Source organism: Thalia democratica, chromosome 2, assembly GCF_965202585.1.
Source record: "Thalia democratica chromosome 2, ktThaDemo2.hap1.1, whole genome shotgun sequence".
In the NCBI taxonomy this organism is placed as follows: Eukaryota; Metazoa; Chordata; class Thaliacea; order Salpida; family Salpidae; genus Thalia; species Thalia democratica.
The window spans coordinates 26,849,761-26,921,849 of NC_139166.1; the positions used below are offsets into that span (position 1 = coordinate 26,849,761).

The 72,089-nt window shown below is 25.7% G+C and overlaps 4 protein-coding genes across 4 annotated transcripts in view; 3 read left to right on the forward strand and 1 right to left on the reverse strand.

Moving 5' to 3' along the window:
- Nucleotides 1-4,072: 4,072 nt before the first annotated feature.
- On the reverse strand, nucleotides 4,073-15,494 carry LOC145828497 (allene oxide synthase-lipoxygenase protein-like). The gene is made up of 14 exons (XM_082936252.1): nucleotides 15,462-15,494; nucleotides 14,907-15,093; nucleotides 14,329-14,457; nucleotides 13,821-14,066; nucleotides 12,787-12,877; nucleotides 10,726-10,882; nucleotides 10,249-10,512; nucleotides 8,786-8,975; nucleotides 8,135-8,215; nucleotides 7,900-8,015; nucleotides 7,144-7,263; nucleotides 6,644-6,778; nucleotides 4,610-4,708; nucleotides 4,073-4,252 (listed from the first exon to the last, which is right to left on the reverse strand). Exons 1-14 carry the CDS (start codon nucleotides 15,492-15,494, stop codon nucleotides 4,073-4,075), a joined length of 2,028 nt encoding a protein of 675 aa, XP_082792378.1.
- Nucleotides 15,495-37,321: 21,827 nt separating this feature from the next.
- On the forward strand, nucleotides 37,322-38,548 carry LOC145830261 (ER membrane protein complex subunit 3-like). The gene is made up of 2 exons (XM_082938207.1): nucleotides 37,322-37,666; nucleotides 37,769-38,548. Exons 1-2 carry the CDS (start codon nucleotides 37,358-37,360, stop codon nucleotides 38,231-38,233), a joined length of 774 nt encoding a protein of 257 aa, XP_082794333.1. The 5' UTR covers nucleotides 37,322-37,357; the 3' UTR covers nucleotides 38,234-38,548.
- Nucleotides 38,549-46,809: 8,261 nt separating this feature from the next.
- Nucleotides 46,810-48,180, forward strand: LOC145830262 (mitochondrial import inner membrane translocase subunit Tim22-like). The gene is made up of 2 exons (XM_082938208.1): nucleotides 46,810-47,128; nucleotides 47,616-48,180. Exons 1-2 carry the CDS (start codon nucleotides 46,872-46,874, stop codon nucleotides 47,926-47,928), a joined length of 570 nt encoding a protein of 189 aa, XP_082794334.1. The 5' UTR covers nucleotides 46,810-46,871; the 3' UTR covers nucleotides 47,929-48,180.
- Nucleotides 48,181-62,760: 14,580 nt separating this feature from the next.
- LOC145849770 (prestin-like) overlaps nucleotides 62,761-72,089 on the forward strand; it is a 13,927-nt gene continuing 4,598 nt past the window's right edge. The window contains exons 1-11 of the mRNA XM_082954821.1: nucleotides 62,761-62,899; nucleotides 63,238-63,401; nucleotides 63,617-63,727; nucleotides 65,280-65,360; nucleotides 65,519-65,652; nucleotides 66,050-66,214; nucleotides 66,713-66,816; nucleotides 67,693-67,827; nucleotides 68,238-68,385; nucleotides 69,004-69,117; nucleotides 69,453-69,626. Coding sequence (XP_082810947.1) covers nucleotides 62,811-62,899; nucleotides 63,238-63,401; nucleotides 63,617-63,727; nucleotides 65,280-65,360; nucleotides 65,519-65,652; nucleotides 66,050-66,214; nucleotides 66,713-66,816; nucleotides 67,693-67,827; nucleotides 68,238-68,385; nucleotides 69,004-69,117; nucleotides 69,453-69,626 — 1,419 coding nt within the window. The 5' untranslated portion in view covers nucleotides 62,761-62,810. The remainder of the gene's footprint in view (nucleotides 62,900-63,237; nucleotides 63,402-63,616; nucleotides 63,728-65,279; nucleotides 65,361-65,518; nucleotides 65,653-66,049; nucleotides 66,215-66,712; nucleotides 66,817-67,692; nucleotides 67,828-68,237; nucleotides 68,386-69,003; nucleotides 69,118-69,452; nucleotides 69,627-72,089) is intronic.

A 72,089-nucleotide genomic window follows, 5' to 3' on the forward strand; every position in this document is an offset into this window, starting at 1 on the left:
AAAAAGTCAGTGCAAGTGAGCATAAATAGCATTAATTTAATCAAGCTAGAATGAGTCAGCCTAAGTTTATAAGACAATGTTTACAAGAGTTATAAAAGTTTATAGGAAATAAAAACTAAAACAAGCAAAAATTTGACTAGTTATCAAGCTTAACTGCCTAAAAACATTAAAATAATAACATCACTTAAATGCAAATAATTCTTAAGAAATAAAAAGATTTAAAGAAATAAAAACTTGTTGGAGTGTTTCAAAATTTTCAAACTAGCCTGAGTTATGCTGAAAAGCATAAGCTGGTGGCAACCCTATTAAATGTAACCAATTTTATTATCTAAATTACATAATATTTATTGTTAAAGAGGAGAAAGTAAGTACTTATGTTTAAAAATGTTCTTAAGTAAGTTTACAAGCTAAAACTAAAACAGAATTTCATACCTTTATGTTACAATTTTATAAAAAGTAGTAAGTTTAATAATCTACCTTTATAGTAACTTTTATTTAAAATACTTACTTGTATATTATTTTTGGTAAAGTTATATTCCAATACTTGACAACAGAACCTACACAATGTTTTAAAATGAACTCTTCTGAACTGCTAAATTTTGACACAACTTTAATTTCATTTGAACTGGCAAAATTTTTATAAATAAATAGTATAAAGTATCCAACAACTAAATTCATTGTAGTTTTTTCTAAATATTTTTGTAATTATTCCTAATTTGTTTAGAAAATTTATCCTGTTTTATGGTATTAAATAGTAAATTGAATTTTATTTAAAAAAATTGAATTTTTACATAGATTTCAAACTACTAGTAAGTAAAAATAAATATTGAAAATTTACTTTCTTTTAATTTAAACCATAAACTTCTTTTAAGGTTATTAAATTGGTGGAGCAACCATAAAGCTTCATAGATACTTGTTTACTTTGTTTAGTAAAATATTCAAGAGTACTTCCAAATACTATTATTTATTAATAAGAAAACTTTTATACTACAGTTAGCATGGACTAACACTAAGAAAACATAGATATTACAAGTACTTTTTTTGCATCTCATTAAAATTACTGAAATCTAAAAACTTTCGGACATGCATAGACTCCACAGCTGTAGGAGTCGTTGTATTAGCATGCCTTTAATTTAAATTTGCCATTCAATTTAGCAATACTTAATACATACTTTGTTGTTTTAAGAAATAACTTTACATGATCACATACACAATGACCTTTAAAGTTTTTTAATGTTTAAGATATTTAAGGTCATTGTGCATAGAATGGTTTTTTTCATTTTTTATAAGACTTAGCTTTGAAGGACCTGAAATCACCTTAGGAGAGGGGTAGCATAGTAAAATAATTTAAATTTTTACACTCTTATCTAGACATCTCTGATTGGCTACTTTCCAATTTTAGTAAAACAACATTAGGGGAATTGCCTAAACTAACATTTTATGATTTATGGAATTTCTAGCAGAAATCAGAGTTGCCAAAGGTTTTTATTTTTAGAACTAAAGTTTATTCTTAGTTTCTAAGTATACAAAAGTTTATATAAGACTACAATGTAATGTAAGCATTAGAAAAACTGATCAGAAAAGTATAGAGAAACATTAAATTAATGCTTTACGATCTCAAAGTAATGTACTTTTTTTAATTCTCAAAAACCTATTTTATTTCAATATTTTACTTGTAACGTGTATGTTAATAGAAAATAATAAATAAAAAGTCTCCTAAGCTTGTGTTAGTGTTACTAACAAAAATTGAAAAAAAGTTAAGAACTAGTGTTTATCAAGTTGATAATTACTAGTTATAAAACTTTATCTTTTGAAAATCCGAATTATTTTTTAACTGACGAAATTCTATATTGAAATAAAGACAATTATACTTTTGTTTTAATTTATCGGTGTTTAGATATTATTTACAAATACTATAAAATAATAACTGTTTGCTAAGAAAAATATGATTTAATATCTTTGTCTAACCGTCACTTAATAATAGTCTTAAAATAAATTTACATGAATATCTTTCGGGTGCACGACTATTCAAATTCGGACAATTCAAATTCCGACAATTCAAATTCTTAAAAAAAAAATGAAACAGCTACAAATAAAAAAGTAATGTATGATTGTCAAATAAAAAAATTATATATGTAGGTTATATTAATACTTACAAGCCATTTTTTTCTTTTTGAAAAACATTAAATATTTTCTGAGATATAGGTTAGGTAACGTAAAAAACATAGTTATTTTTAGTAATTTTAGAATATCTTGAAAAGTATTTTACATTTAAAAAATATGAATAAAGTGGCTTGTAGACATTAATAAGATCTACATATGTATTTTTTGTTTTTGTCAAATTTATATTACTTATTGAATTATAGTCTTTAAAATATTTTTTTAAGAATTTGAATTGTCGGAATTTGAGTTGTCCGAATTTGAATTGTCATGTAACCATATCTTTCTAATATTTTACGAAATATTTTCAAAAATTTAAGCCCTGAGTAAATTTTTTATTTTTTTAATATAAAAGTCTTGCTTTAAGAAATAAATGTCAGCTAGTATTTATTTTTCAAAACCAAAGACCCTAAACTTTCAAAACAGCTTATGCATACATTTTGACTGACGTTTTTTGTAAAGTTAAAAGGGATATGCGCATTCCGCAGTAAAAACTTTGGTTTAAAACTATGTGTTTCAGATAAAACATTGTTGTAAAAATACTAAGCTACCTTTATATTAAAGGTTTAAATCTCTTTTTTAGTTATATTTTTTTTTTACTTCATAAAGTAAATATAGGTTAAAAGTAATTAAAACTTATATAGATAATGAAAATATATATGTAACATGTTTATATCATAATAACTTGAAGTAGTTAAAAGTTTAAACTTCAGAGCAGGGTTTCCCAAAGTGGGCGGTACCCAGTGGGTGATTTTAGTAAGTTGGAAGGCAATGATTAGCAAAGGAGCAAAAGGGGGGAGGGAGGTAATTTTTTTAATTTTGGGCGATTTTAGAATTTTGAAACTTACACTAGATATTTTTGATTTGCAAATGAAGAGCAAAAAAGAAAAATAAAGGTTTTAGATTTTTTAAATAGTAGTCTTGTTGAAGCCTTATATATTTGTTTATAGCCTTTTTAATTTCTTCAAAGGAGGCAATTTAAAAAAAAAAAAGGAAACCCTGCTTTAGAGTGTTAACGCGCTTTAAAATTAGTATTTTTACAGAACTTCGCAGAATACTAACGAAGTTTGATAGTTCAGCGACGGTTTTTGGATGGTCACCAAAAATAAAATTTTAATCTTTTTAAAGTACATATTGAGAAAATAAAATGTATAAAATGTAAAAAAAAAACTCTAAATAACTCTGAAAATATTTTGTTGCTAATTACAAAATAATTTAAATTAATTGTATACTAAAATAATAAGTAACTATATTCAAAGGTATTATTTTAGTACTAGTTTTAACAACTAGTAATATTTCCTGATAAGTCAGGTTGTAAAAAACATAATAAAAAATTGAATAATTTTGAATAAAAAACAGACTTGAATCATAATCGTTAAAGTTAAAAAAAAAAATATTTTTGTTAGAGTATGACAATTAGCAAACTTTTAAATCAAGTAGCTTACATTTGAAAAAAGCCTCTACATATAATATTAAAAAAAAGTCATTAGCTGCAAAGACAATTTAAAACTTCACTAAATATTTAGGTTTAAATGATTTTATTTGTTAGTGCTTTTAAGTTACAGATATACATTTGTTTAAACACTTTATGGTTTAGATTTTAACATCCTGCAAGCAAATGACTGAAATTAAAATGCATGATAAAACAGGACAAAAAAAAACAGTAGGCTTACTTAAATGCAAAAAAAATTTTTGCTTAATTTAAAAAAAAAATGCAGTTACTACATTTAATATATATTAACATTTGGACTTAAAAAAATAAACAACATTTCAAAATTCAAAAGAAGCACAATGAATTATAAAAAAAAAAAAAAAGCTTAATAAATGTGTGTTATGTTATGTTATTTAAATGTTAAAATATACTTTTAGATTACAAGCATATCTTTAATTAATAATTCATATACTATATGCTTTAAGACCCAACGCTGTTAGGAATATTTCTAGGCATTTGATAAGTGTATTTACGAACTTCTTTTTTATTTCTTTCTTGAATCTCAACGTCAAGTGTTTTAAGATCAGCTTGAAACTTCTTTTGAATCTCTTTTGCTTCAGACTCAAAAAACCATGTTTCAGAATTTTCACCCAAAAAGTCCTGAAAAAAAATTAAAAACATTAAAAACAATATAAATGTTCAAAAAATTAGATTGCTAGTATGTTTTTTTCTAAGAAATCCGAAGGAAACAAGCTATTATATAAGGTTAATATTTACAATAAAAAAAACTTTTTAAACAAATGAATTTTCTAGGAAAGTTAATTATTAAAATAGTAGTTTTATAAGTCTATGATTTCTAATAGTTAACAAGCAACATATTATCAATGAAAATTAGTCAAGAAAAATCAGTCTGCTTTTGTTTTATAGCTTATAGTCGTTCTACTTACTTTATTTTTTTTAACTATAGTAGTTGTTTATTAAATACAATTTTAAAAAAATCAACTTTTTACAACATACCTGATCTTCGAAATACCGGGATAATGCGTACATGGTTGCTAGGAAGATTACAACCTGGTTACCTCTTGGTAAACTTTTCATTATTCGTTCCATCGTTCCCTTATAAGTTTACAAATTATAGTTAAAGTAAGCTTTGTTGTTTTTTATCAGCTTTTAATGATAGGTTTGTTATAAAAAAACTTAAAACTATTTTAGACGTCTTTTTCAACATATAGGAACTATAGAAAAATATAAATAAAAAAATAATCAATTTATACGAATCCATTTTAATTTCTGCTTTTTATTTAAAAAGTTGCTAAATTTCATGCTATATTTCAACAAAGTATAATGAAAATAAATTATGGAGTTTATAAAAATATTTTAGGTAGAAAAACTGCTTTATATATCCAAATTCTTAATAAAAAAGACATCATTATCTTAGTCTGCTTTTAGTTAGTATATTTTTATGTTATTTTTTTTTTATAATTGAAAAAGTTAGTTAGCTTTATTTAATGAAAAAGGTATTACGAAATTAATTTATTTTATATTTTAATTTTTAAATAGTATTTTAATTTATAAAACAAGATAGATAATTCTAATGTTTTATTTTGTTTAGTAGTAGTTTTTATTTTCTTACTATCTACGTAAGTCTTTAAGCACGATGTTTGACAAGTATGTTCAAATAGTTTTGACTAATGAAAAAAACTTAGTTGACCATGAGCAATTATTTTATTAACGAACAACTTAGCAACTTTTTGTTGTCACAAAAAAAATTACACTTTTGAGAGCCTATTCTTATATAGTTTAAAATATAAATGCTGAATAAAGTAAATAAACAACCATTATGCAAACTTTTGAACTAGAAACTGCAGTTTCGGTTCAAGTTATACAACGTTAATTACTGAAATTTAAATACAGTTAATTACTTGTGGAAAATGAATTTATGTGAAGCAAATTTTTATCTATTTTAAAACAAAGCAATTAAAAATTGAGACATATCAAAGCATTTTACACATCTTTTACTATAATGTATTAATACTTTATTTGTTTTCAATTTTTGAAAGTTTTGGATATGCGTATCACAAACAATTGACCATATCATTTTGATACTCGACAACTAAATTAATGTAGTGAAATGTTAACTTTTTTTTTATATTTTTTTTTCATTGATATTTTAAGGATACTTTAATTTTAAAACTAAATTATTAGTGTTTTACGCAAATTAATTTTTTTGATTGACATTCAATTTTTTGCAAAATAAATTTAATTTTTTCATTTACACAAAATTTTTAGACGTACAATTTAAAGGAGATGTAGTAATATCTTTAAAATATCAAAAGTAAAGTTCAAAACATAAGTTAATATTTAAGTTTAAATTATTAATTATCAACTAAATGGATAATTTCTCACAGATTAAATTAATTATTTTTATTTTTGTTTAAGTTGAAAAACTTTAAATGTTCTTTAAGTATAAAATCTCCAAATACAATTAAACTTCAAAAGTTTTACTGACGTTTTTATTAAACCATACTTTTATTTGCATTATAGTAGCCATTTACTTCATTTTCCAAAATGTTTTACTTTTAGCTACTTTAGATAATGTTCTAATATTGAACAGAAAAAGTTGCGCTACCCAACTTCAATAAGCTTAAACACGCCCCTGGAATAAAACAAAAGAAAGTTTGAGCAATTGTTCGCAACGTGTAAATTTTTTATATGCCAATTATAATTTAAATACAACTTTTAATGAAACTTTTAGATATGTTAAATTTAAACACATTTAATAAAGTCATAATTTTTCAAATTAGAAAAATTTATTCAGACTTGAAACAATGATGGTACAAAATAATTCCCTCTTTATTTTATTACTGAAATTTATTATAACCTTTTTTCGGTTTAAATTTTGGTTTATATGGCAGCTCTTGCGATTATATTTAAACCTAAGTTCTTAAACCTAAATAAAATAGAAAACAACTTATATATACAATCTCGTTTTATCAGAGTTTCTTCTATTAGGTGACGTTTATTCAGGTATAAATAAATAGATAATCTTACTTCTCCCTTTTTATGGGGCGGCATGTTCATTATCGGAGGGTTCATCGGAATGAACTTGTAGTGATCCCATTGTCCGAAATTCACCGCAGCATGTTGGGCAGATGAGGTTCCCACTACGACAGTCAGAAGATTGATCTTGAATGTTGCGTTTTATGATTTGATTACTTACAACCACATTTTTAAATATATCGTAATGATTTGCGAACAGTATGTGGTCTAAAAGTTATTAATCGGTCGTTTATAACAACTGACTTTTGATAATATTAAACCGATTTAAAAAAAAAATCAAACTAATCTGTTTTATGGGATTTTTTTTAAATCTCTATCATCTAAAAATCTAAAATTTCTATTTCAAACTATCAAAAAACATTGGATAATTTCTTGTTTGAATATTGAATCTTAAAAGAAATTTTTAAATTCTATCATATTTTATCAAGTTTTTCAGTCAAATTAAAAAATAATTTCACTTCAAACTAAGTTGTGTAATTTTAGTAACTCACAAGTTCTTCCCTGGTTTTAAACTCGGCGGGCACACCTCTTATGTTATCATCTTGCCAGCCGAAGCCCAGGTGTGCGGACTCGTGAGCAAATGCTTGGATCTCTGAGTCTTCTACTATGTCCTTTTGTAAAAAAAAAACAATTTCTTTAATGTTAGTATTATCACTATTACAAGAAACAGTGTCTAAGAATTAAAAAAACTTCCTAACATAAAAAGATGTTTTAGTTTAAATAATAATGAAAGCTCTACATAGTATAACTTTTAATTAACTATTTTAAAGTTTTTTTACTTAAATATACTATTTTTCTTTTTTTAGTTATAAAGTTTTTTATTTAAGAAAAAATACTAAAAAAAATCTCAGCTTGTTGTTGTCGAATATCATTGTTAAATTAGCATGTAACTAATATAACATTCTTTAATATGTTTAGTGTAAGTTTAGAACACTTACATAATAAACTTTCTGAGTACAAACTTTATATTAAAGAATAACTTAATTCTACTTAATATAGCAGTTATTTTATTATTATTATTGTTTGTTGAACGATAAAAAAAGCGCTCAAAAACTTTGGTCTTACTTTCTTACGAGCTAATACATATAACTTTTTTATCATATAAATACTTAAATCTTTAGTAATAAAACATTCATTTAAACGAAATGAAAGAAAATAAAATTAAGATAAAGTTCACTGAATTTTGTGTTTAAAAACGTACTTAAAAACTAGTCTAATAACATAAGACCTAAAATAAAAGGATTTACTTTGTCTGACTTGTAAAACAGATTAACAATTTCACTAATGTAGTTTCTGATGATTTCCCAAACCTTCATGGTATCCTGAGCATAATGATATTCTGGTATTTTGTTTGGTGCAACACCTTTTAATTATTAGAGCACATTGAAAACTATTTCTATAATTTGTTATGTTCACTTTTTTAAATCTAGAAAAAAATTAATAGTTAATATTTTATTTTAATAAATTAAAACCGAAAAATACCATATTTGTGCAAAACTTTTGGTATATCCAAATCATCTAGCGTAAGTTTTTTATAGAAAGTTTTCATGACAGATGGAGAGTCTAAAAGTTATATATTTAAACAGCTAAAAAAAAATATGTATTTATAAATTGTGTTAATAGATTAATCTCAAAAATTAAGATAAAAATATAAGGTCTATCAACAGTATATGGTTTTTATCTATCTTCAAACATAAAAGAAATTTTAGTTGTTCCTTTGCTTCTACTTTTAAAATGGTTATGGAACCGGCTGAGCTTAATTTATTTTTGAAACAAAGATCAGGGCAGAGCCGGATCGTTAGATCCCTACGTAAAATAACATCTGGTCCATGTTTTCGCACTTAAGGTTTATTATTGAAAATAAGAATATTCTTCAATTCACTTAAACTGTTTTTTGTTTTAAAAATTTTACACAATTCGAGGTATTGCTTCATTTTAAGACTAAAAACAGATAAATAAAGGGTGTGATAAGATTATTTTATTTTATTATGAGTCTAATCAAAACAAACACAGTCTCAGTTGTTAAAAACTAAAAAGTATATTGAGTCAACTACAGAAAGCTGAACAACAAAAATGTTTTTAAATACATTTTAAAATTTATGCTTTATCTAAACACATTAGAACTGAGCTGACCAAAACTAAGAGCATTAACAACGGAATCTCTTTGTATGAGGACTTCTCTTCCCTTCTGGTTGATGCTGTTGACAGTTCGAAGGTGGGGTCTCAGCAGCCTGTATATCGGATGCGAAGTCGATAGGCACCTGAATGCTGCAACCATGAAGGGTTCAGGAAAACCGTGCGTGTACAAGTAATGATATCTCCACTGTAAACATTTTACAGTAGCTGTTATCGTATAACTATAATTATTACTGTATAAATAAGATTTTTTAGCATTTTTAACAGCAACTGTTTGTCTTATGAGTTGTTGTTGGAGGGTTTTTTGTACAACTACATTTTAGATATTTTTACTATATGTTATTTTAAGATTTTTTGCTAACTAAAACTTTCATTTTTGTGCACGTTGTAATATATTAAGCACATGTTTAATACTTTTACTTTTTAATGTTGTAGTAAAGTCAATTATTTGTTGTTACATTAATTACGTTATTATTGAAAAGCTTCAAAAAACGATTTATAAAAAAAAAATTAGTTTTTATATTACAAAAATAAATTGTAATTAATACATTAACATCAACCTTAATACAACGTGTAATAAAATTAAAAAGCTTAAAACAGTATAAACTTAATACAACTTTAATATGTAATAAAACTTAATACATATTTTCATTTTCTTATTAAGAAGTATGCTTCAATAATTTTTCTAGAACTTAGAAATATATTATTTACTTAGTCAGTTAAGTCAGACTTGTTAAACTGTAGCAGTGACAAAGCATACTGAAAATCAAAATAAATAGTTTTAAAACAGGTCAAAGTTTAGCCAGTACAACATTTTTAGTGTTATAAGTGATAGTCGACTGAGTATATTAAGTTAATTCTTTCTAAACTTTTCGTTTCAAACCTGAGTTTTTGTTTATAAAAAAGCAATGAAGCTCTTAAACTTAAAAAAAAATTAACTAGCGTTTGTTAAAATAATTTATGAAAACTTACCATAAATAGAGTATATTCTTAAAACGTATTATAATAATAATGATTTAATCATTTTAATCGGTAGATAAGATAATTAATAACAAACACTTAAAATTCTGTGCAGTGCATTTGAAATATATATACACAACATATGCTTTTTGTTAATAAGTCTTCTTCGGTTTAGTTTTTCTGCGTAAGAAACGAACACTTCTGCACACACAAAGGTATAAAAATTCAGCTTTTTATTGTTTAAAAATACAAACAAAATAGTATCAATTTGAAATTGAGTACTTTATACTTTAAAGGTGGCAATTAAAGTTCTCAACTTAAATAAAAGGAGAAAGGTCAATAAAAAATTTTAAACTTTAATAACAAAACAATTTCAATTTGAAATACTAAAAATCCAATTTTATTAGGTAGATTTAAAATCGTACGAGGAAAATTTTAAGATTCTAAGTAAGACTTTTTCTAACATAACTTTATTTAAAGCATAAAGTATAATTTGTTACCTCATGTATCGAAACCATACAGTTCCGAATCCACATTTTCGCGAGCAGCCAATCGAGGGAACCTTCATCTGCAGTGAACAGATAGTCCCTGTCGTTCGGCTTTAACTGAATGCAAATTGGAACAAACTTGTCTTTCTCATTCACGTAATACAAGCAAATAGCGTGCGGCACTTCGCAAGGTTTACCATCTTCCTTCGGGTTGTGGATCATTCCACTGTTTTCAGTGAACATTTCATGAAAGTCCGACAAGTAGAGCTTTTCCGCCTGCATTATAAAAAACAGGTGTTAAGTAAACTTACAGCTTAGTAAAGTAATCTAAAGTTTTCAACGAATATTTTTAATGTGCGTAATTTTTATAAATTTTAAAGCAAATTTTGAAGCTTTACCCTTAACAAGTATAAGAGCTTTTAACGTATTTTTTTTAGTTTTTAAAGTTCGTATAATAACGTATAGTAAAACGTATATTCTTTGTCTAACTTTCATTTCACTTTCAAGTGATTTTCCATCGCCAAGCAAATGTTTAACGTCATCATCTGTTATACTGAAATACTCAGGAATGCGCTTCATAATTTTGAACGAAAGAGGGTAGACTCCATTTAAAACTTGCCAACCAAACACCTCATCTGTTTTCCAGCTGTAGTGAAGTTAAATTTTATAATCAATATAACTGATTAGCTCAAAACTCTCGCGAGGATATTTGAATTCTTCAAAAGCAATCAATACAAGAGTTTAATCAAAGAGTAAATGAGTTTATTAGGCGACGACGTTTCAACTTTTCCTCACTCATTGTCAAACGTTTATAAAAGTACTATTTAAATTAAATTGTATAAGTATAACAAGAAAATTTATAAAACTGTTTTTTAAAATAGCAAATTTGATAACCAAAAGTCATATAGTTTAACCTTAAGTAAAATAAAACAAACCAAAGACAAATAACCAAAGTAAACACACCACGGTTTATACAAAAACATAAAATTTCTATAATAGGCGTCAAAATATTTTTTTGTTCAATTTTGGATAGTAGGGTCACAAAATATCCTGTTTTATACTTACGCCCTCGTTAATGATGTTTTCTGCATACTCATTGCCTTTTAACAGTTTTCACAAAAAGCTGTACAAACTACACATATACAAAAAGAAAAAAATCTTATTTTTGGATAGAAAAATCAAATTAAGAACCTTAATGGTACCTGTAGCATCTAGGGTGTATAAAAATAAGCTAACACTGGTGGAGGTTTGAATTTAATTCAAAAGTTCAGTTTAAAAAAAAGAAAGCTTTCTTATCTTGGTGTTTAGATAGATAAATGACAGTCTGATCAAAATATAGTTTTTATAAACAAAAATTATTATAACTTTTAGAGTTATAAATAAAAAAAGCAAACGAGATAACTTTATTGATGGTTTAATAGATAAAAACTACTGTAAAACAAAAAATAAATATTAAAAGAAACTTATATTTCAAAAACGAGTATACTTTAAGAGAAGAAGTTAAAAAAATTATTTTTAAAAACTGCTGAAGAAGTTTGAACTATATCAACAACATCAAAAGTTAAGAAATACATTAACATAAAACTGAAACATCAGATTACCTGAAATCTAACGCAGCTTTTATAATTAAATAAATAAAAACATTTCCTACAGCTTCATAGTTTAAATACTATTAGTTGAACGAAACGAGTAAATGACAACTTAATGGTAAAACAGCAGTTTATGATCATATTGCTGACTGTATAGCACATATAAAGGTTCAAAAATAATGTCATAAAAAAATAGAAATCAGTATGACTGAAGTCGTTTTGTTTAAAGGCATATCTAAATTTGAACAAACAGCTTATAAATCCGGAAATGACTCATACAGTAAGAGTTTTTGATTAAGTATTTTGATGACTGAAATAGATTTTTATGTTATAAAGTAGGGTTGCCAAAAATAAAGTTGTTTAAATACTGAATACTTAACAAAAGTTTTCTCATCGCCACATTGACAACTATGCTATAAATTTAAAGTATAAGTTTATAATTATTTTTTTTTGTTTTTACATAAGTTGTATGTTTTATCAACATTTTTGTAATTAACCTCAGCGTAGCTTATAATTTTTATATTACTAACATATATTTGTTTAGATTAGTTTCATATAGTTGTTAAACAATGAATAAGAAAATGTCGAAACGTCATCAACGATTAAACTCAACTAACCTCTGTTTGTGTATTAGATAAGTAGCATAAACTATAATTTTTAAAGTTGCTCGTGTTAAAAGCTTATTAACAAATATAAAGTTTTGAAAATCTGACATCTGATTTATAATAACTTTTTTAATAGTTTACAGCTTTATCTAAAAAAACGGTAACCGCTTAGTTCCAACCCGCGACCAATTCCCACCTAATTAATTCTGAGGACTGCTTACCGACTAAAGGTTAGGGTTAGGGATAACAGTGATAGTGAAAAAAAATAGTTATGTTAAACTTAATAAAAAAATAATAGTTTAAAAAAGATTGGGTGGGAGTTGTGCGCGGGTGGGAATTGTTAGAATAAAACTTGCTTATTGTGTTCGTGATAGTCTTGATTTGGATCGTCCAAAGAATTGTGATACAAGTGGTAGTCTTCTAAGCATTTAATTTGAAAGATTTTTGCTGAAAATATAAGTAACTTTATTAAAAAATTCTGTGATTAATTTATAAAAACAACAATATAAGATATTTTTAAACTAGATTTTAAATCTTTAGGAAGTGTTAGGAAATTTTGTTAAGTATCTTTAAAAATTTAGGTATGTTTTATTGCCTAACAACTACCTTAAAAAATGTTTTTCTAGACTTAATTTTAAAGCTCGAAACTTTTAAATTCAAATAGAAACTTAATGCACATTCTTTATTAAATAGACACTTGCTCAATATCTTATCTCAAAAACGTTAATATTTTTAAATTTTATGGTATCTTAGTAATCGACCGAACGTTTCTATTTACTTACTAACGTTGGTTTTTAAAAGTTTAAATATCTAGTTAGTGATCAAAATAAATCAGCTAAGATCAAAAAAGAATTCATGCTATTTGTCCCTTTTTTTTTTGAACTTTACATCATGCATACTTTATAAAGTGATAGAGTAAAAGGTAAATAAATTTGTTTATCAAAATAATTATGCTTAAACTACTTTTTTCATTTAACTAATAAATGTTATTAAAAATACACTTTTACAAAGTAAAAAAAAGTAAATTTGTACATTAGGTGTTTTTATGTTCAACACAGCAATAATTAAGGTTATGCACAATAAATATGTACAAAATTGCGTATCGATATTATGCATAAACTTAATGACGCAATTCCTAAACAAATATTAACTATCATTGGTTTCAGCATTTAAAAACAAGCATTAGTTGACAATGCAGCAAATTGCACATACAGCGTCATCGCTAAGTGTTGAATAACGTACTAAAACCTTATGATAAAAACACTTATTAAAAATTAAAAGACTTAAACACTAAAATCTTTAAAAAAATAAAAATAAAATGTTTATTGTTACAACATACTCTACAAACGTTGTAAAACAATACTTAAACACACAATATGAAGTAACTAACCTTTCAACGTCTTGAACAACATTTGTAGCACCGATGTTAAGAACACAGAATCATCGTCGCGACTTCTTTTAGTCTGCCTTTTCAAGAATCCGGGTAAATCATGGTAACTTTTTGCTACAATGTGATTGGTTAATCCGTCGTGCGCAGTTTTCTCTTTGTTCCATTCCATGACACTTTTCATATGGTTCAAGTTTTTCCCACGCTGTATGCTTACCAGCTCATTCCGTACTTTTTGCGGCAATTCACCTAAGTTTTTATTTAATCTTAATGTCATAATTGCTAAAGAGTATTTAGCAAACTAATTTAGGCTTATAAAAAATATTTTGCATTTTTTAAGGCTCATGCAATAAAGTAAGCTGTTCAAAGACTTGAACCTTTATAAAAAGTGTAAGATTGAAAACTATTTCTTAAAAAATCTAGAAATTGAAAAAAAAAAAGCAATTTAAAATAGAAGTTAATACAAAGTATAAAAACTTTTGAAAAATAAGGTTATTAAAGTTTCACTTACTATCAGGACCTAGAGCACTGAACTCTTTTTTGATCATTGTGTATATTGGAAAAACTTTTTCAGTATTTTTGTACACGACTTTTAAGTAATCACATGCTAAATCATCTTTTATTATTCCATGCTTCAATTCTAAAAAACAAACAAACAAAGTATACTATCATATTTTTTTAAATTATACAAAGAGATTAAACCTGTAACAGCAAGTTTTTTAAACTAGTTTTATTGTTGTTTGTATACAGATTAGTTTACAAGCTTAAAAAATTTTAACAAATTTTAAAATCTTTATCAAAAACAAAGCACACTTTTAGAAACTTCAACTAAAATGCGTGCTATCAAGAAATTAAAGTTAGTATTCTATATAAGATGGGGTTCAAGCTATAACAACAAAGATCCGACACACGTCAAAATGTTCTGTTCAAAAAAAACATATATTTCGACCAGTTGTTTCTCTGTCAGCATTTGTATGAAGCTCACTAGTGAGATAATAACTTTAATTTCAAGTAAAATGTTTTTTGTGAGTATTAAAACATTATAATAAGTTATTAAGTAAATTTTCGAAAGATTTCAAAGAGGCTAACTTATGTTAACAATGCATGGCATTCCAACATCAAGAAGTTTAAGATTGTACTTATCCTCGGCTCCCCGCTCGAAATCGTCATAGAAACAGCGATCAAGCGTCTTCCATTTGGTCTCCGACCCGTCTGTTCCGACAAACTGAACCTTGACTGTCGAGTTCGTCCCGCCAAATTTGTATCCGTCACTAACCTGAATATCGTTATGAGTTTTTTGATCAAAGTGTTTTAAAAAGTTATGAGACTAAAAAGTGCTTTTAAGTTATTTTAAGTTGTTTGTAATGACTACAAGATTAAAAAAAAAAGTTTAATGGGTGTCAATGGTAAAAAAAACGCTTACCTAAAATTATAAACTTACCTAATGAAGGTAGTAGAGCTATTCAAAAAATTATTTCAAAACTTTATAACAAGATTGTTTTTTTCTAAGATGTACAAACTTAAACTCTACCATTTATTTGAAATATTAAATTTTAGAATACATTTTTACATTAAGTTTTGTAGAGTTTTAGCTTGTTATTTACTAAATTAAACAGTACTTTTTTTATATCTTTTTTTACTTACCTTAACAAAAATTTGATAGTTTGTTTGATTCATTATCAATGTACTATAAGCCAATTTTTTTCTACCTAAAAAAAACTATTTTGTAATACATTGTATGTGTAGATTAAAAAAATTGTTAGCTCAATAATAAGTTTGCTTAATACATGTGTATGCAAAACAAATGATTTCTATAAAAACATTAAAAAACTTAAAAAAAACAAAGTGTACACTCAAATCATTAAGCAGAAGATGATTTATCTTATTACCGTAATTTTGCTAACTTTTGTATGCTAATAAATCAACAAAAACACAAATAAATTCTACATAAAAAAACACTCTTTTACTAATTATATATAGCTATTCAAATACTAATTTGATATGCTTATTATAGTCATACATTCATAGTCATTTTTAACATAAACAACATATTACGAATAGCTCATTTATTGAGCAGGTTTTTTAAACATTAATTTATAATTTAAATGCAAAAAAATATTAGTGTGATTTAGTTCAAAAGTGTTGTTTGCAATGAAATTTTACATTTTTTTGTATATTTTACTATTTTAATTTTTCTCTAAAATTAGCAAAATAAATTAACTTTAAGTTTTAATACTTTGAATATAAGCTGAAAGAGGAAAAAGATTAAAGTGTTGCGAAATTTTAAATAACTAAAGATAGTTTTTAAGTCTGTAAAAGTAACTTTAGAATTACTATATAACTTTTATAAGTAGTTGTTAAAAAAAACAAGTATTTGCAAAAAATATCTTTGTGTTAAAGGCCAAGTATTTATTTTGTGTTTAATCAGTTTCTAAGAAGTACAAAAAACTTATTATACAAATGACGAATGTTATCTCACACAGACAGCTAAAATAACTTGGCTTATCTGCCTAATATTCTTAAAACAAAATACGTCAGTACTGATTTACAGTTGAAAAAATTGAATTTTTTTTTTTAAATTTTAACAACAAACATAAGTAGAAAAAAACAATGTCTGTAGTAGTTAACAAATAACAACAACTTAAATACTTTATAAAGTAAATTTGTATTTAAAAAGCACTATATATATATATTATTATTAGTAATAACTGCAAAATATCAACATCAACAGTGTTTAATTTCTAGATCAGAGTTTCCCGAACATTTATTCAAAAGGCCTTTTTTAAAGAAATTAAAAAAGCAATGGCCCCCTCCGACAAGATTTCTCAAAAAAACTACCATTAAAAACGCCCAAGACTTTTTTTTGCTCTTTATCATTAACTCCAAAATATATCTAGTGTAAGTTTTAAATTATGACCTCATGGCCCCCAAAATTTCTGTAAAGTTCCATAAGGGGACTACTTGGCCAACTTTGGGAAACCCTGTTATAGATTTTGTTCACACTATTTTTATACTATGTTGAGATTCTACACCGTTTCTCAAATTAATATTTTTTAAGTTTACTAATGTTTTTTTTTAGTAACTTTTAAAAATGGATACTAGAAACTTCTTTTAACTATTTATGAAGTTACGGAGTAATTAGTTTACGAAGCGTAGACATCGTTAAAATAATTAATTGTTTTTAAATATTTTACGTACCCTTCAATCTTATAGTCTAAAATTTTTTAAGTTATTAATTTTATTATGCACAAAATTAAAGTGATCAAAAAACAGTTTAAAGGTTCATCGAACAATTTAAAGTATTCGAGTATATAAACTTTTCAAAATTATAAATCATTATTACAGTGTATAAAATGAAAAATATTTAAAGGCTGTATACTTTGTGTTTGAAAACTTTCACAAAAATACTGAATTTAAAATCTAACATAGTATAAAAACATAACAAAATGATCCCATAACCAAGACTAGACCAATGTCATGCATTCTCCTAAATTAAATGAAAAATAATATAACCAATCTCCTAGTTTATAACTTAATTATTTTATTGGTTTTTAATGATGTTTAGTTCAACCTGATACCTTTCAGGTTGGCTTTGGTGTTTTAAGTCATTAGGTTGTTTAGTCAAAGCTCACAACCTAGATAAGTTAAAGTACCATATAACTAATCATTTGCTTAATCACAATTAGAAATTTTCAAGTCATTACTAGAAAAAAGTTACTCCTTCGTTATACTTAGTCTACATTAGGGTTACCGAAACTCAGCTGATAAACGCCCCCTGGTAAAAGTTTAAACAATAATCGTACCCATTTATAAGAAAATGCCCATTTACTAGTTACTTAAGCTTTTATTTTTTGCTACCTTGTTTTTTAATTCCCCTGGTAGCAAAAATTGCCTCAAAATTAGCGGAAAAAAATATTGTACAGTTTTGAAAACCCTTATATTTATCTCAATGTTTTTAGTAATAAACATTAACAGCTTAATTGGTATATAAGAAAAGTTGATTGCAAAATAAACAAAGCAAATTAAATAACTGTACTAATTTTTAAAAACAGTTTTAAAATTGTTTTTTAAAACAACCATGTTTATTGAAAATTTCTTTCTAAGACAGAGCAAAAATTAAACATTTTATTCAGCAACTAATTTGTGCTCGTTTTAAAAAGTACTTGAAAAAAGCGAAATTACTTTTCTGTTTTAATTATTAAACTTGTTATAAGTATCACTAATCAATACACATTCTTGTAGTGTAATACATTTGGGTTTATTTAATAAGTTTTTTTTCAATAAAGTATAATTAAAATAGAAAATAACAACATAAAGGTTATAAAACATAAATATTGCAGAAACTAATCATGCAAGCTATATAAAAAAGATACAGTAAATCTAATCAATAAAATATAAATGTTAATTTACACAAAAATATCTTGACTATTTTAAGCAAGTCTAATCAAACTTATAAATTAGTGCCTTTAGGCATGTTCCTTTATTTGTGTTTTTATTTGTCTTTGAGTCTGCCTTATATATTTGCTACTTCAGTAGCATTTTAATTTGAATATAAAAAAGTTTTTCTCGTAAATTCATTGGGTAATTTTCAAAAGGATTAATTGTGATGTAAACATGTCTCTATAGTAGCTGTAGTCTTCATTTAAAGTTTGTTTGATGTTTCTTTTTGGTTTTTATTAAGCTATTTGTTTTAATTGCAAGAATTTTGCGTTAACTATGTTTACTTTTGTTTAACTTCTTTCAAATTTTTGTTGATTGTTAAATTCTAAAGTTTACTACTTTTTGTAATTTTTTACAACCGTAGTATCCTTTCTTCAAGTTTGTATTTACATTTATTTTTTTAGTTTGGTTGATTATGTCTCGCATGAACTTTGAACACATAAAATTAAAATTTCATTCTGTGTATTACTTTTTAACTTACTAATAAGTTTTTTATTGTTTTAAAATAAATTCTCAATCTACTTTCCACAGCTTTGTTTCATCTTTTACTTAACCGCACTTTGTAAGTTTTAAAAACTATAATATGTGCTTTAATATATAAATCAACTTGAAATTTGATATTATCAAGGACACTCATAGTTGTTTTTTACTATATAAGTTTTTACAGTCTTTTTTTTTAATTCTTACCTACTTGTTAGCTGTAATACATTTTTTTCATGATATTCTTTATTTACTTTATTCTTAGTCAACTGACGTTTTATTCTTCTTCTTTTTTATACATTTTTTACCAACTAGTACTAATTCTTACAAATACTTTAAATTATATGAAATTTAGATAACTTATTAAAGTATAATACAATAAGATTACTTCTTTTTTAACATTAGTACCTCAGATAAGTTTTATCTATATGTTTTTTTTTTTGCTTTAAAGAATTTACTAGAAACATACTAGCTACTAAAATTATGTTTGTAAAAAAAACTTATTTTTCTATCTCCTTCAATTTTTATTAAAAGATGACTTTTTATACAGTTACATCCTAAAAAAATATTTTTACATTCTTTTATCGATTGCAATTATTAACTTATTTAAGTTTTGAGAATCTTTTCAATGTATATTACTTTGTCCTGGACAAGACATTAAAAGTTATCCAAGTGGTGCGCGACTCGATAACCGAATTGTTTTTTCGTACACCGGGTCTTTAGACCAAATATTTTGAGCGCTTTTTTTCGTTTGATAAACATTAATAATAAAAGAAAATAATTTAAAAACTTTATTTTTTTTTTCTCAAAGTTTTTCTTGTTTTTGCATTTACTTTGTATTTGCGACTAAAAATATAAGTAGATAATTTTACTTTATGTTAATTAAAAAGTTTATTAGATCTATAAAATGCCTTTTTTTATTGTATTAGTGTATACTTTTAAATTGTAAGAAAAAATACTTACAAGGTTGAATTTTGAGGTCACGATTCAGTAATGAAGCTTTAGACTCAAAATATAGAAAGTACAGTTGCTTACGGATACCATTTAAGTTTAAATAGCCGGAAAACTAAGCGTTCAAAATTATGACACAATTATCAAGAATGTTTTAGTAGTTTAACTTATGCTATATATCTTTATTTAATTGCTTTGAACAACCAAACATTTTTCAATCATAAACAAAATATTCTGAGAAAAATTTAATGAAAGTATTTGAAAGGTTTTTTGTTTAACCTAAATAAGAAATTAGTAAACTACTTTTTTTAAAGTTTAAGTTGAATTGTGAAATTACTTGTGTAAAATTTATATAAAGTCATATTTTATTAAAAAGCATTAAATTATTTTTTTATGAATATCATATTGTTGTTTAGTCACTAATTTTATGATACTTTTGTAATTCTTAGATAGCAAAAATTTGCTTTTATAGTACTTTGTTAGTGTTTTGAGATAAAATTATGTAACTGGCTTTAGATAAAAGTATAAGTTTAGTATGGGTTTGACATTGATATTACAAAATGACTACGCTTCGAAATATATGAATACATTGTTATAGAAACTAAAAATTGAAAAAAAAGTTCTCAATACAGTAAGTAAAAACAAAGCATCAGTGGAAAATTACCAGTACTTTATGCTGCACCAAGTTTAAAACAAATTTTACAGTATAGTACTTTCCGTTTCTTTTAAAAAGTATAAATTAAGCAGTTACGAAAGAAATATAAAACAGATAGATACTTTAAAGTTAAAAAAACAGTTATAAAACTATATATGACATGTAAAAACTTGTAATATCTTTAAACATTTCAAAACTTAAGCAAGCAACATTAATCATGCAAAATATCACAATCAATCAAAATCATTAAATAAAATATCATGTTTATTACATAAAATCTTCATAGCAAGGATGTCCGAATTGTTTACCGCAGGCTATAATGTTGTCCTTTTACTTTTTGTAGATTAATTATTTTAATATTGAAAACCATCGACTAATATTATTGTTATAACTTTTTATTTTATATTTTTTGAATGATTTTATTAATGTTGTAAGAGTTAATAAACTTTCTTAACGAACTTTTTTTCGTTTTTATATTTATTTCTAATTTTATTTAAAGAGAAGGGTGTTCGGCACGCGTAAACAATTTTGTTCGAATTGTTGCTCGGTTGGTAAAAAACCCGGTTTGAGATCTTTACCTTAGATTATTTTTATATCTATCAACTTCGCTACATTTTTGTTTTTTTATGTTTAAACACATTATTAATGTTTATAACTTATTAATTATATGTCACGAAACACAATTAAAAAATACTTTGCGGATAACAGTAATTGTTGAAGATTTAATTTAGCATACGTCTTTGATAAATAGTCGCCGTGCAAAAGTGTCACCTCGAGCAAAAGTGACCCTTCGTACAAAAGTGTCCCCGAGCAAAAGTGTCCCTTCGTGAAAAAGTGACTCTCGTGCAAAAGTGACCCGTTTCAAGATAAAACAGATACAGTATATCTAATCGTTAAATTGTAAATGTTAGTTCACTCAAAAATATCTAAGACTATTTTAAGCAAGTCTAATCGAACTTATAAATTAGTACGTTTAGGCATATTCCTTTATTCCTGTTTTTATTTGTCTTGGGATCTGTATTATATATTTGCTTTTTCTGTAGCATTCAAACTTGAATATAAAAAAGTTTTTCTCGTAAATTAACTGGGTAACTTTCAAAAGGATTAATTTTGATATAAGCATGTCTCTATAGTAGCTATAATCTTTATTAACTTTTTTGGTTTTTATTAAGCTATTTGTTTTAATTGCAAGAGTTTTGCGTTAACTATGTTTACTTTTGTTTAACTTCTTTCAAATTTTTGTTGATTATTAAATCCTACAGTTTACTACTCTTTGTAATTTTTTACAACCGTAGTACCCTTTCTTCAAGTTTGTATTTACATTTGTTTTTTCAGTTCGGTTGATTTTGTCTCGCATGAACTTTGAACACATAAACTATAATTTCGTTCTCGGTATTACTTTTTATTTTATTAATAAATATTATATCGTTTTAAAATAAAATCTCAAACTACTTTCCACGGCTTTGTTTTTATCTTTTGCCTAACCGCACTTTGTAAGTTTTAAAAATCATAATATGTGCTTTAATATGACTAATAATCAGTGACTTAATTTTATCAAGGATATCCATAGTTGTGATATTCTTTACTATGTAAGTTTTTACAGTCTTTTTTATAATTCATACCTATTTGTGAGCTGTGCTACATTTTTTTCATGATATTCTTTATTTGCTTTATTCTTAGTCAACTACCGTTTTAAAAAGATGTACAATCAACTGTTTTTAGCTTACTTTATTTTCTAAAAAATATATTGTGTGTTATAAAAAATTTGAAAAAGGTTTCTAACTAAATTACAGTAATTTTTAACTTATGAATTTGTAGTTGTTACATAGCTTGTATGACTTGTATACGTAAATACATTAACAAACTTACTGAATATTTAAGAACTGTTGTTCTTTTTTATACATTTTTAACCAACTAGTACTAATTAAAACATATAGTTTAACTTTTATGAAATTTAGATAACTTATTAAACTGTAATACAATAAGATTACTTTTTTTTAACATTAGTACCTCATGTAAGTTATATCTATATGTTTTTTTTTGCTTTAAAGAATTTATCAGAAACATACTAGCTACTAAAATTATGTTTGTAAAAAACAACTTATTTTTCTATCTGCTTCAATTTTTATTAAAATATGACTTTTTATACAATTACATCCTAAAAAAGAATTAATTATTTTTTCATCAATTACAGTTATTAACTTATTTGAGTTGTGATAATCCTTTCAATGTATATTACTTTGTCCTGGACAAGACATTAAAATGTATCCAAGTGGTTTGCAACTCGATAACTGAATTGTTTTTTCGTACACCGGGTCTTTAGACCAAAAATTTTGAGCGCTTTTTTTCGTTTGATAAACATTAATAATAAGAGAAAATAATTTTTTTTTTTCTCAAAGTTTTTATTTATTTGTGTTTGCATTTACTTTGTATTTGCGACTAAAAATGTAAAGAGATAAATTAACTTAATGTTAATTAAAAAGTTTATTAGATCTATAAAATGCCTTTTTTATTGTATTAGTGTATACTTTTAAATTGTAAGAAAAAATACTTACAAGGTTGAAATTTGAGGTCACCATTAAATAAGGAAGCTTTAGACTCAGAATATAGAAAGAACAGTTGCTTACGGATACCATACAAATTTAAATATTGTAAAACTAAGCGTTCAAAATTATGACACAAATATCAAGAATTTTTTAGTAGTTGAGCTTTAACTTATGCTATATATCTGTAATTAATTGTTTACATAACCAAACGTTTTTCAATCATAAAAAAATATACTATATGTTTTGGTTTTAAGAAAACAAATAGAGAGATCTCAACTGCTGGAGGAGAAGTAATATATTTATACTTTCAAAAATTTATTTTACAAATTAAGTTTCGGTCAAAGACCTCGTCAGTGCTTAAATAAATCTTGTTCAAATAGAATCTATATCTTTTACAGTATTTAAAGAAATATACTGTAAAAAAATTTAACGAAAGTATTTAAAAGGTTTTATGTTTTACCTAAATAAGAATTCAGTAAACTTTTTTTTTAAGTTTAAGTTGAATTGTGAAATTACTTGTGTAAAATTTATAAAAAATTATATAATGTCATTTTTTATTAAAAAGCATTAAATCATTCTTTTTTATGAATATCATATTATTGTTTAGTCACTAATTTTATGATACTTTTTTAAGTTTAGATTGCAAAAGTTTGCTTTTATAATACTTTATTAGTGTTTTGAGATAAAACCAAATTATGTAAACTGCTTTAGATAATGATATAAGTTTAGTAATTTTGCTTGGGTAATTGACTAAAAGTTGAATCAGAAATTCGTTAAACATTATTTTTATTTTAAGTTGCTGCTTCCTTTGTGTGAAAGATCAAATTGTTTTAACTTATGAATTATAGAAGTAGTAAACTAGCTTATTTATACAATTAGATAAACATAAACCTTCAGACTATGAATAGTTTAAATTTATATTAGGTGTAGCTTGGTGTTCAACTCGATGGCTTTCTATACACCAGGTCCTTTGACAGAAATATTTAAGTGTAAATTTTTTATCATGTTCAATAAAACTATTAATCATCAAGTAAATATTTTTAGATTCGTTTGACCCTTTGATGATTTTTTAATTATCAAAAGTTATCAGGTCAGTGTCACTTTTTAGTTCTCTTCAAAAGAATCGCAGGCATTACCTAAATTTCTTTATTTCAATTAATTTGCAAATAATACTTTTGTAAAAGAACTTTTTTTACAAGTTTCGATAGAAAAAACGCTACCAGGAACAAAAACTTTTAAGATGTATAGGTTTTTAAAACAAACTATTTTAACGAGTTTTTAGGACATTTAGACGTTTTAAATTTTTACTAAAGTTCGGACTTAACAATAAAAAATATAATTGTATGAAAGTATACTTTATAAGCTGTTCGTTTTTTCTGAAAAAACTGCAAGACATCTTTTAAATAATTATAATGTATATTTCGGTAAAAACTTGTGACTTAGTTTTTAAAAGAAATTTTCGGCGAAAGTATAAAAAAGCTAAAACCTGGACTATCGTGTTCTGTGAGCCAAGCTCAAGTTAACATAAATTTTTAGTCACAAACCGTGTTTAATTAAAGACAAAAAAAAAGAGCTCAAAATAATTGGTCCTAGGACTATTTGGATACAGGTTAAGGTCTTATCCTGGACTTGATGCTCAGAACTGTATCTGAAACTCAGTCTACCAGGGCTTGTGGTCTGATGAACCAAGTGGTATAATCAAAATTTTATATTAAAAAGCTACTAAAAGCTACATAAAAGTCATTACAATTTCTAATTTTAAAGGTTTAATCATAAATATATTTTAAAAGATTACAAAAAAAAGCTTTTCTGATGTAACATGTTATCATTGACACGTTATACATGATAAACTACTTTTCGACACGCAACGAAAACAGTAAATATACAATTACAAAATTCAAAGCTTATGAATACGAAGCTTTCTCCTATAGTTACAAAACAATAAAAACTGTGGAAAATATACAGTAAGTTCATGTTACTTATTATTCTAAGAATTACAATCAAGTAGTTCTAAATATATTTAAAGCTGTTTTTTATTTAATAACAAGTACCAATAAAACTATCTAGATTACTAAAAAACTAAGCTGTTAAATATTTAAACCATATTTTTAAACTGTTCTTTTAAATTTTTAAAGTATACTGTAAAAAAGTTTTTTTTTTTCGAGATCATTGGTTTTAAGATGCAGTTTTATTTGCCCATATTGAAAACAAACTCATCATAACTTAAGTTAACTACTTAGTTACTGTTTAAGAGATTTCCTATTTTTACTTTTTATAAAACTAACAATACACTGTTGTATAAAAAAAATTTTTTAATAAGAAACGTATAACGTTAAATTATATCAAAACAGGTAATAAAAAAAAGCATTTAAATAAAGGATTCTTTATTTTTCTTTAAACTGTAGTGTAAGCTTTTATCTTAGTAACATTTAATATTAAAAAAAGCCGTCTAGAACATTTAGATATAGGATAATTCAAGTCAAACTAAAAGTATAAAAACTCTATAAACTTCAATTTAAGAATTAAAGTTTGTTTAAAAGCAAAAATAAGATAGTCTTCATAACTTTTCAGTTTTGATTATATAAATCTATAAAATACCTAGTTCCTTTTAAAATTTAGTTTTAAAACGAATTAGGTCATAGAGTTAACACCTCAAAAACTCCCATTTTTTGTTTTTTTTATAAAGCATAAAATGGAACACTTGAACAAAAAAGAAACTTAATAATGTGTGAAAGCTAGTTTTAAATTACAGGAACAAACTTAAGTTCTTTTCAATTTTGCAAACCAAGTTGCAGAATGCTACTGCAATATTCAAATTAGATGTAAATATATAAATACAGGTTTTAAAGCTTTTAAAAGTTATTACGACTGTACAAGAAGAAACATTCAGGTGAGGTATTTAATTTTTTTTTTCAAATCTTTATGTTGTACTTAAAACTACAAGATGATGTTTAAAAATATTTCTGTTCTATCAAACTAAAAAACGACTGACAATAACAATTAGATGAATGTTTAAGCAAGCTTAAAAGCCTTTATTGCTACTGTTTTTATATACTTATAGCTATAATCTAACTAATTAAAAGAAATATATAAACAAGTCAGTACTTTTCTTTTGTAATTTTATATAAAACAAAACGAAAATTTCACATTGTTTTTTAATCTATCAATAATATTTATAGATCAATGAAGTTATCGAGCATCTTAGTATTGTACTTTGTCTTCTTGTTGACTGTACAAGCGGGCAAGCTGAAAATAAGGTTACCAAAATTACCCACAAGCCATTTGTCAAAGTCAAAAACAAAAGGATTGTTACAGAATATTAAAAAAGTTTTACCAAAAAAACCTGTAAGCAATATTTCAAGTTCAAAAAGAAAAGGACTAATAAAGAATATTAAAGCAAAATTACCAAAAAAACCTGTAAGCCATATTTCAAACTCGAAAACAAGTGGTCCTTTACAGAATGCTAAAAAAACTCCAAGTTTTAGTCCTAATAAAAACAAATGCACACTTGCTCCAGCTTTGTGCAAAACTCAACAAAACAAAAAAAAGTTTGCTATTTTTCTTTTTAATTTTACCATTTTCTTCAAAAATTTAAACTGGTTTATATTATTTAGAAAAGAAATGTTCATGGTTGTGAAAGGAGCTGGGGGCTTCATAGTAGGTTCAATCACTGAAATGTTGCTTAGCGACGCAATTAGTTCTGCTTATCAAAAAGTCATACGAAAAAACATTGAAAATATCGAAACTGTTAGCTACGTGTATTGAAAATATATAACTTTTTACTGCGTATCATGTCAACAGTTATTAAAGTAAACAAGTGATAATCCTAAGATTTAACGTAATTTTATTTATTTTAAATTGAAGAATAGTACTAAATTTTATTTTAGTACGCGAATGAAACAAAAGAAGACAAATTTATTATAGGAAGTTGCAATAATGACAACTTATGCAATTCTCCCTATAGTAGCTGTTTTGAAAATACTTGCAAATGTATATGGCTTGTCAGTGGTTTTTACTGTGAAAAAAGTTAGTTAAATTAAATACAAACAATGGATAATTATGTCTATGTAACTCTTAATAAATACTTTTATTCTTTTAAAAATAAGCTTCATTTACAAAATTTAAAAAAAAAACTTTTAAATTCTTTACATTTAACTTTAAATTGTTAAAGTTTCACTTATATTATAGATAGAACAGATTCTAACATTTTAATCTAATACTTCCCCTTAAATTTTCTTTTGTTAAAGCTTTATTTTCAAAGGAACTCCTAAGAAGTATTATATCAATAAATTTCAGTTGAACATAATTTAAATAACAAACGGTTAAAGCTTTGTTTGAAAATAAAACATTAAAAACTCTTTTACAGCCTTACGACTTCTAAAAAAAAAAAGACTAAAATTATTACATTAACAAGACCGTTCTTACTATTTTATGATTTTTTTTGGATTTGTTTGAAACATTACTAATAAGTTTTTAATTACAATAGTTTTCTTTATTTTTAAAGCCAAGTATAGCAAATTAATATTCTATTTAAATATATTAATCATCATGCTTAAAGCAGTCAAACAGAATAGTAGTATAAAAAACAGACTTTTATTATTATTGCTAATATCCGGGTTGAAAAACTGCTGTCTGAAAGCCGCAAGCAAAACTTTGTTTTGATTAGATTAACATAGCATTTTTTGTACTTTTAAATAATTTTTTCAATTTATATTGTTACCTCCATGGCTTATCTACCCTCTTAATTGGTTAATAAAACAGCAAAATATAACTTTTAATCATGTTTTTTTTTAGACCTGTCGACATCTTAATTATAAAATTACATTTTTCTAAAGCTTAAAGCCTTTGTACACAGCATTTGAAAAAACTTTCAATTACGCACTACTTTACTGCTTACTTTTTGTAAAAATTAACTGTTTTTCACATAAAGTATTTTCAATGTTTAGTACAGTATAAAGAAACTTATAAAAGCTAACAAAAATAAAAATGCTTTCGAGTTTGTTCAACCAAATTTTTTTTGTAATATTCTTTGGTGTACCTGGGTCGGATGCGGGTTTCAACTTCAAAATTTAAAACTTTTTGGCTGTTCAATGTAATTTAGAAACATACATCATCATACTTGTTAAAAGATGACAAATAAAAACATTTATTATAAAAAAACTTCTATGTTGAAGTATAAAGAATTATCAATTAATTTTAAAAGAACAAACAAAGTTTTAAGGAGTGTTTAATCAGCGGAAAAAAGTTTTATCTGTTTTGTGAAACTTTCTGTTAAAGCTTTTTGTAACTATCTACAAAAATAAATTGTAACAAAAATGTTTACCAAAGTTGTTTTATATAATCTTAGTAAAAATAAGTTATATATAACAATTAAAAGGATTTTTTTCTCTTCAGAAACTTAATACACTTTTAATGTGTTCTTCCTATAAAATTTTTTGCAGCAACTACATTTTACTTGGTTTCTCTACTATCATTTGTTTTACTAACTGCTGCAACATTAATGGTTTTCGTTTTGATCTGTAGACGAAATAAAAGAATCCAAAAGAAAAAAAAAAGTATTCAAGATTTAGAAGAAGCAAAAAGTTTAAAAGAATGAAGAAATGTTTTAATTCATTTTTTACGAAAGTAAAGAAAATGTTGCATTGAGGTTTTAACAGTGCTTTTAATGTAATTTTTGTGAATATTTGTATTTAAGTCTTATTCAGAATTCATCTTTTTTTACAACTTACCTTATTGTAAGCAGAAGGAAATTTAAGTTTTGCCAATTTAGTGTTTAGAAGAAAAAAAAACCACTTAAATTTTTAGCATATTATCGAAAATATTAAAAAATTAACTGTTTCTTTTAAGTTGTTCTTTAATCTCAAAAAAAATTATTGTATCGATTATTTTATTGCTTGAAATTTTCTTAAATAACAATAAATTTTGTATTTAATAAAATAAAAGGAGTTTTAAAATAATTCTACTAATCTAAAATGTATATAATTTTTATATCAATATTTCATAGGTAGAAAAATAGGTTTTACTTTGTAAAGTTTTTGAAATAACTAATAAGCGCAGTAAAAAATTTAGCGCCGGTGCAGCATATTAATAGTTTTTTTACGAACAATAGTAGAATAGTAGTATATGAAATGTTTATCGACATTTATAAAAAAATAATAAAATAGGTCTATTAATTTATTAAAATAGGTCAGTTAATTTAGAACTAATAAGTAAGTCTTAAAGTTTGATCACGAGTTTGTTTTATTTATAAAAAAATGTTTACTACTTTTACCATTAATTTACTATAAAAGAGTTTTAAGTCAAAATATTGCGGTTATTCTAAATTATTATGAATTAATAAACAAAACCTCATTGGTATCTCACATATGTTTGTAATTTATTAATTTTTCTAACTTAAAACTGTAACTTTGTATTTTAACAACAATAAATAAGTTTTGTTTAGGCTTTGTAATTTTTGATTTAGTTTAAAAAATGTAAAAAGCTAGCTTAAATTTTTTGTATACTTAATAATTTTAAGAAAGTTGTATACTGTAATTTATACTTTTAACTATTATATTTATCATAAGATAATTAACTCTTTTTTATTGTTAAAAGTTCTGAGTCATATCAATTTTTTTTAAATTTAAAACAACAAATATAAAGCTTCAATTTATGGTCTTTTTCAACGTAATAGTCCGATTATAAAAATTACTAAGTAAAATTTAAAGTGGCACTTCTTGTATCTAATATCAAATAAAAAAAGACAATTGCTGTTATTTTTATTAATTTTCTAAAAAATACTTTGCCTAAAACTACTTTTTTTTTTCAACAAGATAGGCCAATATAAAGTTTTATTTAAGTTAAAAGGTGTTTAATTTGGGCTCATTTATTCATTTTGTTAGTTATGACTCATGAGTCTATTATTCTTTTGGATTTTTGTCGATCTTGATGAAAAAATACAAGTGTTATAACCGAAGCCTTCATAGTTACTTTAGAGCAGAGTTTCTCAATTTTTTTTTTCTTAAAGCTCCCTTTGTAGAAAATTAAAGGTCTATAGCAATGGCTCCCATCGACAAGATTAAAAAAAACCACCCTTGATCGTCATTATCAACTGAAGAAAATCTATTGTAAGTTTAAAATTTTAGCCTCAAAGCCCCCTATATCCCTTCACTACTCACGGCCTACCCTTTGCAGCTTATGGCCTCCCTAATTTATAAAATGACTCACTTTGCGAAACCCTGCTGTAGAGTCTAGGTCAGAGTACATAATTAGTGTTTAAAGACAGCTAATTGCGCACAGCTTTAAAGTTTTTTTTTTGTAACACTCTGGGCACTGACCTTTATACATGATGTCATTTAACTTGATATGTCGCGGGCAAATTTTCTTTCAAAAAGTTGCTTGCGGGCCGAAAGTCATAAAATAAAATTTTTGCAGGACGCAGGTTTTTTTGAATTATTGTAATAATAATCTAAATATACTAAACTAAATGCTTAATTGCAAGTTTTAGCATCGAGAAATTCCTTTACAAATTAAAAAAGAATTTTTTAATTTAAAAGTACCTGGGCCCTATATTTTGGCTTTTAGGATCACATTTTAACAACGGGGCGCAGCTTGCCAGTCCCTGTTAGAAGGTCAAAATTTGATAATCAACAGTCGAAACCCACACGAAAAAAAAGCTTTTTAGTTTAAACCACATAAACAAGCAAAAATAATAAGTATGTAATTAAGTCGATAATTATTTTTATAATTAAAGTTAGTAAAAAAAAAAACTTTCAAAGTTTAAACGAATCAACTGTGGTTCGCATGTTTGACTCTTTAAGAGGCTTTAGCAAAGTTCAGGCTGCAGAAAGTTTTGACCCACGGGCCACGACTGAATACTAGCATTAAAACGTTATCTGTAAAACAACAAGGTTTGAAATTTTTTCAATAAACATTTTAGAATATGCTTCAAGTTTATGTGTGTAAACTGCAATGCTTTTATAAAATTACTCTGACTAATACATTAGTTATTTGTTATTTTTTTAGCTTAGTTAAAAAATTGATACACAAAAGACATTTTCTAGTAAATCTGGCCCGTTACTTGCAAAAGGTCACTGCACCGGACCAACCTCATCTATCTATTAAGTTTCATAAAGTTGTTCATAAAACAATGTTTAACTATTTTTTAAATTAATGCTTTTCTCACCTATAATAAACATCTAAAAATCAAACTAACCATTTGTGGAGATATCAGCAGGGTTATGTTTAATTAAAATATTAAAATTTTACAGAGGTCATATAATACAAAGCTAAGGTTTACAAAAATTCCCCAGAATAAAACTTATCTATATTTCCAGCTGTAAGTTAAACATTAAGTTTAACCATTAATAAGCTCTAAATTAAAATGATTAAACAAAATAATGGTTAAAAACTCAATTGAAGCTGTCCAAAACATCTGTTTATTAGATGTCTAATTGTCTAGTACTAGGATTTTTTTAGGCTACAATTTTGCGTACATATGCCATTTTCCTTCTAATACAACTAACTCAAGTAAAAAAACAACTACTACTTTGTATGCATGTTTTTTTAGTGAAAAAAAGATTAGTACTTACAGTTACTATCTCCTCTTGAAAAATATTCATTACTTGAAGTTCTAAGGATTATCATGTATGTAATAAATTCACTGTCTCTTTTAATTATTTACAGCTAATATCCAAAAATAATTTCCTGATGATACAGGGGTTCAACCAAATGATAGCTTTGGAAACACCCTGATTTGAACCAAAACCCAGTGGTCAAAACATAATAATAAAAAGTAAGTAAAAACATGTATTTCTAATTCAAACAGGGTTACCACTTTACCTGAAAACCTGGAATTTAAAAACTTAGTCAAAAAATACCTGGAAAAACTCGATTTTGAAAAATTTTGAAAAAAACCTGGAAAAACCTGGAATTTTAACAATTTTCACATCTTCAGTAGTAAAATTAATATTTGACTCAAAAAATCTATCATATAAATAAAAAAATCTTGTCATTGTCAACGAATTTTTTTTTAAACATTTTAAAAGTAGCTTTATATTATCTTTTCAATTTTTTTATACAATTTTACACAGTTTCTTACCATAAACTTATCTTTAAACTAAAAATATACCTAAAATGTGTACTTTTAAAAACCGGAAAGAAATTTTTGAAAAAACAAGTGGCAACCCCGTTCAAAACAAAAACCATTAGTGGCTTTTCATTCAGTAAACATTCACAAGACTAAAACCTTATCATTAACTTTGTTCATTGTTTATTTCTAGGTATGCTGTTTTATTTTGGTTATATTTTATGAATTACTAAATTTAAGACTATTTAGATCACATTTTCAAACAACCTGTTTATAGGCTATTTTTTGGTCACCTGGCCATATTTTCAACTTAAAAAATGGCATCCCTTTTGTATTTACTGTGTTATATTTTTGGTATAAACTTAAATAATTTTTGGTTTTTCTAGTTTGCGCACATCAGTTGATTCATAGTTAGTAGTACTTGCCTAATGATTAGAGCCTCAAATTTTTCACAAAATTTTAAGTTTTAATCTTTATATTTTTTTACATTGTAAAGGCTTGGAAAATGATATGACACCATAATTTTCTAGCAGGGTGGCCATTTTTACTGGAAAAGACTGTAATTAAAAAGAATTGAAAAGTGAGAATTTAATTATTAAAGGTAAACAATATAAGCATACAAGTTTTTACAAGTAAATGTGCAGTGTTTTTGCAGTTTAGTGTAAGTTAGCCAAAGTAAAATAATTAATTTTAAAACATTGTAAATTTTTAAATATGTTAGATAAAGAGAATAAACACATTGCCCATTTATATTCTTTCTTTTTATTTAAGATAAAGTTTCAAAGATTAAGCAGATTTGTTAAAAGATTTACAAAAATTATGAATAACATTTACATGAAATAACTGTCCAACTAATAATTTTGCATGTATAACTTATAAAATTTGCAAACTTAATTTAAATAAAATATTTAATATTTTAATAAAGATGAAAATATGTCTGTATTTTATATATTTAAATACTAAATGTCTGACTAATTTTACAAAATTTATATAGGAGTATTTGCTTTTAATTTAATAAATGTTGTTCTTATTTTTTCTACTTCACAGTTATGCTTAAAAACTTTGAAACTCTAAAACCAAAATATAAAATTAAAATAACCAAAAGAAATATCTATTACTCATTGTTAATTATGTTTTAGAATTTAAAGTTCAAAAAAATTACTTACTTTAGTTTTGTTATTTCATGCACTAAACATGTAATAATTATTATGGGTATAGGGGGGGGGAGGGTAAAACACTTTTTTCACAATTTGATCTTATTTTATATAGTTTTTACTAAGCTACAAAATGCTTTTTATAGATTTAAAAAATCTAAATAGTTTTTGAGATATAGCCGGTCAAATACCATTCTTTTTTTTTTTAATTCTTTCCGACAGAATTTTCTAAATATATAAGAATCATATCCTGAAATTTATCTCAAAAACGTTAAAAAAGATAGATTTTTAGTGAAATAGTCTAACTTTGCCGTTTTAATTTGCGCCTCCCATAAGGAACCTGTTGTTGCCTCTGACTTTGACCGGCTATAAAATAAGATCTAATTGTAAAAAAATGTTTAACGCCCTATGCCCTTAATACTACATTTAAGCAAACTAAGACTCAAATGCATTTTTGTTAAAAAATGTATCTGGTTTTCAAGCACAATTATCATCAGAAGAAAGTGAATGGTATTTAAAACACTTTTAGAAATAAAACAACATAAAAATTAGGGGAAGGTTCAAACTATTTTTTATAAAAAAACATTGGCTTTAACTGAAAGCTAAAGGTATGAACTACTTGTCAGCTTTAAAAGAACATAAAAATTTCAATTATCTCTTTAGATGTAGTCAATATGTCAGATATTTCAGATACTATCCTATGGACAGTAATTTTTTTGATTGTCAGTTATCTTGAAAACTTGTTTTAATTTTACTAAAATTACTTCTACATTTATTTATTATAGGTTAAATTTTTGGGAAGTGTTGCTTGCAGTATTTTGAAATTTCTGTTTTAAAATAAAAATCAAAAATTTTTTGCCATAAAAAAATATTTTTTAAATGTTTTTAAAAATCTACAGTGACTTTTGAGATATAAGAAATCAAAGTAAAACATTTTAATAGACTCCTTGTAGAATTTGCAAACTAAAAAGGCAAAAATCATGTATGTTACTAAAAATTAGTCTCTAATTGTTTCTAAAACTTTTTAATATTACATTTAATAAATTATAAACAACTTGTGGAAACTATATTTTTGAATAACTTGATAATATTTATATCTAAAAATATACAATAAAAAGGTTTTTGGTATTAAATATTGTTTATATAATTATATATATATATATTCTTTTCTGCTTCCTATAAATTGTTTGTAATATTAAGATAAGCATTTTCAAAAAATCAAGGTGAATTTGTTAAAAATGGGAGTGCATGAATTTCAAAACATCATAAAAATAACAAAGAAAAATTCCAATATATTATGTTTGAATTTTATTTTTTTTTACAAAACTTATTAGATCTCAAATGTTAGTTGCTTTTTAGTTCGATAAAAAATATATTACAGTACAAAATTTTGAGCTTGTGAATAATTTCTTAAGCCATGTATTTTTTGTTTTAGAACTATGTTAAACTCATCTATACCAATAACATTTAAAAAAAGCAGAAGGACAATGTTGTCTTAACCTACCATATTGATCTATAGCATGCTGCTCCTGCAGTTGGATTAAAACTTTTGTAACAGATAGTTTTTATTCTTTTTTTCAATAACAGTTATTATATAAATTAAACTAGCAATTAGCAGACACATGAATTTTGTTGTTTTGAGCAAAGTTATAAAAATAATATTGTTTGCAGGCTGTAAGTCTAGTTTTAGTTTTTAGTATACATAACAGGACTAACATATCAAATGTTATTTCCTAAATTCATTTTAGATGTACCTAAACCTTTTTTTTGTTCTTTATTCAAGCCTTAAAATATTTACAGTGTTGCCAAAAAAACTGGAATTTGACTATTTAGGCTAAAAAATCTGGAAAAACATTGAATTTTTAACAATTTTAACAAGTCAAGTAGTAAAATTTCAATTTGACTCAAAAAATTTATCATATAGATGATTTTTTTTGTCATCAAACTTTTTTTTATTAAAAAACACACTTAAAGTAGCTTTGGATTATTCTTTCAATGTTTTTTATACTGTTTTACACAGTTTCTTACCTTAAACTTAACTTTAAACTAAAAGTAGACCCAAAAATGAGTATTTTTAAAAATTGGAGGAAATTTTGAAAACCTGGAGAAAATTTGCAAAAAAACATTTGGCAACCCTGTTTTTAGTATAAGTTAAAAAAATGGGTGGTTGGGGTCGCATATTTTACATTTACAACTAAAACATAAACTGTACAAAATGCTACAAAAAATAGTTAAAATAAACTTTTCTTCTATAAAACTAAACTTCAAAATATAAAGAATAAAGTTCAGCAATTTCAACTAAAAAACTGCAATTAAAACTAATGGAAAATGTTAATTAAGCATTTAAGCCTATGCAACTTTTGTAGTCAACTGACTAAGTTTACCAGAAAAAGTCATTTATAGTTTTATAAAAAAATTTTAGAAGCTGAATTATGTTAATAAGCACTACTGTGAACTAAAAATCTAATTAGGATACATTGAATAATGTGTTTGTTATACAAAGGCTTAATTTTATTTGTTCTGCATCAAAAATATTTTAAGCTAAAAAATACATTGTGGATTAGATGTTTCTGCTTAGCAGCTCATGTACTGCCCTCCCTAATGTAGATGAACGGATGCACGACTATTCAAATTTGGACAATTCAAATTCTTAAAAAAAAATTGAAACGGCCACAAATAAATAAGTAATGTATATTTGTCAAAAATATAAAACACATATGAAGTTCATACTAATATCTACAAGCTATTTTTTAGTTTTTGAAAAAATTAAATTTTTTTGAGATATGACTTAAATTCAGTAAAAAACATAGTTAATTTTAGTAATTTAAAAAATTTTTGAAAAATGTTGAAGATTTTGCAAAAAAAAAAGTGGCTTGTAGATATTAGTACATATACATTTTTATTTTTATCAAATTTATTGAGATTGTAGTCTTTTAAATATTTTTTTAAGAATTTGAATTATTGGAATTTAAGTTGTCATGTAACCAGATAAACAGTAGCAAAAGTCAGTAGTTCTTTGACTCTTAAAAATTGGTGCACAATAGATCAAAAAGGAAAGTCATGTTTACATTAGGTTTCTATGTAAGCACAATTTTTTCTACATTAAGGCCATTTAATATAGTTTAATGTTTTAGAAAAACTCAGACAAACTTATAAAAGTTTAAATTGAAAAAAATGTTTAAAAACTCAGGTTGACTTGGGCTTGTTTGCATTTTTTTTTGCAAAACTAAGGTTAGTTTGGATATTTTCAACTTTGAAAATATGTTTTTAACTAGTTATCAAGTCATATTGCCTTGATAACTTAGATTAAAATATAGAAGTCATAAGTTTTTTTTATAATAACATAACACAAACATAAGTTTATAATATGTTCATAAATTATGAAACTAAAAATATGATTTTTTCCTGCTTATTGCATATACTTTAACTAATATTTTTACATTATAAAATGGTGAATTTACTCTTTTTTTTAACAGTATAATGTATTTTTTACTGAGAGTATTCAACATCAAACTTTAGTTTAGGTTTAATTCAGGGTTGTCAAAAAACCTTAAATCCTGATAAAACTGGAATTTTTAATACATATAAAATGATAAAACATTGATTAGTTACAAAAAATATATCATATATAAAAAAAAATCATATCATTTGAAAATTTATTTATTGTGAAACACATTTAAAGTAGCATTACAGCATACTTCAATACATTAATACAAATCAAGACAGTTTTTTACCTAGAAATTAATTTTATACTAAAAATTCAAAAAAAAATTGTACTTTTAAAACCTGGAAGAAAATTAGAAAATCTGTAAAAAGTCAAAAACTTTTGGAAACTGTTTTGATTTTCTGCACAAAAAAAATCATATCATTTGAAAATTTATTTATTGTGAAACACATTTAAAGTAGCATTACAGCATACTTCAATACATTTATACAAATCAAGACAGTTTTTTATCTAGAATTTGATTTTATACTAAAAATTCAAAAAAAAAATTTACTTTTAAAACCTGGAAGGAAATTAGAAAATCTGTAAAAAAATCAGAAACTTTTGGAAACCTTGTTGATTTGCTCAAAGTATTTTAATAACTTTTATTTTAGTTTTTGAAATATTGAACTGTTATTGTTTACCATTACTAAGCTTTTAGTTTTTATTAAGAAATATATATAACATGCTCAACCTTGATAAAAACTCTTAACATGTTTTTAGAAAAAGTATATTTAGTTAAATATCAAAGAATATATACAGCATGTCAGACATTGAACTACTGCTTGATTCAAGCATCAGAACTTGGGTGGTTATACCAATTGTTCTGATTACTTTTCTGTTTGGAATCATTAGGCACTACTTATTGCTACTCATGGCATCAGACAAAAAAAACACGCTAGAAGAAATCCAACAAGGGCAAGCTCTCATGAGATCCAGGTTGTTGAGAGAAAACGGAAAGTACATTCCAGTACAATCTTTCCTTCTTAGAAAAGAATATTTGCTCAATGGGGATGGAGGCCTAAGTAAAAAGGAACGAAAAGAAGAAAGAAATAATAGGAATGAAGATGAAGTTTTATCTGAGACTAATGAAGGCTTTGAAAAAATGGGAATAATTACAAAAGGCAAAGAGACTGCATCACCTCAAAAAAACCCAATGTCTGACCCAACCCAGATGGGAGACATGCTAAAAGGAAATCTTCTCAACGTCTTTCCTATGTTGGTAATTGGTGGATGGATCAACTGGGCTTTCAGCGGATTTGTTGTTGTAAAAGTTCCTTTTCCACTCACAATCAGGTTCAAAACCATGCTTCAGAGAGGCATTGAGCTTGAGTCATTGGATGCATCATGGGTGTCTTCAGCTTCGTGGTACTTTTTGAATGTGTTTGGATTGAGGTCGTTGTACTCTCTCATATTAGGGCAGAATAACGCTGCTGACCAAACTAAAGCTATGCAAGACCAGTTCAGTGGAAGCTCAAACATGATCAAGCAAAACATCCAAGGTAATTTCAAGAGTGAATGGGAAGCACTTCAAATGGCAGAACACACAGACTCGATGCAGCATGTTGAAGACATTGTTGTTTCTACACATGCACTGCCTGAAGATAAGTATGTGACTGAGAAAGTCAAGATGGGATAGTTATTAAATCATATCTATTTATTTTGAACTGAGGTTGAAATTTATGTGGTAACAATTTTACTTGTTGAACACTTTCAAAATAAGGTCCTATATTTTTTAAAACCATTTTTACATTCTTAATTTGTGTTAGTAAAATACTTAACTTATCTTATATAAACTGCTAGTAGTATGATTTTGACTTAAAAAGTTTATTTACAATTTACTTAAATATAAAGCATGCACTTTTACTGATTTTTTCTGAACTTCAATTTAATTTATGTAAATAGTTAAGGCTTTAAAAACTGTAAATACATAGTTTTTAGTATTTTTTAATTAGCTTGAAGTTTTTTAATATCTATACTACTTTATACAATTTATTTAATTTTTTGTTTAAAAAAAAAGTTTGTTATTATTCTAAAGGTTAAAACTAACTATATTGATATTTGAAATAATGTTTAGATTTACTTGTTCCTGAAGTTCTTAGAAAAACCTAGTTTTTGTATACTTATTTACAAATAAATATTATTTAGATATTTTAAATACAAAAACGCAGATTACAATAACATTGGATCAAAGAAAGGTTGTAGTTAAAGTCTTAATATTTGAAGCCTGGGCTTTGCTCTGCCATCAAATAAACTTAAAACTTGAATATTAAAAAACCGTTTAATTTCCCACACCAACTAGATCATTGAAAAAGAAGTTTCCGGTATATTTGAATCACATAATCAGTTTGAAATTTCTTAGTCAGTTTCTACAAAAACTTTTTTTTTACTGTAATTGGTTTTGGTGGTTTAAGAAGAATGAGTTTTAAAAAATAGCTCAATGATACAGGTGGTGTAGTCAAAACATGTTTTTTAAGTTGTTTTGTTTTTTGTTTACTTTAATCAGGGTTACCAAAAAACCTGGAATTGTGAAAAAACCTGGAATTTGACAATTAGGCTAAAAAAAACTTGTAATTTGAGAAATTTTGACCTTAATTTCATTCCACCTAAAGTTCATTTGACCATTGTTGTTTTTACCTTAAACTTAGTTTTTGATTAAAGTTAGACCCTGAAAAGTGTAATTTTAAAAACTGGAAGAATTTTTGAAAACCTGGAGAAAGTTTGCCAAAAACATTTGGCAACCCTGTTTAATGAACTAAATGTTTGGGGTAGGTGAGTTATTTTTAGTTTTTATTTTCCAAATTTTTTTAAAAATAATAACTACTACATGAACTTTTAAATTTAGACATCAGAATGTTGTATATAATACTACTAAAATTAAGCTTTTTCATTAACTTAATTTTTTAATTGTGAAAGTTTTAAAACACTTTATACTAAAGTACAGTTTAAGGAAAAAAAATAACTTTTAAAAACAAAGTTATTTATAATAGTTTGTGTCCACTTGCTTTTTTTGAAGAATTAGTGTGAATAAATACTAATGTTAAATTCAACCTTAAAGGTGAATATTTAATACAGCTTAATTAATAATTTAATTTGAGCAAATTTAATTGTGAGAAATTTTTGAACACGAAGCAACTAAATCAGGGTTTCCCAAACTTATTTTCAAAAGGCCCCTTTAAAGAACTTAAAAAAAACTATGGCCCCCTCAAACAAATTTCTCAAAAAACTGCCATTAAAAACCCTTTTTTTTTGCTATTCATCATCAACTCTAGAATATCTAGTATGAGTTTTAAATTATGGTTTTATGACTCCCTCTTTTACGGCTTGTGGCCCCCTAAATTTCCTAAATTTTTTCATAACATATAGTATAACTTTCCAAACTACCATTTAAAACGCCTAAGACGTTTTTTTTTTTTGCTTTTCATCATCAACTTCAGGATATTAAGTGTAAGTTTCGAATTATTACCTCATGGCCCCCTGTGGCCCCTTTGCTGCTCAAAGCTTTCTAAACTTCTGTAATGGCCTCCAAGGGGCCAACTTGACCCACTTTGGGAAACCTTGAACTAGATAAACTAAAACAGTATATTAGTTTACTTCTAGTAGTTAAAATAAATATTTTTCTTAAAACCTATAATTATTTCTAGTGTGTCCCTGTGTTAGTAGTTTCAAGTTAATTTTTTGAACTCTATCTATAAAGAAGCTGTTTCATAATTTGACTGTTGCAATTTTCTCAGATTATTTAAGTATCAGCACGTAATTGATTTTTAGAAATATTGGCTTGTAGTTTTGAATGATATCTAAGCTTAAAAAGCATTACTCTAATATCAGCAGTTCAAAATATTAAGAGTTGTTCAAGACAAACTGTGATAAAACTCATAAGTATTTGGTCTAAAGGATTTATTAATCTTCTATCATCAATTGTTTTTGTGCTTAAAAGTATATTAGCTTAAAACGGATCCACTTTCTTGGTGTGATTCAGGCTGCAATTATAAAGATTTTTTTATATAATAATAGAATATTTTAGATATTGATTGCATGGTTCTCACAACCATAAGAAATTTTATCAAATTATGTAGAGACTCAATATTTAATAAAAAACCACAGGAAGCAATAAGATGAAATCAGAAAATTTATTTCAAAAACCTAAATATACTTGAATAATGTTTTTTTAATAAATAGTAGGCCTTTTAATAAGATTTTTTTAATATTATATAGCATAATTTACAAAGTTAATTAAACTATAAATAAAATTTATATATATATATGTTACAAAAAGTCTTTTGAAATTAGTTTCGTTTGACTTACATCACAATTCAAATTCTCAAAACCATGTTAAAAGGGCCACAACTCAAAAAGTAATATATATTTTATAAAAAAATTGAAAAATAATTTCTAGCTCTAATTAATAAGATTATTATGGCAAAAAAAAATTAGAAAATTTTAGAAATGATTAAAAATTATTATATTTTTAAACTAATATTGTTCATATCAAAAAAAAAAGTGTTTCAAGTTTTACAAAAAAAAAGGTTTGTAGGTCATAACTAGACCTACAACCGCTTTTTATTTTACTTAATATATGTAACATTTTGAGTAGTGACCCTTAAACATTTTTTAAAGGATAATTGCCCAAATTTGAATAGTTGTGAACCCTTTTTCAAATAATCTAGTCTAGTAGTTTTTATTTACTCTAGTTAAATGTTAAGAGCTTAAGAAGTATAAGTGATTTTTTTGTTTAAAACATCTAAGTGCTTTTAATATAAATAGTAATTAGTTATGATTTTTGAATTATAAATTGAAAACATGTTCTAGATATTTTTATACTAAACTACATGATAAGCAATTAACTTTTTAATGCTAAGAAACTATAATTATTTTAGTATTAAACTTTTTTTTAGCTATTTAACTTATAGATTTGTTATGTAATTCCAATAGTAAAAATGATATTAAATCATAGTATTTTAACTGAGTCTATTAGTTAAATAATTGAATAATGCTGTCAGCTAGAGTTGCCAGAATGCTAATGTTGCCTTTCTTTTATTTGTTTTCGTTTTAAATAAATATACAAATTTATATGTATTCGTTATATTGCCTAAAGTACTTTCAAATTCTTCTTCAGTAAGCAATTAGAACTGAATTAATTCAAAATTTTCTTGCATATAAAAAGTTTAAAAAAAGTATATTATGACGTAATTATAAATCAAGTTTTAAAGTAAACTTTGTTTTAAAATGCCAGTCTTTGAAAATTTGAAAAGTTTTTCAAATAGTAAATCTTATTAGTATCTCCAGTTTAAACTCACAAAAACTAAATGAAATAAAATAAATGAAATGAAATAAAATCAAAGACAAAGGACTAAATGAAATTAAATTATTAAACTTTGATGGGTTTGATTTAATGTTTTATAATACTTTAAAGTGCAAAAAGAAAATAAAAATAGTAACAAAAATAGTAATTGAGCTTATTGTTTGTTTAAGTTAAAAAATCAAAATAAATAGAGTAAATAACCATAATAATTAAGTCGATAGTTGTAGTTGTCAGTACAAATGCTTGAAAGTTTCTGAAATTTTAATGAAAATTGAGAATTATTTTTTATTTTGTGCTGAGTAGACTATATTGAGATGTGAATTTAATTCTAAACAAACCTTCAATTTTAGAAGTCAAAATAGTTATTTGCAAAGAGCTGAGTATATTTATTAGCAATAAACAAGTGTCATAAAATATTGTATCAGTGTTGATGTAGTTAAAGTTATTTAAAAAATAAAGAATACGTGGGCTATCACTCTAAAAGCAATATTTTAAATATTTCTGTATCAATTGCACAACAACTCAAGTTTCAAATACTTAAACTTTTATGGTAGTTTCAAGAGCAATATATTTTTAAGTAGTTAGAAATAAAAAAATGTACTACAAAGGTATATATGAATACGCTAGGTAACTACAACTTGTTTATAAGGTAATGTCGTTTGATCTGTTTACAATACCAATTTGGCCCCACCAGCAAAGGTTAGAGCAGGGTTTTCCAAACTCATTTTTATAAACGCCCCCTGACAGAAATTTAGAAAATTTCCCTTATTTTCTAGATATTGGCCCATTACTAGTGAACTAGTATTAATTTTTTTCAACCTTACTAATTAACACTTGCTTATAACTAAAATAACCTCTAAAGGACAACATTACCCATTTTAGTAAAATGTCATTCTTAACAGGTATAAATTGAGAAATGTTAGGATAATTTAACCATTTTTCGGACAAACCCTGTATAAGTTGTTAAATTAAATAATTTTATTGTTTTTATTACCATAATATACATTTTTTTTGTAAAAAAATCATGGAAAATCCTTGAATTTTAAACAATTTCTTATTAATATTTAAGTTTTTTAAATAGATAAAAAATTATTTCACATCCGTTGTTAAAATATATTGTTTATAAAATTAAATACTAATCACATCCATATAGGGTCTTACTTGATTTATGATTTACATAAGTTGGTCTTGTTAAAAATATATTTGTCTTAATTACCAGATACTTTTCGAAAGCTAACATCAATGTAAATATTTTTGAGTTAATGAAGGGCATAGGGGAGGGAGTCCACCTTGATTTTTACAAGTTGATCTTATTTTATAGAGTTTTATCTGAGCTATCAGACATTTTTAACCATTTGAAAAAATTCAAAGTATTTTTTAGATATAAGCAATCAAAGTTGGTGACCACAATAGGTTCGTAATGAAAGGTGCAAACCAAAAACGCCAAAACAGACTATTTTTTTTAAACTACCTTCTTAATTTTTTAACCAATTTTCTTCAAATTTTCACTGAAAGTCCATTATTAAATTTCAAAAACATTGAATGTAGGAATTTTTTTTTAATTTAGAGAAAAAAAAAATAAAAAAAACCACCTTTTTTTTTTGTTTCTTTTCTTCTAAAGTTTTTATTTTTAAAATCGCAACATTCAAAGTCTTGTAAACTATAAAAGGAACAATTTCTGAAAGTTTAAGGTATCTCTCTCAAAAAATGAAGCAGAAGATAGATTTGTTGTCAATATGTTTGTATTGGAAACTTTTTACAAAAATTAAAATATCTCAAAAGTTAAATAAGATTTTTTAATTCTATAAAAGCTAGCTTCTGGTTTGTACTTAAAGCTTTTGTATAGAAGCCAATGTTATTTTTATATATATATATATATATATTATAATACTACTAATATATATACTACTATATTGAAGTAATCATCTATAAGTTTTTATATTGTGAAAACATTTAAAGTAATCTAACATTTCTTAATAAAATTAACAATAGCTCTTGGATTAAATCTTAAAGTATGAACTGTAAGTCAGTTTTTATAGGATATATAAAATTTTAATTAGGTTTTGAGATTTATCCTTATTAGTAAAAATTATCCAATTACAGGGTTGCCACTCGGTCAGGAAACCAGGAAAAGTCAGGAAAAATAAAAAAAATTGACAAAAGTCAGGAAAAAATTGGGGGTTTTGAAAAAAAGTCAGGAAGTTTGACAAAATTAAAAAAAAATTAGATTTTGTCAGTTTAAATTGACAAAATTCCTTGTTTTCAAATGGTAAAAATTAATTAAAAGTCCTTTTAAGTCAGAAAAAAATTCCAAAATTTTCCTAGAAATTCACAAAAATATTTAATTTTATGTCTAATACCTTCATCTGGTATAAATTAGTAAAGTATCAAACTGCAAAAATTTTCTATTAACATATTGAACAAGTACCCTACTTGAACAAGCAGATTTTGTAAGCATTTAAGTATTGATGATCTATAGCAAGCACACTTCCATAGTGAAACTGTGATATATACACAAAAGTTTATCTAGCATAATTTTAGAATCAAAGTGTTTTTTGTTTATGTAAATGATTGAGTTTTTTTATAACTAAGCAGTTAGTTTAGTATTTTTTGTAGCAAGTTAATGTGTATACTTTACCTCTTTATAATTTTTTCAAAGTTGTTTAAATTTAAAAGTTAAGTTATAAGAGAGGTATATGCCAAGATTAAGTTTTATTATTATTTGTATTTTTGTAGAATAACTTAAGTTTTTAAAGTAAATAAGAGTACAAACTTTATATTTTTGTTACAAACTTTATACTAAATGATAAGAGGAAATATTTTATAAATGAAAGTAAAAATAAATGAGTGCCAAAAGAAAAGAAATAAAGCCCACAAGTTGTGGCTTGATTTAGAGAAAAGATTCTATTCAACAAGTGTAGGGGCAGCAGATGATAGCGATTTAAATAAAATGAGGAAAATGATTTTAACTGCCAAGAAAATGAAGCGGAATGCAGTTCAGATGAAGGAAACCTAATCTTCATTAGATGAAGAGGTTGAAGTGCTAATAAAAAGACAGAGAAAATAAATTTTAGTACATATATTTAAAAAAACAGTATTTGATTAAGTTCTTTATTCTTTTAATGTTTTAACTCTAAAAGTTCGTTATTGTTTTAAGGTTTGAGTTATGAAAGTTCCTTACTGATTTAAGGTTTTAATTGTAAAAGTTCCTTATATGTCATTTGTTTATCTTGATACATTTATGATAGGAAATGCTAAAAAATTGTGTCTTTTTTCAGACAAGCTGTGTTTATAAGGTAATAATACAAGTATTTTGCTGATAGAGCTGTTTATTACAAACATCAATCATACACAGATGGTTTAAGTGATGTACTGGAAGTTTGATGATAGAATTCAGCAAAAAACTGCTGTTTTTAACCTGTATTAAAATTAGATTGAAAGCTTTATATAGTTTTAAGTGTTAGATTATTTATTTTAGAATGAGTTTAATTTAAGAGTTTGATTTAGAAAAGTCAGGAAAATTTTGGTAAAAAGTCAGGAAATTTTTCTCAGCTTGATCAGTGGCAACCATGCAATTAACTCATGATCCAAAATTTTAATCATCTATTTTCTTAGAATTAAAAGTTTACTAAAGATCAGACTAATTTTTTTATTTTTCTTGTTAGATATCTTGAATTTTTATGAAATATTCCTTGCAATATTTGTAAAAGTCTGTAAGAACAAGTTTTTAAGAAAAAAGTTATGACCAAAACTAAAGAACAGTCTACCTTTTATTTATTTTCAAAACAAAAACAGTTTTAAAAAATAGTGTTAAGAATTTTTCTGATTATATAGAGGCTAGACTAAGAAAGTTTGAAGACGATTACTCATAAAAGATTTAAGTAGATATAGATTATCAACGAAAAGGTCTTTTTTGTTTCCGTTTCCCATAAGGAACTCTCAGACTTAAGTCAATTGTATTTCAAAACTACTTCGTTTTTTTAAGGTATACAGCAATTGGTAGCTTAAATTCGTAGCTAAATATTAGCACAAAATCAAGACTGAAATATTGTTTTGCCTGCTACTCCCTATACTTTTACTAACTATTTTTAACTACATTCAGGAATTTTTGTAACTTTGACAAAAGGATTCCTAAAATCGGGTATTTCTAAAGGGTTTTGGTTACAATTTTTTTAATGTTATAAAAGGAGTACTTCAAACATCTAAAACTTGTTTCAATGTATTAAATGTAACAAAATAGGCTTACCAAAACTCTAGTTTATATGTTGGTTGATATTTTTTGAAAATTTTGGGCTAAAAAAAGTTAGTATACTAAATTTAAACTAAACTGAGAAAAGACTATTTTTGTATCAATTATATTAAAGTCTTTAAATTTTCAATATTGTAAAACTTAATTTATTGTTTTATATAGTATTATTGTAGTATATACAGTGTTTTGTTTTTATATTGCTCAAAATTATGACCAAATTGTCCACCTTGCTGTTTTTGAATAAATTTGTAAAATTTTGTTCTTAAAATGTTTTAGGAGAAACAGGAAAAAAATTAATGATGAGTTAAATTAAGCTGAAAACTTTTCAATATACATTATAGAAATTGTAAGTTTAAACAACTTCGCCAAATTTTATTGACTATTCTTAATAAAGAGCTTAAAATGTTTTAAAAAGTTATTTTATTTGAGAGTTTTGCTGAGAATTTTTAATAATAAAATGCTTTGCAATAATTGTTATACATACTAAAGTGTAAGTATTTTTTTAATGAACTATCTATTAAAAACTTTTATTTATTCTGTTTAGTTAAACTAATTTGTAAAGCCTATACAAAGTTTTTTTTTTTGATTTTACAGAATCTGTAGAATCGTCTGACAAATTTTACATAGAGAAATGCAAGTTATTGTTAATTTGGTTTAGTTTAAACTAACTTTCAATAAAAAGATATTATCACGCATTTAAATTTTTATCACCATAAACATAAAAAAATGGACACTGCGAGTGATGGGATGAATCAGCAAGAGTACAAGTTCAAAACACTTGAATACGGTACAGTGATGAAGTACATGATAGGACCGGAAAAAGTGAAGAGGACGGTGCCTTACCCCAGCTTCGACAAGATCCCACTTCCGCCCAAGGACATCAACGAGATCCGTCTTGAGGCTGTGATGGGCAGCTGCGCCTTCAAAGCCACGCTCGGTCTCGTTTCTGGATACGGCCTTGGAGCTCTCATGGGACTTTTCACGTAATCACATTATTAATTTATGATTTTAAATGTAGAATTTTTGTTGTTTAATATATAAAGTGATTTAATGAATTAAAGTTTTTAAACATAGTCTAAACTTTTAGGGATTAAGGTGAAGTATAATGTTAAATATATCCTTAATATATTTTTCAACTGAGGAATAGACTCACCATAAAAAAGTTAACAAAAAAGTTATACAAATATTTGAAATAATTTTTAACAAATGAGTTGAAGTATTGCTCTAACTCATTTTATTTCCGTGCATTGTTTTTAAGTGCACATTTTAATATAAATAAACAACAATCGTATAGTTTATATAAGTTTATAAGTATATAAGTTTTATTTTTCTTTCCTTAACTCTGTAGGTCTTAATAAAAAACAAACAGAACGATTATAAATTTTAAACATTACTCAATGAAGTATTTATAAAAAAAAATACTCGTAATAAATTTTCCGAACCAATATTTCCATACTCTCAAAAACACAGGCTGGGTGTGGAATCCCAGGCGACAGCAGACCCCTCGAAGATTCCAACCATCCGGGGCACCTTACTGGAAATGAGGCAGCGGATGGGATCGTACGGCAAGAACTTCGGAATGGTGGCCATGATGTTCAGCGCTTCCGAGTGCGCCGTGGAAACGTACAGGGGCAAGTCTGATTGGAAGAACGGGACCGCGGGGGGTTTCGTCACTGGTGGTCTCATCGGTCTGAGGACGGGGTTGAGGGCGGGATTGTTGGGCGGGGCGTCGTTTGCTGTGTTCTCCACTGTCATTGAGTTTTACATGTTGGGCGGTCATTGATGAAAAGTGGCAGTTTTTTATGAGACTATTTGAAATAGTTTTAAGGGTAAAGTTAGATAATTCAACTTGTGTAGACAATTTTCCAAAGCGTTTGGATTTATTTATTTGAAAAGAAAAAATTGCAAATTATATAAAACTTTTATTTTTTATTGAACCATTGTTTGCATTTAGTTTCACACTTGAAGTTTTTAACTGCATCAACTTTAAAAGCTACAATTTATAAGAAGCTTTGAGTCTATATATTAATATATATCTATTAAAAAAGTTCATTTGATTAACGTGAAGTATGTTTTAGACAAAAATAAATATGCATGTTTTAATGTTGTTTATTTTGAGTAAACTTTGTAGTAGTATCTGTAATAATATTTGTATGCATTATAAACTTTTTGATTTATACAGACTTTTTTAGATTGGAAACTATTTATATTTCAATGAAGTTATATCTTTAGTAATTTTCATTAATTAATAGAAAAAGCGTATGTTAAATGTCATGTGTATAATGAAGCTTTTTTATTAAAAACAGGGTAGCCAAAAAATCTGGACTCCTTGAAAACCTGGAGTTTTAAAACTTTGGGTAAAAAACCTAGAGTTAACGAAATTTTGAAAAGAGACCTGAAATAATTGGAAAACCTGAAATATTGAACAAAAATTACTAAAAAATCTTGTACACTTTAAACTTAAACAATTTTTACATGCAAAATAATTAAACTTGGATCAGACACGAAAAATCCAAAATATCCATTTTATTTTTTTTAATTTTTAAGATTTTATTTAAAATAAAAATAATTTAAAGTTACGATGCTGTATCTTATCAATATTTACTAGGGTTGCCAAAAAACCTTGAATTTGACAATTTATAAAAAAACTCGGAAAAACCTTAATTTAAGAAACTTTGAAAAAAAACTTGGAATTTCAGAACAAAAATAATTAAAAGACATGGAATTCAAACTGGTTTTGCATGTAAAATAACGAAGTTTCATTAGATACAAAAAATCTATCAAAAAGATTTTTAAAAAAATGTATCATTTGAAAATTTCTACGTTAAAAAACTCTTTTAAAGTAGCTTTACAGCTCTTATCAATGTCTTTTTAATAGTCAGACAGTTTTCTTAATTTAAGTTTAATTTTATACTCTAAATCAGTGCTTCTGAAATGGGGTTCCGCGGAACCCTAGGGTTCCGCGACGTCTCTCAGGGGTTCCGCGAAGCCTTTCGAAATTTAAAAAACAAATTTGAAAGAAAAAAAAACATAAATCATAAAACTTCAACTGTCCACTGACGTAAGCGGCAAAGCCTTGTTACTCATTTTGTTAGATATTGTGGGCAGGAAGGATTCAACAAAGATATATTATTTTGTGGAGAATTACATACAAAAACAACTTCTGTTGAAGTAATGAAATGTGTCGAAAATTATTTCATCAGCAAGGGTTTAGAGTGAAATAAATGTGTCGGCATTTGTACTGACGGTGCAGCGTCTATGACTGAGTCCAAAAATGGTGTAGTGAGGAAAATGAAGGATAAAGCAATTGAAGCTAAATAAATGCATTGTTTTTTACATTGAGAAAATTTGGCAACAAAACATCTTCCTTCTTGTTTACAAGAAGTTCACTCAGCATCGATTAAAACTGTTAATTTTATAAAGAAAAGTGACACAAAGGCCAGATCTTTCAAATACCTATGTGAAAGTTTAGATGCTGACTATCTGCGACTTCTTTATCACAACGAAGTTTGCTGGCTGTCGAAGGGGCGGACACTAATTCGTCTCGTTGAATTATAGAAACAGGTGTTCATTTTTCTTAAAGATGAAGGCTTAAAATTAGTAAAGTTCTTTGAAGGTGATGTTTTTTTGGCCAGGCTGGCTTATCTCACCGATATTTTGAAAAATTGAACGCTTTGAACTTAAGCATGCAAGGGAAGCAAAACTCCATTTTTTTCATGACAGACAAGATTGAGGCGTTAAAAAATAGAATTAACTTTTGGAAGAAAAAGGTTAGCAATAGTAATTTTGCGATGTTTCACCGGTTTGATGAGGCCCATGAAAAATGCATAGAATTCAACTTCTCTGACGAAATATACAACTACCTTGATCTTTTGTCTATAAAGTTTCAACATTATTTTCCTGAAGATGTTCGCATCGGAAATTTATGAATTTTGAATCCTTTTATGTGTGATATTGCTTCAGAAGAAGTGAATCTTCCTAGAGATGCAGAAAACGAATTGCTGCAACTATCTGAAGATAGCAATTTAAAATTTAGTTTCAAAGGTAAGGAGCTTTTAGATTTTTGGATATGTACAATTTCAGAGTACCCCGTCTTAGCAGAGCGTGCAGTAAAGTTTCTTTTACCATTCACCACCACTTATCTTTGCAAGTCCGGCTTTTCGCATGTAACAAACATTAAAACGAAGCAAAGGAACTGTATGCTGACTCCAACCTTTTCTGCCTGTCTCCGTCTCAGTCTATTCAAAATCCAGCCGCGCATTGACATGCTTGTTGCTAAGAGACAAGTTCAAGTTTCGCACTAAATGCTTTTTATCTACTTTTCGTTAAGCATCTTACCCGTTTATTACAGTAATCTGTGAATTTGATTAGGTTCATCTTCATTTCGTTATTGTTTGTAGCTCTCATTTTGTTTTTATTATGCAAGGAAAGATTTTTATGACGTTGCGATTAATCATGTTTGTTTTCGTTTATCTATAATAGAGTCATAAAATACCTAATGCCTCTGGCGCACTTTAAGTTTGACTCGACTTAATACTATTACAAATGATTTCTAACAATGATATAGTTTTGTTAAAAATTCGTTTTTCACTGAAATTATATTAGTTTTGCTGGAAATATTATATTAAACATTTTATGTAAAATTAAATTAGGGGTTCCGCGGAAAAGTTGAACTTTGGAAAAGGGTTCCGCCACTAGAAAAAAGTTCAGAAGCACTGCTCTAAATGGACAAAATAGTTAATTTAATAAAGAATTGAAAGAAATTTACAAAAAAACTTTGGCAATCCTGTGTTTAAGACAGTTATTTACCTGAAATTTAATTTATACTAAAAATGGACAAAAAATATTTTAAAAAACTTTGAAAAATTTTCAAAAAACTTTTGGCAACCCTGTAATAAGCTAATTTTTACATAAAAAGTTTTTAATCTCTAATAATAAATTAAGTTTTTCAATGCTATCGTCGAAATGAAAAGTTATCTTAAAAGTATACAAAATTTTAAGTTAATTGTTATTTTGTAATTTAAATATTATGTTTTCCAAACCTTGGTATCAACAGAGGAAAACAAAAAAAAATCCTCTTATTGATGACTACTAAAGTCCTTAATTTATAATGTATTAATTATGATACTACCTTTATAAATAATAGTATATTTTAAAGATGATAACAATTATATAAAGAGTAATTTCAAATTTTTACCTAATCTTAAAATTTCAAGACTTAAGCAATCTTTAAAATAATGTCAGTAGTTGTTTTTTTTTGGTACAGAATAAGTTTGTACTCAAAAAATAAAAAAGAAAAACTATTTTCAACTAAATAAAAAAATCAACGTGATATATCACGTAAGCATTGTACACCATTTCACACTGAAGTAAGACTTTCACAACGCAAATCTAAAAACAGAGCAACCACAAATGTTGGGAATTTTTAATACTTCGTTACTGGTCGCTTAATATTGAGGTAAAAACAACTGAAGTATATTTATCTCTATATTAAGCCAATAAAAATCACCAGCACTCATGCGCCAAAAGAAGAACTCGAAAGCTAAAAATAGAAGTCTACCAGTTAAGAGAAGAACACTCCATCAATCTAATGCTACCATGACTAAATTATTGTTTGTTTTAGTTATTATTAGAAGTTAAGTTGTTGATACTAAATAACTGTTTATCTGTCTGAAAACTCAAACCATTGAGTAAATAAAATTGTACTTTTTCTATGTATAACAGTTTTGAAGGCAATTAATCTCTAGATTTGTAATTTTGGTGTGATGAATTAAGTAAATAACAGTTTTGTATGTATAAAAAGTATTATATGTGCATAAATATTAGTGCTAACTTTAAGATTTAGGCTAACATGTAAAAAAAGCGTCCTTACTCAGATTTTTCATAACAGATGTTTTTACGCCAAATTGGAATAAATGTTTTTATCTTGACAGACAATTTTTTTTAGTTCAATCCTACTGTTTTTAATTTCCTAGCATAAGGAATTTGAAAAAAAAAAAAGCTTTAGTGCCTTTTTCTGAAAAGTAAAAACGAAAACAATGATATTTTTATTTTGCAGAAGCACCATTTAACCAATATAAACAAAAATATTACTTTTTATTCCACAAGAAATGTTTATTGATAACAATAAAAACTTACACTTTAGAGCTAATAAAAGTATACTTAAAAAAAAGGCTTTAAATTTAGTTGAAGTTAATATTTTTTATAAAGAGATAGTACATTTGTTTATTAGTTAAAATTATATCATTATTTTTTTTTTTGATATGCAGAATTTAAACCAATAATATTGATCTTTCTTGAAAAGTGCGTAGAAATGAATTTACGAGGCACATATAACTTATTAAGTGTTTTCAAATGGACACATATTTTATCTTTTCTGAAAGATTTCATTTGAGAATTCTAAATAAGATCTACATACTAAATAATATTAAGTGTTATTAGAAGTACAATTGAATTGTAATTGTCGTAGTTTTCTATAATTTTCTTAAAAGCAGTTTAGTTTGCATACAATTGTTTTCCTAGAGGACTTACTGTGCAGAGTTTAAATCTCTGGACTTAAAATGTCAACCTTAACAATACTTTATTCAGATACGTATTTAATGTGCTTAAGTTTTATAAATTCTATGGATAATTGATATGACAAAATTTGCTGGAAAGTGAAGCAAAGGTTAAAAGTTTAATTCATTGAGAGTTAACTTTACACAGAAGTGTTAATTAAACTAACCAGATGGTTAAATAAAATTCTCACTCTGTTGTATAAAGGCGACAAGTAGACATGTTTACGCATACAGGTTGTAAATACATACCTTAAAAACCTTTGTTTTATAAAAGTTAAGTTTTCGAGCTGCTTTCAAGAACAGTTCAATATTTATATTTTACTACCTGTACAGTAAAAAGTTGATAATTTTACCGACAATTGTTTTAATAGTAAAATTTTTTAGGAACTACTTTTATCATGCTTAAACTCCAACATGTTTTGATGCATAAATGCTTACATTAAAACAGGCTGTGTATAAATAACCAATTTTTGATCAATTTTTGCTTGCTGTTTCAAAATTACACAAAAAAAAAAAAATATTTTTCTTCTTTATCTCATTAGCGGGCACAGGTCTCGTTACTGAATACAACCTTGGTGCTTTCATGGGACTTCTTCCGTGAAAATAAATATCATTTGATATTCCGTGACTCACAAAATTGTTCTTTTATGTGTAGTCTTTTTGTAAAATTTTTGTTAGATAAAATAGATAGCTAAAATAGCAAAATCATTAAAAAATAGTTTAAGCAAACTTATTGGTCATTTTGCCGTTGAACTTAATTATATTTTTATGAAAAAGTAGTTTTTTTTTTTTAAGAATGATAAATAGTTCCATCATAGAAAAAATTAACTAAAAACTAATAAATAATATGGCTAACTTAAATTTAATTATAACTTTTGTAAACATTGCTTAAATTGATCTCACTCTTAAATAATGTTTTTTACGTGCAAATTTTACTACCAACAGAAATTAATTATATTTCAAACTACATCTGATACAAGTCCAGCTTTTTTTACTTTCTAAGATAGTCTCTAATGAAACATGAGGAATTATTGTTATGAATCAATACTTTGATAAATTATTAAGGTAAAAATTTACTTGTAAAAGTTTTTGAAACTAACATTCCATACCCGAATAAGCACAGGTTAAGCGTAGAAGAAGGGTGACAGTTTTGTGAGATGTTGTTTCCGTACAAAATTAGAATTTTTTTTCTTATTTCCATTTTCCATAGCTGTTTGGCTTTATCTATATAAAATTAAGGCTACCACAAACTATATACAAGCTTTTACTTTAAGATTAACAACTTTTTGCTTTTAATAACTTTGTATGATAAGTATAGTAAATGTTACCAAATTTAAACATCACAACATTTTTACTGCGGACACAAGTATTATATAAAATTAAATATATTGCTTAAAGTGATGAACATGTTCAAAAAAACATTAAAGTTTTGAAATATTTAACTTTAAATTTTTTAGAATGACCTTTTTAGTGAAACTTTTAGCGGTAAACTGCTATTTAAAGTTATGGATGATGTTTAATTTTTCAAGTTTTAAATATAATAAATGATATATCAAACTATATTTGCCTCGAAATTCTTAGAAATGTATGTATATATATTTTTTTTAAATAGAACGCTTTCTTAAATGTCAGTTAAAGAATTATTTTAAGTTAATTTCATGCAGTTAATAGAAATACCATTTTTTAAGTCTTTATTAATATAACTAGAGCTTTATAGTTGACTAGAAAACTAAGATTATCAAAAAAAGTTAACCTATCGCTTAAGATTTTTACTTTTAAATTGTGTTTTTGACATATTTCATTGAATTATAAACTAATCTAAAAAGTTAAAAACCAGGCAAATTTAACTTTTATTATATAGTTTGCTCTGCAGTACAAACATATATTTTAACTGGGTAAAAAAACAGGTACAAAAATCTTATAACTTTGCATTACTCTTGACATCTACATTTCTATTGAATTTTATACGATTATAATACTAATCTTATAACTAATAGTTTATAAAAGAGATATTTAAGCAAATATCGCGTAATTTTTAATTTTGAACTAAGCTCAGTATTTGAAATATTTGGTTGGAATCGTGGCAGGATTTAAACTGGTGTTTAAAATATGTTATTAGAATTATTTTTGTACGAATTACTTAGTACAGGGCTGCCAAAAAACCTTTAATCATGAAAAACCTTGAAGAAATTAGAATCTGACAGTTAAGGTAAAAAAAAATCTCTGATTTTAAACTATTTTTACTGGTAAATTTGCAAAATTTCGATAAGATACGAAAATCTATCGTAAAGATATTTTTTTGTATCAGTTAAATTTTTTCATCAAAAAACACGTTTAAAGTAACTTTACAGTATCTCTTGATGTTTTTATACTGTTTAAGACAGTTTTTTTAACATAAGTATAATATTAAACTAAAAATGGACTAAAAAAACTTGTTTTATAAAATCCTCGAAGAAATCTACAAAAAAATTCGACAACCCTGTTTGTACAAATTTTCAATTAATAAAAAATCAAAAGAAAAAATATTATTTTTACCTATAAATCAATAGGTACGGTATAGCATGTAAGCATTAGATACCATCTAATTATCAACAGTGCAAAAACAAATTACAGTACAAATAAAAAAATTGTCGTTTTCATTGGTATTTACTAAATCATCGATGGTTTTTTTAAACTAAATATTAAGATAAACGCTACTATATGTGTATTCTCTTCTCATTGGTGCTGAAGAAAATCAACAGAACTGGTGTAAGAGGCAGATGCGCTGTAACAAAATCTACAACAGTAGTTCTTTAAATATTCTAACAGCTTTAGCTAAGACAGAGGCTACAAACTGAAGTTCCGCAACTCGCGTTGTTGCTTTCAGTTAAAACATACTATTACAAAACAAATAATAATAAAGACTTGTCGTAAAATTTTACAACTAGGCTCATAAATTTAAAAAGTAATACGACTAGTGCTTTAATATTGGTTTTCTATTAAACCTTTTGTTTTATACGATATGTTTTTACTTGATACTGCAGCTGTTTTAAATATCTGCGGGCAACAGAGACTTTCTTAAAGTGCGTTTTGCAAACAATTTTTTCTACAAAAAGTAGCCTGCGACTTATTAAAGATTTCCGACAAAATAAGTTTAGAGATAAACACCCTACCAATCTAACGCTACTATGACTAATTTCAAACATTTTTTGATAAAAATATTGTTGTTATTGAACAGATTAAGTAATTAATATTGAATAAACGTTTAGCTGCAGACTGCACAAAAAGAGTAAAGATAATTATATCAATATTTTTTTTTAAACCAAAAATAGCATTGCCAGTTTTATTTAACAAAAAAATTATTTTAATTAAAACCAATCCACGTACAAAAGTCAGTTACAGCATCAGCAAAAAATCCGAATTCTTTACATGAAAAGAAATTGTGATCTGTCTTTTAATAAAATATCTGAAGTCATTGAGTTAACAAAGTTATAGTTTTTTTTTGTATAACTATTTTGAAAGCAAAAATTTTCTAGGTTTATATTTCAGTGCGCTTAAATAAATTTTATGTATTTACAGCAGTAAAGTGCTTTAAGTAATTTAATGAAGATATAGGCTAGTACATAAAAGAACTGTTGTTGAACCAAATAATTTATATTCAAATGTACTTAGACATAAGATATCTAAAATATGCGCCACATAAATTACAAAGGATCCATACGTGTCAGGCTAAACTCGTCTTTTTAGCAATATGTCAGTTTAAATGCATGAAGACTTGTGAATTTCTGAAAAAAAATAAAATTAGTAATTTTAAATTAGTTTATTGAATTGTGAATTTTTTTTTAATGTTTTATAGAAATTTTTTACTTTATTTTAAAATATCGAAGTTTTATAAAAATGAGAAGGTGTATTTGTACGAATGCTCAATAACTTTTGAAATTTTAAAAGAATAATACTTTTTATTTGACTCATAACAAAAAAATATTAGAACTAAATGTTTTAGGCTTCTGTAATTCTTTATAACAAGTTAATGATTATTTTAGTCCTGGACAAGACCTTAAAAGATATCCGTGGTGTGCGACTCGATAACCGAAAGGTTTTTTCGTACACCAGGTTCTAGGACAGAATATTTTGCGCTTGTTTCCGCGTTCAATAAACAATATAACATGCTTATTTTTTGATACAAAAAAGTCTGTTTTAAACATAAAAGGCTAATTTAATTAATAAGGCCCGCTATCAGCCGAGATCGGCTATGCGTGTTGTGCACAGAGAAAAAAATAAAATAAAAAACATACACAGTGATGCAATAAACAAAACACAAACACACAAAAAAACAATTAAATTCATTCTGCTTCTTATTTCTTCAACTTCTTCTTCGTTTTTCTAAAATATTCCTTTTCTCTTTCTTGCAGTCTTTTGTCTATAGTTGATCTCCATTTGGCACGGTCATTTGCAAGCAACTCCCAATCATCAGTTCCAATGTTCAAGCTTTTTAGGTCGCGCTTGCATACATCCTTAAAACGTAATTTTGGACGTCCTCGGTTTCGTTTGCCAACGACCAACTCGCCATACAATAGAAACTTTGGGATCCGCTCAGTATTCATTCTCAGGATATGACCGAGCCAGCGAAGCCTGCGCTGACTGAGGGTAAAGTACATAGTGGTAAGACCAGTACGTCTCAATACTTCCTCATTGGTGATCTTTTGCTGCCATGTAATTCCAAGGATGCGACGAAGGCATCGTAGGTGGAAGGTATTGATTTTCTTCTCCTGTACGCTAGGTAACGTCCATGTCTCGCTACCGTAAAGCAGAGTACTGCAGACACATGAACGGTAAACGTTAGCCTTTGTTCGGATGCTTAGCTTTTGGTTATCCCAAACTCTTGCAGTCAAGCGAGCGAAAGTGCCTGATGCTTTGCCAATGCGACTATTTATTTCTTTGTCCAATCATGCGTTTGACGCAACATTTGAGCCAAGGTATACAAAGTTATCTACATTCTCGATATCTTTACAATTGATCTTGATTGATGGTAAAATATTTGTTCCTTGACTTAGAATTTTAGTCTTCTTAAGGCTTATAGTAAGGCCGAAATCCGAGCATGCCGAAGAAAACTGATTCAGCAGTGTCTGCAGGTCTTGGGCAGAGTGAGCCACGAGTGCAGCATCGTCAGCAAATAAAAGATCACGTATGGTGACTTTCTTCAGAATTCGCTTAGCTCTTAGATTTGAAGGGTTGAAAAGGTGTCCGTCAGTTCTTGTATGAAGCTTGATTCCAGTAGTTAATGAATTAAAAGCATGCTTTAATAGCATCGAAAAGAAGATTCCAAACAAAGTTGGAGCAAGTACGCAGCCTAGCTTTACCCCACTTTTGATTTCAAATGAATCAGATACACTACCATCATATTGAATGGTTGCCCTTGTGTTTGTATGAAAAGACTTCACAATATTGAATAATTTTGGAGGACATCCAATTTTCAGCAGTATAGCATATAGTCCTTCTCTACTTACCAAGTCAAAGGCTTTAGTGAGGTCAATGAAAGCGATGTACAAAGGCATGTTCTGCTCATTACATTTCTCTTGTAACTGACGTAAAGAAAAAATCATGTCGGTGTTAGATCTTTTAGACCTAAATCCACATTGAGACTCAGGATATACTCTTTCAGCCAGCTTCTGAATACGAGGAAGAACCACTCTTGCAAAAACTTTACCAGCAATCGCAAGAAGAGAAATTCCCCTGTAACTATTGCAGTCCGATCTGGAACCCTTGTTTTTATATAAGACTAATTTAATTAAAGTTAATTTAAAAGTTTGAAGCTGAGTTAGCTAGTGATTTAAAATGTGAAATGTGAAATTTTTCTGCATTTGCTACATGACAATTTAAGTTTGATGACACAAAATCTAATAATATTTTAAGGACTTATGCCTAGCAAAATAATTTGTAAAAGTTTAAAAAAATGCACTAAAAAGTTATTTATAAGCTAAGCTGTTACAACTAATTAGTTACTTATGTTGTTTCATTTTGTTAAAATCCAAACTAAGCTCTGACCAACAAGGGTTTGGGTGAATGTAAAGTCTAAAATTTAATAACTTCCACAAATCCCTGTTTCATCTTAAACCTGTTATATAACAAAACAACTGAAAACAAATAAAATATCTTGTTTTTCTTAGAAAAAATCGAAAATTATAAGCAGTTGTAAAAGATTTATGTGTTTTTCATTTTTGATAGAAATATTTTAAGTTTTATAAAGTAGTAATTATTAAAAAAGTGTATTTTTTTGTCAAACAAGGCATTTTAACTTTATTAAATGGGTTAAAAGTGTTTTAAAAAAGCTAAACAATATATTTCGAGTAAACCTTAGTTTATTTATTCCACTTTTTCATATCCTGAATAATAAACTGTTTTTTTAAGGACACTTAATCAAAGAAAAATATTTTTTTTAGTTAAAATAAATTTAAATCCTGATAGTATTAAAAAAATTTTTCAACTTTAAGCCAGAGAAAAAGTTATAAACATTTTTATATACTGAGATTTTTTTAGGACTTGAAAGTATAAATCTTGCTGCACTACGAAATAGTGCTGTTTAAAAACGAGCAGCCATCAATAGTAGTGATGTCTTTAGCCCGCAACGTATTTGTCAGCTTGAAAATTATTTTTCAGACCAAATTATGCTCAATTTTTTAATCAAAAAGTATATTGAAATGTTCAGTTCATTCACATGTTGTTATAAATTAGCGCAATACATACTAACTGACTACTTTTTTGCACCAAATTTTAAAGACATTTTTAATTTTTATAGTACTGTTGATCAAAATAATATGACCCGTAATAGTTTTCATATTAAACCTGACCTACTAAATAAAAAAAAAACTGCACATCTCTATCCTACAAGCATGCTTAAACATAATGCTATAGTTGGTAATTTTGGGAAATATTATAATATGCAGATAGATGGTAACGGAAGGTTTTATCACATTAAAAACTTTTTTACAGGTGGATGAATAATTATTTTTCTCAAAGTTCATGGACTGAAGACTGAAATTAATTGAAATAATTGTAGTAATCAATATAAAAATGTTATGTTTAACAAACTTGTGATAAAGTAAACAACTAATAGTTGCTAACTGTAAGATTTAACAATAAAAACTTATGAAACTAAAAATTTTAAGTTAAAAATACCCCAACGACACTAGATTTTGCTTTGCGGGCAGCAGTTTCCCGACCCCTAGATTAATTTAGACTTAAAATAAACAGAAATCAACTTTAAACCATTCATCAAAACAGTGCTATTGCAGCTAGTAAGTTAATTATTACAAGATGGAAGTTTTTTTTCTATAAAAGTCCCTCAGTTAAGACTTTTTAAATGTTGTTCCCACTAGTTTCAAATAACTTTTCAGATATATGAATAACATCTGACTCTCAGTGTTATTTTTTCTGGCTAACTATCCATAACCTCTTAAATGAATTTTTTGACATGATATTACTATAAAATAATCTCAAGTTTAGCTCAAAGCAAATAAACAGTAAGTTGGTACATACATAATGTTTACAAAACTTTATCTTTAAAGAAGGGAAAGTGATATTAGACAATAATTTAAATTGGAAGAAACATTTAAAGTACCTTAAATCTAAGCCTTCAAGAAGTTGTTTTATGATGTCAAAATTGAAATATTATTTGGATACGAGTAGTTTGAAAATAAAGTATTACAGTTTATTTTATCCTCATTCAGTTTGGTATATCTGCTTGGGGTGGTGCTGCTAGTTGTCATTTGAAGCCAATTGTTTGTATGCAAAAAAGAGTTGTAAGATATGTTTATCATAGGCCTGCACTGACTCCAACAAATTCATTGTTTTTGAAAACTGGTATTCTGAAATATAATGAGGTGTTTAATTTGCAAGTTTGTAAGTTGATGCTTAATACTTTGATATGATTTGAGGTTGACCACAGTTGTTTTACTCCAGTAAGTGTGGTTCATACACACAATACAAGACATTCAAAAAAAATAATTTTTGAGTTGAAAGACCTATAACAGGGCTTGGCCTAAACTCCTTCAAGTATTTGGGCCTTAAGTTCAAGTCTAGTGTTCCAGAAATTTAAAAAACCTCATAAAGGATCAGTTTAAATATAGTTACAAAAAGTTCTTGTTCAGCCGGTATACTGAGTATGTTTGGAGTGCTCTGGTTGAGTAATTTGTGTTGCATGCAGATTTTGCTTAATTGCTTTTGGTTGTTAAATTTTATTTGTTTCTCTTAATATATTTACGGTCAGTTTTGTTTGTGTTTACTCTGATTATAATTGGCTGGTTTTGGTCTGTTGATTGGGAAAGATATTTGTATGGTTGTGCTTGACTCTTTATTTGCTGTTTTCCAGTTTTTTTATATTTTATTTGTTAGCTGTATATATTAATTACTATTGCATAACTTCTTTCTTACTTTTATTAGAATAAAATTAATTCTACCAATACAAGTTTCAGAAACTATATTTTTTCTTAATAGTGTTTTTAAATTTAATTAAATTTTTAATATTTTCTGAGTAACATTTCAGTAAAATAGTTAGTTATCAAGCTTTAAGATGGTTATTTAATGCTTATGTATTCATTATAATACTAGTTTAATGCACTTTCTAAACAACTGATTGTGGGTTCACTATGGTGGCAGAATCTTTTGTAGGCAAAGGTATTTCACATAAATATATTTATACGTACTATTGAAGACCTATATATAACTTATTTTTTATTTAAAATCAATTAAATTCTGTAGTTATGATATCACTCTAGATTAATAGAAAACATAAAAAAATCAACAGGGCAATTTTAAGATCATTTTAAAAAGTAACTTTTTTGTTTTAAGTCTACCCTATTTAATAATCATAAACATAAGTTTAATTTTAGTCTTATTCTTGGTTCAATTAACAAACTTTTGTGTAGATGTCATAATAACTATATAAAACAACTTAAAATTTAAATGTGAATTTATAAAGTACTTTAATAAAACATTAATAATTTTTCATAATTATTTAAGGAGTTGTTTAAAAAAAATATATAGTTGTTAACTTATAACAAGGTTGTATTTTGTATTCATAAATACTAGTATTTACATAAAACTAAAAAAAGATTAAAAAAGTCCTCAATAACAAGTATAAAATTTTAAATAACCACATGTGAGTTTTAATATTTTCTTATTAAATAACCTATAATGTTTGTTTACTTGAATTTTTTTATTTTTGAAATGCTTATTTAAAAATTTCAATAATCTTGCGATTAGTTTTTGCTACTCTTAGAAATAACATTGTAGTTTTTATTTTAAATCTGAAATTATATTCATCATGGTTTAAATTTATACTAAATAAAAACAGTTAAGTGATATAGAAAATTTAACAATGCATTATAAAGTTTTAATACAATATCTAGTTGTAGTTATTTTTAGATTTTAGTAAAATCATATTGTTTTATATGTCCTTTAATCTATTTGTTTTAATATAAAATTAACTACCACGGTTACTTTAAATTATCTACAAATTTTCTTCAATCTCAATTGATTTATATATCAAATGTCAAACCTTCAATAACTGTATTTCACATTAGTTTAGTAAACATCAAATGTAGAAGCATATGTATACAGTCAGTTTTTGTATTTAATATTCAAAAGAATATACATTAAGAATAAATAATTTCTGACAGAAGTGAAAAACTTTTTTTAAGCATACTCTGTTCATTAAAAATTCACCCTTATTTTTTTTTTTCAATAGTCTTGTTTTTAACAATTTAAAATCTCTTTTTTTTCTTCTTTAAACAATGTTTTCTAAAATTTAGAGATTTATTGCTACAAAGTTCAAAAATAGATAGCAAATGTTCTATATAGTTATAATGATATTATTCTTATGTTTTATTTAAGTTTTCATAAGCCTTTAAATTTGTCAGCTTTTTCTTGTTATTACAATTTTTTATTTCAACTTTTATATAAATGTGAGCCACTTTAATGTAAGATAGACTATTTTTTGTTTGAAAGAGTGGCAAACCTCTTATAATATATTTTTGCAACTTTTAGATATTTGTTTTTCAGCTTATAATTTTTAACTAAGTAAAGCATAATACATATATATAAATAAATAATAAGAAAAACTAGCAACTAAATGGAATCAAGTTTTGAAAATGAAATCAAGGATGAAGTTGAATTGAGACATCTGTACCAATATGCTCCAAAAGATAAAATTAATATAAAGTAAGTTTTTATCTAATGATACATATAAAAATTGTTTTTGTTTCAATTAGTTTGTACTTGTATTATAATAATTGTTAGCACTATTACGTAATCAAAAAGTTATACTATTTTTACTAAAAAGCTTGTTAGCATATTTAATAATGATGAAGAAGTTAAAAAAAAAAAATTAAAGCTAAAAATTAAATTTTTCTTAATTTATTTTCTCTTCTTACCAACTATTCCTTTGAAAAAGTGTTTTTTTATTTTCATATTGGCAACAAAAACTTGATTTTGTTATGAATATTTTAAATTTTTTTTAAAAAAGTTTTTTCCTTACGTACATCAACTTAATCATTTAGGAACAGATTAAAGGAGAAATTAAAATGTGAAAAGAAGACATTTCTAACCTTTTTCCTAGGTTTATTTCCAATTTTAAACTGGCTTCCAAAGTACAGTGTCAAAAACTATTTACCTGGTGATATTATTGGGGGGTTGACTACTGCTGTTGTCAGAATTCCACAAAGTTTGCTTCTTATTTTAGCTTAAAAGTATTATTTGTTAATTTTCTAAAAACTGATAAACACAAAAGTAGAATAAAAGTAATTAACTTGTGATATTAAAATACTATAAGACAATAAAACTTTACTTAACCTTTTTTAGAACACAAAGACATAGATGTAAATTATAATTGTTAGTATTAAATTGTCAGCTTCATAATCTTAAAATAGTGTAATTTAGGTCTTGCCTATGGTCTTCTTGCAGGGGTTCAGCCAATAAATGGCTTGTATACTGCTTTTTTTGCACCACTGACATATGCTTTTATGGGTACTTCTAAACATGTATCTGTTGGTGAGTTTTTTTTGTACTCTGTTGATACATATATGCATTATATGTACTCAATTTTTATCTTTTTTAGTCTATAATTGTTTTAATTATTTATTAGGTTAACAAGTGTTATTACAAACAAGAAATTAAGAAGAATTTGTTACCAACGAACACTATTTTTTTTTACTTAATAGTGATATTATACAACTGGTTAGCTTAGAAATTTAAGTTTCAAACATGTTTTTTTTAATAAACTAAACGCACTTACTTAAGTTTAATTTTAATGTGAAAAAAATAGTGTTGTTGGTTATTGAAAACTTAATATTTTTGAAATTATAACATTTAGTGTTATTAAGATTACATAATATAGTAAATCAGAAATAAGCTTATAACTCCTAACCTACTGATGCTCAAAAAATATACTATAGGTATATTTCATTAATATTTTTTTCTTGATTGTCAAGTATGTGTATTTGATAAAACCTGTAAAGTATATTTCATATGCTAAAGTTTTGAAATTTTTATAAAAGTTTGCTTTTAATATGTACAATAAATTAAATTTACATTGAAGCTACAACTAGAAATGAATAGGAAGAAAAATGTTTAAACTAAAAGCTTGTTGTAAAGATTTTAAAGTTTAAATGTTCATATTTTTTAAACAAGTCGTAAGAATAGATTTCTAACATTTGTTTAAATAAAAATTAATATTTTAAGGGCATAGGGTAGGGGAAGTAAATTAGCTTTTTAACAATTTTGAAGTTTAATCTTGTTTTATTTAGTTTTAAAGAAGCTACAAGTTGCTTTTCACAGATTTTTTAAACTCAAAATAATTTCTGAGATATAACCGGTCAAAGTCAGAGACTACAATAGGTTCCTTATGGGAGGCGCAAACTAAAATGACAAATAACTAGAAATTACTAAAAGTTTATCTTCTCCTACGTTTTTTGAGATAACTACCTCAAACATTCAGGAAATGTTTCTTGCAATATTTAGAAAATTCTGTCAGAACAAGTTTAAAAAATAAAATAAAAAAAACATTTAATGACAAAAAAAACGTGTTTAAAAAACTGTTTGTTTGTGAATTTTTTTAATTATTATTATTTTTTGACTTCTTAAAAATTCTATCTGACAGATTTTTCTAAATATTGCAAGAGACCTCTCCTGAAAGTTTAAGGTATTTATCTCAAAAAGCGTAGAAGATAGATTTTTAGTGAAATAGTCTTTTTTTTCGGTTTTAGTTTGCACTTCCGATAAGGAGCCTATTGTTGCCTCCAACTTTGATCTGATACATCTCAAAAACTATTTTGAAGTTTTAAAGTCTGTAAAAATCATCTTCTTGTAGCTTAGTTAAAACTCTTTAAAATAAGATCAAATTGTGATTTTTTTTTTTAGTTTTAAAAATAATAAGGTCTATCTACTACCAAATAGTTAAATATTAGTTGTGCAATTTTCTTAAAAGTTTACTTAATTTTATAAATGAAGAAGAGACTATTTTATAAATAATATTATAAAGATCTCTTATACTTAATTCTTACTAAATAAAAACAATACAATTGTAACGCTGACAAAATTTAAGGTACATTTGCCATCATGAGTTTAATGCTGCAATCAGCTGTTGAAGATTATGAAATGACCTATCCCTACGTTTATGATAATTGTTAGTTACATTTGTGATATTTGAAAGTTATTGATATTTTTGTGTTTATGTGCTTTATTTTTAAACATACATCAAAAACTATTTATTTTTCATTTTTCCTGTAAATATTAAAGTTTACCTTCAAAAATTTAAGTTACATAAGCAATATATTAACACAGCAACCTTAAATGCAACTTTACTGGAAACTGCAAACTCAACAGAGGATATGATTTCGGAAAATATGAAATTACAGCATGAACAATACAGACTTAAAGTTGTCACTTCGCTAACTTGCCTTATAGGAATATTTCAAGTTGGTTGTTGTGTTTTTATATACTTTTTAAAATAAACTTCTATAAATTTGTTTTTCTAACATGGGTTTTTTCATTGGACTAAAAGTTTAGTCATATATAACAAACATTTTTTAAGTGTATAAAAAATAAACTTTGTAGTTAACACTTGAGTAGTTTAGTTGTAGTTAAAAAAACTTGATGGGATAAAACTAATTTAAAAGTTTACTTATAACAATTTCTACAGAATCCTAAACCACAATATACATAGACAAGATATGTCTAAATTTTAATAATGAACTTGAAAATTTAGTATTTAGTGAAGTTTAAGAAAAAAGTAAAACATTAACAAGTTGATGTTTTACTTTGATTCATTAAAATCAAAGTTCATAATAATCTAAAACATATAACTCAAAACAGATATGCTTGGGCATGTTGCGGATGGGATTCGTGTCACTTTTCCTCTCTGATCCCATCGTGTCATCTTTCACATGCGCCTCAGCATTTCACGTTTTCACCACGCAAATTAAAGCTGTTTTCGGAATCACGGTTCCCAGACAGCCAGCACCATTTGCTATTGTGAAGGTCTGTTGTAGTAAAAAAAATATTTTTTTTTAATTATATTTTTTTGTTCAAGGATGAATATATTAAAATTAAAACAAAAGTTTTTTTATAGATAAAAAAAAAGTGTATATACATTTTTTATTAGTTAAGGTTTGCTAAACTATTTATTTTTATAGTTTTACTAGTGTTTGTTAAAATTTTTGTTTATTTATTTAGTTTTAGAAAATTTGCTTATTCATAATATAATTTTTTCAAATAAATAAAAAGTTTAGTAAACATTTTACAATATTGTAAAGTATTAGCTCCGAGAAAAATATATGATCACTTCAAATTTTGCTGTAATTCTACTTGTTTCATAAATTTAATAATAAATAGGTTGTTTGACGACGTCCACCAAACCGAATGCTTTTAAATTTATTATATAAGTTTAAGTCATTTAAACTAATCTCACCCATACGCTAAACGATTTATTCAATTTTTCAATATACAATAAAGGTAATATTGCTTTTAAAAATACAGACATACATAGAACTGTTCAAGCATATTGCTGAGACAAATGTCACTACAATAATCGTTTCCTTAATTTGTATTGCAGTGCTATATCCGGTTAAACTAATAAACATGTTAGTTTTTTATTGATTTTATATGAAAAAGGTTTATATGATTTTATATAGAAAATGTTTTCTTTTACTTTTTAATATCTAAAATTTTTAAAACTTGTACTAGTGTGATGGATTTCTATTAAAATTCAGTTTTTAAGCATTGCTGCTTGTTTTGAAATAGTTGTTGATTTACAAAATAGTTTGAAATACTAATAAATATTAAAACATGTTTTTAGAGGTCACATTAAATACTGATAATTTTTTATTTTTTGGTTTTTAAGATGTTTTATTTTATTTTACTTTAATTTGACTGCTATATTTTATCATTAAGCATTTAAAATTTCAAATAAACTGGTTCAAACTTTTCAATAAACTTAAGTAGACTAAATGCTTAAAAGTAATGAATTTTCTTCAGTGTTGTTTGAGCATATTTATAAGTTTAAAAAGTTATAAATGAATCTTAACTTTTCTTTAATCTTTTTTTATAAGTTTGTATATTAATTACAAACATTAGATGATATGACTGAGATTTTTTAGAACTATTTGTTTAAATAAAGTTTAAATAAAGTTTTAAAATTGTTAAGGAAATTTATTCCATCTTGCTTTTTAAAGATTTTTTTAGAAAGTATTTTTTTAGAACCTTATGTTTAATTTTCCATGATTTTTTCCGTATAAAAAAAATTCTTATAACTAGCTAGTGAAATTTTCATTCAAAGTTTTTAAATATTGTTGTATTTTTTATGCATTATAAGTTTTCTTCTACTGTTAGCAATGAATATTTCTGTTGCTTGTACTTTTATTAACTCTTATAAATTCTAAATTCGTATCTTGTGTTTAGTGGTTTTATTTTATAAAGAATTAAATATCATAGTATAAATAATTAAGTTTTTTTTACAGAAAATACAAAAAGCAACTACGAAGTATTCCAATACCAGTAGAGTTATTTGTTGTAGTGGTTGGAACATTAGTATCAAGTTTACTTGATCTCGACGGTAATAATAATGTAGATGTTGTTGGGCCAATAAAACAAGGGTTAATAGTTTATACAATTGTTAGTTTATGTAGACTAAAAAACGTTCCTAATAAACCTCTAATGAAATAAATAATTGGGTCTAAGTTAAATAGTTATTACTTAAAAACTGATATTATTACCCTTGTCATTGGTTCTGTTTCTAGTTTAGTTAAACGCTGTTACTATTATGTCATTAATTTTTTTATATTTAAAGTTGAGTTCTCTTAAAAAACTAATTCTTATACCCCGTTTTTATATTTATAAAAGTTTGTGTATGATCAGCATGTTTGTATAAATCGAAATCTTGGAAGGTCAGTAATATTTTATATTACTTATGATTTAGAGATTGAAAATAATTAGTTTACTTATAATTAAATAAATAATTTAAATTAAATAAAAGTTTAATATATAGTAATTTTTTTTATTACAGGTTACCAGTACCTATCTTACCTACTGCGATGATTTGGACAAAATTAATTTCTTCTGCGTTCAGTATTTCAGTTGTTGGGTTTGCCATGACTGTGTCACTTGGAAAACTATTTGCTAACAAACACAACTACCAGATATCACCTAATCATGTTAGATTTGTACTTTTTATTATTTTTTTCTTATTTGATTAGTTGAATTAAGTAAAGTTTTTAATATTACTTGATAAAGGACTTTGAGTTTTTTTAACCAAAATAAATATAGGTATTTATCATAAAGTTTAGTGTTTTTGAAGATTTTCGTAAGTATTTTAAATAAGTTTAAGATTGTTGTTAGTTCTGTAATAACCATTTAATCAGTTACTATAAGTTACTATTTATTATAAAAAAACATATAAGGTTTATCTCCCGGTTTTGGTTTTTTAGTATCCAGAAAATGTTTTAAAATTTACGTTCCAAATGCATAAATTAACAACAAGGTTTAGAACGAGATTTAAATACATGTTCTTTTAGGAATTATCCTTGAAAATACATAAATCTCTAACTTTGAATAAAGTAGCATTATAAATTATTACAACACACATTTAATTAAATAAATATTTTTAAACATATTTAGAATCAAACATGTTTTACTATAACTTTAACTAAGTTACTATGAACTGTATAAACGTTAGTTTAAGGAAAAAATATAAACTGACTTATTACTCTTTAGTTTTATCCACCAACATTCTTTTAATAACTTGGATATTAAAAGTTGTAACAAACTTGTAGGAGCTGTTAGCATTGGGGGCATCGCAAATAGTCTGTTCAATTTTCCAAGGTCATGCTTGCGCTGGTGCACTCGCAAGGAGCAGTGTGAAGGAGAGCAGCGGCACTAAAACTCAGGTTTCATTGTAAATTACTGTAGCAGTTTTCTAATATATTTTAAAAGAGTGTAGCAATAATTTAGTTGATCAATATTTTTTTTTTCTTACATGGTTTCTTTTTTTTTTAACAGATATACTAACATTTTTTATTTAGTAAAAATTTCAATTTTTTGCAGTATATATATTTGAGATATGACTCACCAAGCTTTCCTAATATTTTTTTAAGTTGTTTTTCTAATAACATAGTTTTAGTATGCTAACTTATTTAATTTGAATTTTCAAACAGTACATTAAAAAATTATCAATTTAGTTCATTTTGCTCAAAATTTCTATAACCACACAAGATTATTTCAGCTGTCAGATTTCGTATCATGCTTGGTTTTACTGCTGGTGCTGCTAGTCATTGGTCCTTACTTGGCGCCACTTCCAAAAACCTGTCTAGCTTGCATCATCATTGTCAATTTGAGATCGTTGTTTCTGCAGTTCAAGCAAATTAAAAAACTGTGGAAGCTTTCCAAACCTGATTGTGTTAGTTTTTTTATTTTTTGTTCAATCAACAAGCAGAATCTAAAAACTTTTAAAAAGTAAGAAAAGCATTTTCACAACACTTAAAAGCAAAAAAAAAACTATTTTTATAACTAATATACAATCCAATTGTTTTTTACAACACCACTAAGTAGATGAATAAACATTTTTTTTCTTCCTATTTTAAAAATAACGGTCAAGTTTAGTGTAAATCACTCAGATAACAGATTATTTTACTCGCTTCAAAAATAACTACAAGTTGTCATTGCTAGTCTGATTATAAAGATTTTGTCGTCATGTGTTAGCGACGTTAATTATTTCATAAAGTTTTAAACTTTATTTAATTTATGTTCTGTTTAACATTTTAGCTTATTGTTTTATATGGTTTCAAATCGGCATTGTATGAAATGAAACGTGGCAAATTAGTTAAGTTATTTTTGCGCATAAAATGGTGAGAAATTTAGATAAAAATATAAGTTTTCAGCTCAGCAAAATTGAATAAGATGACTGAATATCAAGATGCAGTTGCGTTGTATTAATAAAACTAAAAGTAATAAAATTTACCAGCTATGTTAATATTTGCTTTAGCTAAGCTCATCAAAATGTATAATAAAACTTTTAAAGCATGCTGAATCTGTATAATAGACACCAGTGTATTTTTAAATATAATAAATTTAACAATATGCATGTAAGTAAGTGCAAATAATCAAAACACTTAAAAAACTACTTGAGAAAACATTTTATAAAGGAGTTTTATAGTTTCAGTTTTATTTTGTTGTCCTGGAGTTATATGAAAAAGTTATTTGTGCAATGAGTATTAATAGAAATAAAAATTTTATTTTTATAAACTATATTTTGTGTTCATTCTTAGACTAGTTAGGTGTACACATTTGCCTATTTATTTACATGTTTAAAACAAATAAAAATTATGCGTTCTCTTTATTAAAAAAAAACTGCGGTAAATAAAATATTAAATGTCTCAATATTTAAATGCATAAATATTTTTTTTTTTAGTCTTTTAAGTATTTTGAAGTGATTTAGGCTACAAGAACAAACTGGTACTAAAAAATGCTAAGTTAACCGTAAATACTTTTTATATTTAATATAATAAAAAGTTTTTCATTTATAGAATTAACCAAACTAAAATTTATATCACAAAAAAGACTTTAGATTAAAATTTTATTTTGGTATTAGTTATTGTTCTTATCTTAGTATTGTTGATTTCATATAATTTTAATTTAACAAAAAGTTTAATTTTTAGAGTTTATTTTACATTCAACTGGTTAACTATTGTAATAATTAAAGCTTATGTGACGTAATAGCTTGTTATTTTAAAAAGTTGTATAACGCGTTCTTGTTATAGAGCCAATAACAAGTACTTACTCTGAACAACAAACTTTCCAAGAGCAATTTTATTTTTTCTTTGCTTTTTTATTAATTACAACTTGCAACTCGCTATATTTCTAATAAAACTAAAATAAAGTATCAATTCTAAACCCACATTGTACAGTAGATAAAGGTATTTAAAGTAAAAGTTTTTAGTAATAATTAGCTGCAACCATATCTCTACATCTAAAGTTAAAGATAAAAATTTGTTTAAAGAAATAAACTAAGTAATATGAAACGAATGCCTTATTACGCAGACAGCATAGTAGAAAGTGATATTGAACTTGTGTTTATTCTACCAATTACGATTTTGTATATTTTAAATACTTCAAAGATTGATCATTATGCGTTCATATAAGTTTTGCTAATTAGATTTTACGAATTTAACAGATTCATTTTTTCTGCAAAATAATTTTTACTGCTATTGCACTATTGTGTTGCTACAATGTGCTAAACATTTATTTAAATATTTATCTAGCGTTTACTCAACCTAAGAGCCAATTGAAAACAAATCAAATTGAATAAACTCAACTTTTTCTCTTTGTTTTACAACCGCTGATCAAATATTTTTTGTTCTATTTGTAGATGATGACTTGACATAATTAAGTTATTTCTTGTATTATATATTTGGTTTTACTATTTGTTTTTAATCACTGTGCTTTCCGATTGATAGTGTTTGTTCTTTAAGCTTTTTACTAAAGTAATATTTTAAGTTTGACTTTTTTCTGAAATAAATTTATTAATCTAATTAAGAAAATTATGTATAAAAACTAGGATTAATTAAAAGTTAAAGTTATGTTTGCATTGCATGTATATTTACATATGACTAAGAAAATTTAATTTGATTATGATTGTGGTTTGAAATATAAACTATTTTTAACTTTACCTATAAAACTACTAATGCATTTTCATGATTCATACAAAACGTAAGATTGATTCAAAATTGAGCCGAATGAAATATTTTTTTATCATTTTACCATAAACCTAAGCTCAAGCTAATCTGGCAGCATATGCAAACTGACGTAGTGTGGTTGACAATATTGGCAGGCTCAGCAGATGGTTTTTATACTATCTTCATAT

Excerpts from the sequence above, each read along its gene's own strand:
- LOC145828497 (XM_082936252.1), bottom strand. The coding sequence starts at position 15,494 with ATGAATCAAACAAACTATCAAATTTTTGTTAAG. Across the intron at positions 8,976-10,248 it reads GTATGGTTTCGATACATGAG|TGGAGATATCATTACTTGTA; the intron begins GTAACAAATTAT and ends AAATGTTTACAG. Across the intron at positions 4,709-6,643 it reads CGCCCCATAAAAAGGGAGAA|GGAACGATGGAACGAATAAT; the intron begins GTAAGATTATCT and ends TAAACTTATAAG.
- LOC145830261 (XM_082938207.1), top strand. The coding sequence starts at position 37,358 with ATGTCAGACATTGAACTACTGCTTGATTCAAGCATCAGAACTTGGGTG. Across the intron at positions 37,667-37,768 it reads ATAATAGGAATGAAGATGAA|ATGGGAGACATGCTAAAAGG; the intron begins GTTTTATCTGAG and ends GACCCAACCCAG.
- LOC145830262 (XM_082938208.1), top strand. The coding sequence starts at position 46,872 with ATGGACACTGCGAGTGATGGGATGAATCAGCAAGAGTACAAGTTCAAA. Across the intron at positions 47,129-47,615 it reads GCTCTCATGGGACTTTTCAC|GCTGGGTGTGGAATCCCAGG; the intron begins GTAATCACATTA and ends TCAAAAACACAG.